We start from the raw sequence: 72,089 nt of genomic DNA on the forward strand, positions 1-72,089 counted from the left end.
AATTCCATAATAACTCCATATATGTAAGTCTAAGGGTAAAAGTTTACCTTTTGTAGACCAAATCTTGAAAGACAACTTTGGAGTGTTCTTGAGATTTTTGAAGAAATTCTATGAAATCCAATCAAAATCATGTTGTAACTAGTGATTGAGAAATGAAATCACCATGAAAACACACTTAAAAACTCACCTTAGGTGTGCAATTGGATGCCTTGGTCAGATTGAGGATGGAGAGGATGCCCTAGTCTTGAAAAATGACTTAAATCCTCTAATTTCCCGTCCTTAGGTGTATTTAGAGGTCTGCCACTAGCGCGCCCGCGCTAACGAGGCAGAATACTTCGCAATATGCGCGGTCGCGCTAATGGTCGCGCTAAGGTCGTGCTAATGACACCTGCCCAGTAAAATGGCCGTAACATTCTCTATACACCTCCAAATGACGAACGGTTTGATGCATTAGAAACTAGACTTAAAGGGATTTAATTTGATTGGTTGTGCATCACACAAACCCTCATATAAATGGAGATATGATTGTCCAAATTGAGGTCTTGTGCGCACTCATTTACAACTTTAGTCTATTATGAAATTTTCCAACTTGTCTTAGACTTAGGCCTCTCCTTAGACCCCAATTCACTTATAATATGACTTATATGCTTATTAACATATCCGATTGATATCCATTATATCATGAATCCTCATTTGCACACAAAATAAAATAATTAACCTACCTTGGCACCACGAAATCTTAAATTACTTAGTATAACTTATCTCCTTTCTCACACATCTTTAACTCCCAAATTTTGACTAACTCCCAAATTTTTCAGAAATTTCGGCAGAGTTTCCCTTGTAACTAGAACTATCCACATGTCAGAGGGCCCCAGATACATATCAGAACAATATATACATGTTCCATAGGCATAACATAACTTATACGATACCAACCATGGCCGCATAGGCAACATATATTACCAAAATGGAATAGTTTAACATAGATCAAATCAAAAGATAAGGGTTCATAGGAACCAAATGCATAAAAGCTAGTACATAACTATTCAAACAAATTTGGGTACTTCTTGCTCATCTCTTCCTCGGCTTCCCAAGTGGCTTCCTCAACCTGCTGGTTCCGCCATAACACTTTTATAGAGGCAATTTCCTTATTTCTCAATTTCCGAACTTGCCTATCAAGAATGGCAACTGGAGTTTCTTCATAAGATAGTTCTTCATTAACCTCAATAGCTTCAATTGGCATAATAACGGACGGGTCTCCCACTACCTACTTCAACATAGACACATGGAAGACCGGATGTACCAACGACATCTCGGGTGGCAGCTCGAACTTGTATGCCACCTGACTGATCCTCTGAATGATTCTGTGCGGTTCGACATACCTCGGACTTAATTTTCCTTTCTTCCCGAATCGCATGATTCCCTTCATGGGGGAAACCTTCAAAAATACCCAATCATCTTCTTTGAACTCCAAATCTCTGCGACGAATGTCCGAATAAGACTTTTGGCGAATCTGAACAGTTTTCAACCTCTCCTTAATAATCTTGACTTTCTCGATGACCTGATACACGAGGTCCGGCCCTATCAATTCTGCTTCTCCAACCTCGAACCACCCAATGAGAGACCTGCATCTCCTACCATACAGTGCCTCGAATGGTGCCATCTGGATACTAGCATGGAAGCTGTTGTTGTAAGCAAATTCTATGAGTGGCAAATGGTCATCCCAACTACCCTTGAAATCAATAGTACAAGCACGCAACATGTCTTCAAGCGTCTGAATAGTCCACTCTACTTGCCCATCGGTTTGTGGATGAAAAGTTGTGCTAAGGTTTACCTGCGTACCCAAACCTTGCTGAAATTTCTTCCAAAAGTTGGCCGTGAACTGAGCCCCTCGATCTGAAATGATTGAGACTGGAGTGCCATGCAACCTGACTATTTCTTTGATATACAACTGAGCATATTGTTCCATTGTGTTAGTAGATTTAACTGGCAAGAAGTGTGCTGATTTTGTGAGTCGATCAACGATCACCCAAATTGAGTCGAACCTGCGCGGAGTGCACGACAGCCCTACTACAAAATCCATATTGATCATTTTCCATTTCCACATTGGAATTTCTATGATTTGAGCCAATCCATCAGGCATTTGATGTTCGACCTCACTTGCTGACAGTTCGAACATTTTGCCACAAAGTCCGCCACGCCCTTTCTCATGTTGTTCCACCAATAAACTTCCTGGAGATCGTGATATATTTTTTGTAGATCTTGGGTGTACGAAATACTTGGAAGTGTGAGATTTTGCCAAAATACTTTCCCGAAGACTATCAATATCTGGAACATATAGGTGCCCTTGGCACCGTAGGGTACCATCATCAATGCCAAAAGAAAAAGCTATGGTCCTGTGCTTATGAATCCCCTTTTCAGCTGTGCTAACAATGGATCATTGTATTGCTTTTCTTGACCTCCGCTACAAGCGACGATTCAGCCTTATTCTGCACAATTACTCCCTCTTCACTAGAGCCGCAAGACGAACTCCCAAACTAGCCAACTGGTGAACCTCCCTGGACAACAGCCTTTGATATATCTCCAAGTGAGCTAACTACCCATAGATTTCCTTCTAAGAGCATTCGCCACAACATTGGCCTTTCCCGGGTGATAGAGAATCTCAATATCATAGTCCTTGAGTAACCCGAGCCATCCTCTATGTCTCAGATTCAACTCCTTTTGTTTAATAATATATTGAAGGCTTTTGTGGTTTATAAATACATCAACGTGGACCCCATACACATAATGTTGCCAAATATTTATACAAACACTACCGCCACAAGTTCTAAATCATGTGCCAGATAGTTCTTTTCATGATTCTTGGGTTGCCTAGAGGCATAAGTGATCACCTGGCCATATTCCATCAATAGTGAACCATCTATATCACATTTCTCTTGCATATGACCTCCTAGGATTTGAGTTCTTCAATAATTTTCTTGATATGGTTACAATCTTATGTGAGTACTTGCAACTGCTATTCCAAATTCTCAACAAAAGACATTACTAGATGAGTTTTCTTATAGAACCTTCTATGTCAAAGGAATAACATTTTCTAGCATGCGCACATACCTTAATATCATCAGCATGCACGACATTGCATCGAATGTAATGTAACATTGTGCTCAGACCTTTCCTGGTCAACCTCTTTCCTCCTTGTGTGCCTTATAGGATTTAAGAAACCACTCCACTTTCCCTTGTGAACATTTTCATGATCTCTCTTTATTGTTCAACACCACCCAAAGCGCATATCAACACCCTTCATACATATTCAATTCAGAAAGCGCCACTGGCCCGAACAATATGTTGGTACCATCTTTTCTTTCTAACTGGAATATTCATTCCCATTCTATTTTGCTCATAGTGCATAATTGATAGCTTTATTTTGCCACACACTTGTCTACCTCCCGTGAACTTGTAATATCATTGTGCCTAGTTTAATGAGTTTATCATACCACAACTTCACCACCAGTAGTTTCACTTTCCATTATATGTAGACATGAACTATCTCTAGCTCCTTTAGTAACCATTTAGTGTCACCCAAGTCGGTAGCATTACGGTTAGTCCTTTATACCTTCTATTAACACTTGTGCTCCAGGCGAGTCCACCATTCTGATATGAACTATTTTGTGATAACCATGGACATCTCAATTTATAGATTTTCTTCCCATTTCTTCTTGCCTCATTATTCCTAGCTAGTGAATAGCCACGCACTCTTCCATATGTTACATGGTATTTTTTCTTAATTTTTTTCATCCTGCTCACCTCTTAACTCTTGTTAGGATATCCGTGGGAAAGTATGTTCATCCTGTATCACTTAACACTTCTTTGCTTGTAAGATTCTTTAGAGGCTCTCCATCAAGCCCAAATACCCTCTTTGATTATTATAGCATCACATTTATTTCTCCCACTCGTTCCACCTTTCTTAACGCCTTGGTACTTTGGTTAAATCACAGATCTATGATTAACCCATTCTAAAAACTCGCAACCTTCCACATTTGACTTATAGTTCTTCCTTAGGTTCCATTGTTCCTGACCCTCTAACAAGTATAAAATCCCTTTACAAACATACTCTTAGTTTCTAGGATCGTTGACCCTATCATTCACATTGCCTTGTATGAAAATTTTTACCTTCCTTAACCTTTCACCCTTTTTTTTGGGGGGGGGGGGAGTACTAGTGGTCTATCATTAGCATATCCTTTTAGAGAATCACGTTATCCCTTACCACTTTTCTAGACTACACATGTATTCAACAAAATACTCAAATATTATAGCTACATGGTCCTACTCTTGTTTCATTGTATTTAAGTGGCCTTACTATGGCCCTTCCTCCCCCACTTAGGGCGAATGCCCCGTATTTCGGCACAAGTCCTGAATTTAGCAACTTTATGGACATATGTCTCATTTCTCTATCCCTCGCATATATGTTCGACTATTAGGGAGATTGAAGTCATAATGGTATTAACCTCATAAGTTCTCTGCTCTTCTTCAGCCACACGGGCTTGGGATTCCATTTCCTCATATCAATATCCTTTAGGAGTGTAATATCAGTTCGTACACTTCGGGATTTTTATAAAGTTCGTTGTACAGGGGTCTTCTCATCGTGGGTTCAATTGACTCTCCTTTCATAACTTCTTGTCTCCTAGGATAGACTTGCACTCTAATCATTAATCTCCTGGTCATGTCTCCCATATATTACGTGCTTATATAACCAGTTTTCTTTCACACCTTAGGATCATTTACATACTTCTCACACTACCCACAGGTGCTATTCAAGCTTACATATCACTTATCAATTCAATATTTCTTTGGAGGTGGGTGATCAATTTTAACACTTTTCTCATATAAAGTATGCTTCTGGTACTATGTACGTATCTCATATATCCATACAATTTGTTCAGCATGATACATGTGCCATCTCCTTAATATTCAGGCCTTTGCCCATTGGTCATTCCATATGACAACATTACTTGAAATAGACAAAAGAACGTTTAAACTTACCTTGAATCTCAATACACGAGTTAGAAGATAATCTTACTGTCAAGCTTTATCGCACGATCTGGAGTATTGAAGAAGGGTAACATTCCTAAATGTCCATGTAGCCTCCAACTTATAGATGTGGTCGACAACACACCGATAAGAAGGACTCTACTAGATACGGCTCCGAGACATCCTAGGACACTTTAAAACCTTAGGATCTGATACCAAGTTTGTCATGCCCCAACTTCGGGAGGCGCGACCGGCACTCAATCGAGTGAACCCGACTGAGCAAGCCTACTAGATTTCATTCTACCCAAACTCGTCCTGGAATAAAGAGGAGATATACTCCATTATTCAAACTCTGAAAATATTTAATTAACAACTTCTTTCACAATTTTGAAGATATTACAAGTTTTATACCACATTGCCAAACATCAATATTTCCAATTTAATTCAATTATCCGACACTACCCACAACCTGTCTGCGGAGCCTCTAAATATAACTGAAGAGTAATATGGAAATGCCGGCAACAAGACCCCGGCTATACCTCAAAAGTGAAAGTCCAAAATAAGAAGATATGCAATATAGCCCCTTGAAGGAGAAGGGGGCGAACCAAGATCTTGAGATGAATGATGCTCCACTACACACGATCGGCACTATCCGCTATGGAGCCACCTACATTCATGTAAAAACGAATATAGCGCCCCTGACAAAAGGGACGTTAGTATCATGGAATCGTACTAGTATATATAACTAAACACCATTTTACTAGAAAGAACTATCAATCAAGTACAAGTAAATCACATGAGTAAATCAAATATGCAATTCATACAATCCTTCATATAATTTCCAAAACTTAGTTTGGGGCATTTCTTTCATATCTTCATCACTGTTCTCAATACCACCGCTATTTTGAGCGGGGACCGATCACGACCCGACCGGCTAGGTTGCCTAATGGGAGGCATATATCTCAATCACTATTTCATTTCCCTTATCCGGAATTCATTTCCCGACCGGCTAGGTTGCCTAATGGGAGGCATATATCTCAGCACATTACCACCATGTGTGCGGCATGATGTCCGATTACGACCCGATCGGCTAGGCCGCCTTATCTAGGTATTGTTCCTTTCTCATTAGTCATCACATCTGAATCTTTATTTCATATATATCATATCAATTCCTTGGCACTCAGGGCCACCATTATCACATCATTTTTCATTTTCAGTATTCATCTTGCAGGCTGTGATCATAGGCATATACAAAAGTAATTCAAGTTGCAGTACAGGTAAGTGAGCACATAGCTAGCATGAATAATTCTCAGTTTCTATCTTGGCTTATAGCCTAAGCATTTCAACACATAATTGTATTCTTCATACTTCTCTAATTACCAAGAATGGTACATTACTCACATTGAGGCACATCCTTCATATATATGTGTAGTTAATTGCAAATCAATTATTGCGCAATAACAATTAATACATTAACCAATTCAAATCTTACCACACTTTCGTAAACGCCAACGAAGCTCAATTTCTAATTAAAGGGGGTTTTAGCCATATATACCTGAAATTTGCCCCTTAATGATACTACAATGATCCAATACACTTAAGTAACTTCAATCTACAATACAACATTCAATAGGGCCAATATTAGTAATAAATTCCATAACTTAAGCCATTTAGGCATATTATCAAACACCTTGTAGGTATAGATATTTACACCTCATAACTATAGTATTGGTTCATCCAACTATCACCATTAACCAACAATTAATCCCACCATTATTCTTTAACAATTTATACTCCTAACACCACATGTGTGATCAACCATTCACACCCAACCAACAAAATTCCATCAAATAATCACTTTTAAATCTCTACCATGGTCATTTATTTAAATTAGGAATTTATGGCTTCCAATCACCATACCATAAGTTGTAATACTTAATTCATACTCATAATTCCATAATAACTCCATATATGTAAGTCTAAGGGTAAACGTTTACCTCTTGTAGACCAAATCTTGAAAGACAACTTTGGGGTGTTCTTGAGATTTTTGAAGAAATCCTATGAAATCCAATCAAAATCATGTTGTAACTAGTGATTGAGAAGTGAAATCACCATGAAAATACACTTAAAAACTCACCTTAGGTGTGCAATTGGATGCCTTGGTCGGATTGGGGATGGAGAGGATGCCCTAGTCTTGAAAAATGACTTAAATCCTCTAATTTCCCGTCCTTAGGTGTATTTAGAGGTTTGCCACTAGCGCGCCCGCGCTAAGGCCGCGCTAACGAGGCATAATACTTCGCAATATGCGTGGCCGCGCTAATGGTCGTGCTAAGGCCGCGCTAATGACACCTTCCCAGTAAAATGGTCGTAACCTTCTGTATGCACCTCCAAATGACAAACGGTTTGATGAGTTGGAAACTAGACTCAAAGGACTTTAATTTGATAGGTTGTGCATCACAGAAATCCTTATATAACTGGATATATGATTGTCTAAATTGAGGTCTTATGCGCACGCATTTACAACTTTAGTCTATTATGAAATTTTCCAACTTGGCTTAGACTTAGGCCTCTCCTTAGACCCCAATTCACTTATAATATGACTTATATGCTTATTAACATATCCAATTTATATCCATTATATCATGAATCCTCATTTGCATACAAAATAAAATAATTAGCCTACCTTGGCGCTATGAAATCTTAAATTACTTGGCAAAATTTTCCGGGGCTTTACACTTAGGTTCCACGTAGGCTGAAAATGAGAAAGATAATAGTGGTAGTGTGCAGATAAGTGAGCATAAATAACATAATTAGAGACTAGATAAGTACTGGTTCTTTTGGGTCTGCAAGTGCTTATATAATCTTTAAGCCAGATTGTTGGTTTAACTGTTCTTGCAGATTCTGATGCCAATTGTAGTATTCTCAGAGACATCAATCAACAACTGGTACAACTCCCAACTGGTGTTTCTATTGAGCTTTCTCCCTCTAAAGCCAATTCCTCCACTGCAAAGTCATTGTTTTCCTCTTCTAGAAGCATGTCTCATTATACAAGATTGCTAGTAACACATGCTTCATTGTTATGGGATTGCAAATGATACAAGCAGCTGATCAACTACAAGCAGATGATCAACTACATACAGCTAATTAACTACATGATCAACTACAGATAGCTGATCAACTACTTGAGAGCCAATATTTGTAGCCTGCTTAGTTGGATGCTCAGTATTAGTCATATCAACTACATCAGGAAGAAACAAATTGTGTGGATCACTAAGCAAGCCTTCAAAAGGAAATACTTTTTCTCTAAAGCTTACATCCATGCTAACCAAGAAGCTATTAGATTCCAGATCCATACCATTTATACCCTTTTCACACCTCGGAATACCCAATAAACACTGACCTCTTAGCTCTTGCTGCAAATTTATCTCCTCTTGGAAGTGTGCTTATACAATAACAAATACTCATAGATGATTTACTTTGGGAGGTTTGCCATAGAGCCTCTCATATGGTGACTTGCAATCTAATACTTTTGTAGGAAGCTTATTGATAAAATATATTGCTATCTTGACATATTCTCCCCAAAACATAACAAGTATATTGCTTTGAAATCTCAAGGTTTTAGCCATCTCCAATATGTTTCTGTACATCCCTCTATCATTCTATTCTACTGCGGAGTGTAGGGATAACTACTTTGATGTATTATCCCCAAAGAAGACAATAAGTCATTACATTTTATATTAAAAAATTCTGTTCCATTATCAGACCTCATTATTTCAATAGAAGCACCAACGTGATTTCTTACCTGAGAAAAAAAATCTTTTAACACTTGTATTACCTCACATTTTGATTGAAAATAAACAAAACCAAGTGTATCTATTGTAGTCATCTACTAGTGTAATAAAATAATGCTCCCTATCACGAGTAGCTACTTTGTATGGTCCCCACACATCAATGTGCACAAGTTGAAAACATCAATCAAACTTATGACTACTAACAAAAAAATTTAGTCTATTTTGCTTAGCTAGTGGACAGATCTCACAATTCTTTTGCACCCGAGGACTCATTTTTTACTTCAATTCTGGTAAATATTGTAAGGTTGTTATAGATGCATGTTCCGGCCTTTGATTCCATAAAGTAGCACTTATTGCTTCTTTCTGAAATGAACCTGCTACAACCACTTATTCTTTACCTTTGATTATGTTTAGTCCCTGATTTTCTCTACCAATTCCTAGTACATTGTCATTGTAAAGTCCCTAAAAGAAATAAAAGTCAAGGTGGAAGCATGTTTAACAACACAATTCTCTACTCAACTTGAATAGTGAAAGCAGATTGAACTTAAAATCGGGGATACATAAAATATTTTTTATCTTTTGTATCCCTAGTATTGTTGCATCTCCTATATGTGCTACTTTTGATTTTTCACTTATAGGCATTTGTACCCCAATAATTTTTTTCTATTAAATCTCCTTAAATTTCTAAAATTTACTAGCAAAAAGTGATGTGATGTGATGCCCCTGAATCTACTATCTAATCATATAAGCATGCATTAGATAACAATGACAATGTACCTGCCAAGTTTGATGAACTAGCTATGTTGTTAGATTTTTTCCCAATTGATGACTTTGTCAAAAGGCTCACTAGGTACTTATACTGATCCTCTATCATATAATTCCCTTATGGCTGATTATTATCGCACCATATCTTTCATCATTGGCACTATTAGAATAAGATTTGTTAACACCAAATTGTCCATTCTTCATACTCTTGAAGTCTGCCGGATAACCAATGATCTTTTTGTAATTTTCCGTCAAGTGTCCCTTATACCCACAATGTTCAAAGTTTAGTCCTGGTTTCTTTACTTTCAAAAAATGACCTCCTTTGCCTACTAAAATGGCCATTGGATCTTTATTTATCTCCACTACTCCTAGCTCTCTTTAACTCTCTTCCTGCACCACAACTATATCGGCTTGATTTACAGTATGGACATGCCTCTTTAGCAATATTGCACTTATCACATGACTATAGCTCTCATTTATTACCATTAGAAACTGTAGCAGCCTCTGTCTCAGTAAGTGATCAAAGTGATCACGATTTTCTAGTCACACAAGGGTAACAGTGCTAAAATGTCTATTTCAGTCCACAAATCTTTTAATTTCCAGAAATATGAGGTTATAGATTCTGTACTTTCTTTTAGGATTGCAATACCATTGATAGCTGATATATTCTAATTAGATCATCTTTGTCAAACTTTTCCTTAAACTCATCACATATTTTCTTCGTGCCGGAGGCGTACGTGATACTCGGTACTATCTCTGCCGCCTCAGTGCTATTCAGCCATGAGACCAGTGTAACGTTTTCTTTCCCATTGCACAACAAATTGTCCCCTACATGAAGTTTTGACACAATTTCATCCGCAAACCCTCACTTGTCTTTACCAAGAAAGCTACTCTATTCGATCTACTCCATAAAACATAGTTTGCTTGCCCTGTGAGTTTGAGAGTTATTAACGCATTTCCTAGTGTGTCTGAGTCCTTCAAGAATAGCGGATAGTTGTGAGGAAGTTATCCGATTTCGTCTTTGGCCATTGTCGAACCTCTGCAAGCTTCAAATTCAATTGAATTCCGAAATGAAGAGTCAAAATCAGCTTAAATTCAGGTTTTGTTGCTCTGATACCATGTTAATTTGTACTATCTTCCGATCAATTGAATCAATTTCATACATGCATTCATGTACGATTCCTAGAATAGAGATGAACTAGAGAGGGAAAGTAGAGAGAAGAAAGAAAGATCTTTTTCTGATATTTCAATTAGTACACCACTAACAATATTTGATGTACATATAGGCTAACTCACGTATTGCAAAGACACCCCTAAGTCTTTTCATTTACATTTCAATCCAACTAACTAAGAGTCCGTTTGGATGGGCTTATTTTAAGTAACTTTTAAGCCAAAATAGCTTTTAAGTCATAAGTTAGGAATTCTAACTTTTGGCTTGTTTTTGTCATTTTAACTTAAAAATAAATGCTTAAAAATACTTTTTTACTCTATCCAAACATTACAAAATAGCTTAAAAATTATTTTGGCTTAAAAACACTTAAAACAAGCCAATTTAAAGGGGAATTAACTCCTTAATTTGATTGTTTTAAAGACTCTATTCTCACTATTTGTATTATAATAAGTATTTGTGATTTGATATATAGTTTATGTTTTTAAATAATAATTTTATATTATTGTCACTATTGTTCTTTGAATTATTAGTAACTAGAATATTATTTTTATTTCATTATAATCATGTTATAGGTATAATGCATCTTTACGTTTTTCACTTTTTCAAGTAAATAAAAAATATTTTATTATATGGTTCTTGCACATGTTAGCATGCTTGTAATAGATATATACATTTTTCTACTAATTTTATAATTTTCTTAAGTTTTCTAAATATGAAAGAATTTTTTTAATTTATATATTTATTTTATTAATTTATAAAATATTAAAAATTAAATATCTATGGGCTTACGCTTTGTGACCAAGGCTTACTGAGTTCCCTTATTTTCCCTATCCATATTCTCTATTTTTTCTGGTTATGAAATGCTATAAAATGGAGAAAGTTTCTTCTCTTTTTTTCTTTTTGAAGATGGAGAAAGAGATTTTTCGAGTCGCATCTTAGCTTCAAGTTTGAATGATTTTAAAATTAAACTCATAAAAAGGACTAGCATTTAGTTAGTCTTGGCATTGCCCATTTCTTTTCTTTTTCATTAGAACGATACGCTTCTTAGAATTTCTCCGCACTCTTGTTTTCACTGATACTATAATCTTTTGAGAAAAATCAAAGGGTGATAGTTAGTGAAAACGAAAATTTATTTTCTATTTGCATTATTATTAGCACAAGATATTTATATCAAATTAACAAAAAATATAAGATCTGAATTAAATATACAGACAATATAAATATTTTTTTTTACGCAATTCGGTATAATTTAACCTCTTGTTTTAAGTCACGTTTCCTTTTGTTACTTTAGTGTCATGTGCACAACTTTTGACCCAAAACGACAAATTTATAGGTAACAATAACATCAAATCGTATCCCTAGTGTAAAGGGATAATGATTCTGGCCATTTTACTGACTTAAAATCTTGAACAATATTAGATTTAAAAAAAATTCTCCAACTGTATTATACTAGTTGATAAATATTCACTCTTTATTCTTTTTCCTAATACGTATCAAACACAGATTCTGAGTCGTACACTTAGCTGTACCACCCTTTTATAAATATTCTCTCTTTCCTCTACTCTAGTCTACTCTACACCAACGGGAACTGCGATATTTGCATCTTTATTTCCTCGGCCGCCTCCCTCAAACCTACAAGGAAAATCTTCCTTTTTCTTCTTTCTCTTCATTGAGGTACTTTTAATCTTTTCTAAATATCTATGGTCATAATTGTAGTAATACTTCTTTTCTCTTTTTTTTGTTTTGTTTCTGATATTGACATATATAGAGTGTGCATGTTGTAGTTTTCTTTGCATGTACTAGTTTTCTTTGTGTTTCTCTCATCTTCTATGTATTTAATTTAACCATGATTATATCTATACATCTTCTTTTCTTAACTGTTATGGGATAGGGTAGGCTGCTTATACCACACCTCAAGGAATGCGGCCTTTTTCAAAACCCTGAAAGCGGTATATATACTTAATGCACCCGTGTTTTTCTGGCGTTATGTTGTTCTAGACCCTCCATAGCAACTGTCTCTATTCTGTATTACAACAATTCGTAGTTTTGAGTGCTTCTACCTTGAATAAGGATTTAACATATATATTTAACACTATATTAACATGTTGTAGCAGGTATCTGCCTTATTTTTCAAGTTAATACTATCACTTTTTATGGATAACTACTGGTAGTTGGACGTAAATGATTTGTGTTTTCTTAGACGACCTGATAGTTTAAAAATTCAATTCAGCTCCAACATCTAATGTGCCAAAACAATCAAATTCACTATTTCTTTATGCTATGGGCATCGGTCTTTTCCAGTTTCCTGAGTAGTTTACCTGCATGAACAAACAATTGAGACCATATTGAACCAATATATTCCTAGCCATGTTCTTTGCATTCCTTGTTTTCTTATATTCTAGAGATGTCAATCCATTTTGGCCAATTGGTATCCTTTATGCATCTCGTACGTAATGATCTTGGAATAGTTTGTACACTAGGCAATACCCTTATTGAAAAACTAATTCAAAGTTGTAGTAGGAAACCTAAATTGTTTAGGATTTGATATTGCTAATTCTATGTCTAAATAGGATTTGTAGTCAGAACTAATATAAGAATAGATTTTCATATTTCTAGTTGATATAGGTTTCGTACTATTATAAATAAAGGTATTGGTAACTTATTTTATGTGCAGAAAAGTGTGGAGATTTGTGACAAGAATTGTACAGATCTTTCAGAGATTTACTAAAATAAATTTTTTGATTGTTTGGCGATCTCTTGTTTGGCCTTAGGCTGTCACATTGATTTGATAACTAGAGATTACAAGCTCTACATCACTGGTGAGCCCATGGATATAGAAGCTAGAATGGAAAGAGATGACGACGACTACACAAAGGACGGGACTGTGGACATCTATAAAAAGCCAGCTAATAAGAAGAAAACTGGAACGTGGAAGGCCTGCCCTTTCATCCTCGGTATGGTTTTCGTTTATCCATATAAGTAGTTGTGTATAATTCATTTTTAGTTATAGTAGAATCAATAGCCTTGACATTGTAAGGCTGAATTCCACAGGGGATGAAGGATGTGAGCGATTGGCATACTATGGTATGAGTACTAATTTGGTGAACTACATTCAACAAAAGCTCAATCTAAGTAATGCTGCGTCGTCAAGAAGTGTAACAAATTGGCAAGGAACCTGTTATGTCACGCCATTGCTTGGAGCATTCTTGGCTGATGCCTATCTCGGGCGATACTGGACAATTGCAACTTTCTCAACCCTTTATATCATTGTAAGTATACTAAATATCACGTTCTTGTCACTCAGATTTTGTTAGCGAGTAGGCTGATTTTGGCAGAGGAATTGATGAACTTATCTTATTTATGTAGGGAATAGCATTCTTGACAATGTCTGCCTCAATAGGTGGACTAAAGCCAGCCTGTGATAATGGAAGTTGCCACCCAACAGGATCACAGAAGACAGCATTCTTTGTTGCAATCTACTTGATTGCCTTTGGAACTGGTGGGATAAAACCTTGTGTCTCTTCCTTTGGGGCAGATCAATTTGATGACAATGATGAAACTGAAAAGAAAAGCAAAAGCTCTTTCTTTAACTGGTTTTACCTCTCAATCAACGTTGGTGCACTTATCGCTTCGTCTGTTTTAGTTTGGATACAAATGAATGTAGGCTGGGGCTGGGGTTTTGGAGTTCCAGCTGTGGCTATGGCCATTGCATTAGTATTTTTCTTTTCAGGTACTCGTCTATATAGACTCCAACCCCCAGGAGGGAGTCCCCTTACTCGCATATTGCAGGTATTTGTAGCATCTATCAGAAAATGTAATGTCAAACCTCCTCGTGACGAATCTCTTCTTTATGAGACCTCTGATGTCGAATCCAACATCAAAGGAAGTCGCAAGCTTGAGCACTCAGAAGAGTTCAGGTAAATGTGCCCTTACATTCTCAGTTTCATTCACCATAGTTGCAACTCTATTGTATACTAATTTACAGTATATTGAAAAATGAAACTTAGGTTCTTTGACAAAGCTGCTGTAGAAACTGGATCTGATAAAGTCAATGGATCAGTGAATCCCTGGAAGCTCTGCACAGTGACTCAAGTTGAAGAGGTCAAGTCGATCATTCGTCTACTCCCCGTGTGGGCTACTGGTATTGTGTTTTCCTGTGTCTACAGTCAGATGAGCACAATGTTTGTTCTACAAGGCAACATAATGGACCAACATATTGGCCCCAACTTCACAATTCCATCCGCATGTTTATCCATATTCGACACCCTCAGCGTGATTTTCTGGGCGCCTATTTATGACCTAGTCATCATTCCCCTAGCACGAAAATTCACAGGCCACGAACGAGGATTCACTCAGCTACAGAGGATGGGTATCGGTCTAGTTATTTCAATATTCGCCATGGTTGCTGCTGGGGTTCTAGAGGTCATTCGGCTTGACTACGTAAGAAGGAACAACTATTATGACCTCACGACGATTCCTATGTCTATCTTCTGGCAAGTACCTCAATATTTCTTGATTGGATGCGCGGAAGTGTTCACATTCATCGGTCAGCTAGAGTTCTTCTATGACCAAGCTCCTGATGCAATGAGAAGTTTGTGTTCAGCCCTCTGTCTTACAACTACTGCATTAGGTAATTACCTAAGTAGTCTCATCGTTACGATTGTGATCAATGTAACCACAAGGAACGGAAAGCTTGGATGGATTCCAGATAACTTGAACAGAGGGCACCTTGACTACTTTTACTGGCTATTGGCTATCCTCAGCTTCATCAACTTTTTCGTTTATCTCTGGATTGCGAAATGGTACACTTACAAGAAGGTATCAGGGAAGCCAGCCTTAACACGTTAGATATATATATATATATGCGCTATTATTCCTCTGACTCTGAGCACTCAAATTTTCTGTTAAATATGGATTGAAACTACTGCTAGTTTTGGTGAGAATTGTTCTATCCATGAATTTTCCTTTCATAAAAATCGGTTAAAGTTCATATTCTCATGTTCAATATTTCTCAAATTTTTCGGTGGTCAAATACCTATTTTACCCTCTAAATTATTAACCTTTATTATTGTTGTTTTTACTTTTTAAATATTATGGTATATATATATATATATATATATATATATATATATTTTCTTTTTAATTAATATTATAGACTTACCTGTAGAACAAATAAATTACTTATAAAATTAAAAAATGGAAAAAAAATTCAAGGATATGCTATGATGTTGGAATAATAAAATAATTGAGAACGGTAAAAGCCTTAATTAGAACAATTTGTTCGTATTAGTAATTTTGATAATAACAACAAAAACTTAGAAAATTATTTACACAATTGAAAATGAAAGAGCATAAAAGCTTTTAACTCATATATTTCATACATGTAACACAAAAACAATTATTTAAAATAGAGGTTTATTTTATAATAGACATTATCTATGCTTACAAATTGTGTTAAATTATTTTATTATTCCAACTATATATATACTTGAAAAATATTTTCACCTTTTTACTCTAGTTTGATTGACTGTATATTTTAATATGATATTTAACTAATATGTGAGGAAATGATATGACATAATCATTTGCAATTTGAATAAAAGAAACTAATTTTACAAAAATCTCATGCATTTTAATTCTTATATTTCCTACATGTAAAGATAAGGATCCCTTTGGAAATTTGACATATAATTAAAAAGAATTTGCAATGGACCACATATACCTGGTAAGAGTGCAAGACAACCTCAGCGTACTCGATGCGTCTTATAATTTTCCATGCCGATTTTGTTGAAACAAAGGTTGAATTCAAGTAGGGTTGTTTATAATTGAATCTTACCACTAAGTCGAATCGAAGAAAGTGTTAACAGTTTGTTGGTATCAGACGATTGGATTAATTTTTCGAGAACGACTTGAAATTATATGACTAACAAGTTATCAGTTCGAGTATCACTTTATTTAATTTCTTAATCGATTTAACCGATAAACCTATATGATATACTTAATTTTTATTTTACCATCAAATATAAATCGTGTGGCATTCAGTATAACTACTTAATTTATCAACCTTCAAGTTGAAATATAGAACAGTTACTAATGTTTTCATATTTGGTGTCTTGATACATAAAAAGATCTTTGTTTTATGATGATCCTCGCCCAAACTGATAACGAACATATACGAACCGTCTGATATCTGATCGACTTGGCGATTGACGGCGGAGCTAGTAGCCCGCGTACGGGTTCGATTGAACCCAATAACTTTTGTTCTATCAGTGTAATTGTATTAAAAATTTGTTAAATATAAAAAAATATTAAATTTAGTATCTAGTTATCGAAACTTAAAGTTGTCGTTCTAAAATTCAGAACCCGTAAAATAAAAATCTTGACTCCACCTCTAGCGAGGGATAGCATATTTAAACACCAATAATGGAAATAATGATTATAAACACGGAAGCTTACTATAACACCCTAAATTCACGTTAAATGGAGTATATATTTATGTAAAAAAAATGAACATATGCTAGTTTGGTTAAAGAGAAGTGATTAGGTTACATACAATACAATAAAAATTTAATATCAATGATTGCTTACATTAATAACAACAACGATCCAGTATAGTCTCACAAGTGGGATCTCGGGAGGGTAGTGTGTTCGCAGACCTTACCTCTATCTCGATGGGGTAGAGAGGATGTTTCCGATAGACCCTCGGCTCAAGAAGACGAAAAGACAAAAAGAAAAAATATATCAGTACCGTCATGGAAATAATAACACAACATAAGAACCAATGAATAGATGAAAAGTAGAAATAATGACCAGTACATAATGCACGACACTATGAAAACGGAAGAGCTAGTAAATACAGCCCTGACCACTAGCAGTCTAAGACTAAATCCGATCAGCCTAACCTCACACTGGAAGACTAAATATGCTTAACTACCTCCTAACCCACAACCTTAATGCTCGACCTCCACAGCTTCCTATCAAGTGCCATATCCTCGGAGATCTGAAGTCTCGCCATATCCCGCTTGTTCACCTCTCTTCAAACTCCAGTGGTCGTTTCAGAAGTTCTTTCGTATTTTAGTTAGCGCTATTTTTATTCAAATTTTATTTTTGCATCAACGAATGACTATTTTCCTCATTTATTTCAAATAGTGACTAAAACCTTATAGCATGCCCAACAAGTGGCTACTGACCCAATTCTTTTGGGCTCTGGGGTCGTGCAAAGTTGTTGGGCTGGGCCTCCATATTCTTGCCATTAATTGGGGGAAGTGCAGAATGCTACTTGTCAAGACCCAAAACTATCAACTGATTGTGATGGTGCCTAACACACTTTCTAGACAAGCCGAACATAACAATAATGAATCATAGTAACAGAAATAACGAATATAATACAAGTCTAAAGCTATCAATATAACAAAATACTGTCGATACATAGTAAATTCTCCATAACAGGTAAATAAAGAGTCATGATCTCTAAAACAGAAATACAAGTCTGAAATACTAAGTGACAATACTGTCTGAATGAAAGACAGTAGTACGAAATGAAAAGAAGCGCAAAGACTGCGTTCGAGATGAAACTCTACCTCGTCTCTCCAAAGATAACGTAGCATCAAGCCTCAACTACTGGTGGCTTGGTTCAACACCCGAATCTGCACAATTAAGTGCAGAGTATAGTATGAGTATAAGCGACTCCATATACTCAGCAATTATCATAACTAACCTCCGCGAGGTAATAGAAGCAAAAATTATTAATTGCACTCGCTAATCACCTGTATAGTTTATAAATCCAACAAGTACAGAACAATAATATGATCATGTCATAACTCACAGAAAAATCACCTTGGTACACACAATAACTTAACCGTACTCTGCTTAGGCAACAGTCCAACAAATAAAGAGGATATGCAAATAAGTCAGGTAAACAACCAAGAGAATTGCAAGTAAATATGAAATGCAATAACCAAATCAAAAATTGGCGAGCTTTTCTTTAGAATTCCAATAGCCGAACTAAATTACTAATCAACTTTCTCAAATCATGTGTACACCATCAAGAAAGAACATGATAGGGTGACACAAGGGGGATAGATCCATATCCACATGCTGCATGAACAATTCACTTGTTGCACGAACAACTCATGTGCCAATAATATATCCACCGCACAGACAACTCACGTGTCAATAATATATCAATATCTCGGATTTGTATGGGCAACTCACGTACTTTAAGGATAACTCACGCACTTATAATAACAATTCGCCCAACGTGGTCACATGCTCAATATCATAATCCGCCTGGCGTAGTCACAGGCTCTATATCACAATCCTCCCGGCATGGTCATATGCTTAATATTACAATCTGTCTGGCATGGTCAGAGATTCAATATCATAATCCATATGGCATGGGCACATGCTCAATATCACAATCCGTACAATGTGATCATGCGCTACCAGTCCAATCCAAATCATACAAAAAGTAGATATACAAGAATAAATGTACATGATTAACGAACATCAAATTTCATACTCTTGGACTGGTAAAAGTGACATGCTAAGATATATGCACGTGCAAAGTGTGCTATCACAGCTCAGATTAGGCAATTACATCACGAAAGAAGCTATTATCAGGTTCAATTAGGAGATTAACCTCTATGTAACCTCAAACATGATACAAATAGCTCACAACAAGGGTAAAAATAAGAACCATCATAATATGAAGCTTAACAATCAATTCAAGGAATATCACAACCTAGGCACTACCTCGAGCATGAATAATACCTCGGTGCACGCACATGGGCTCGGCCCCACATATGTGCATCACCCATAGCATATGTCTGTCACAAATAACTCAGACAACTAGTGCCTCAACTAAGTTTAGGTAAGATACTTACCTCAAAGCCAAATCAGTACTCTAAGAGGCCTTTCATGTGCGAATCAACCTCCGGACGACTCAATTCTAACCAAAATAACTTAATATCATGAATAAATCCATATGAAATAATTTCAAATAATAAAGCTAAGATCTTGAATCAATTTTGCAAAGTCAACCCAAAAAGCCAACCCTAGGCACGCACCCCGAAATTTGACAAAACACAGAAATTCCAAATACCCATTGTGATTTGAGTCCAAATTTATGTGTTTCATCCAATTCTAACCTCAAATCGACCCTCAAATCATCAACTCTCGCTCTCCAAAATATTGTCCAAAGCCCAAAAATTAAAAATTAGGTGTAATAATATATGGGTAATCATTAATCTAACACCAAAATCAAGTAAAGATCACTTACCCTGTCACAATCCAAAATTCACGTGACCGGCACCCGAGCGAACAAAACCCATGTATAAACTCACTCTTATGTGCATGCAGAAGCCTTTTGAAACATAAGCATTTTAAACAATAAAATCCATGCATGAAGTTTAACCATTTAAAATAATTCGATTCATTAAGTAAAAGACATAAAAATAGTTGTTCATTCATGCAAGCCATATGAGTTACCATATCTTACAACCTAAAAGAATAACCTACTACCGTCTATGGAATCACTACGACCCGGAACAAAAATAGTCGATTGAGATAGGCCTCGGTGACCCAGAAGTATAAAGTAAATACTACTCCACAATAGTAAGAGTGGAGCCGCACCAAAAATACCAAATGAAAATATAGAGTTATCCTATCCACGGGGCTTGCGCCGCTTAGGACCGGTACCTGAAAACAAAAATAGAAATTTGGCCAAAGGGCCTAAGCTTTACATACCTAGTATGAATCATGAACTATTTTTCCAAGAAGTGGGACAATATAATAAAAAAGGTCAAGAGATATGCAAAGTATTGAAATAACAACGAAGTATTTGTACCAAATCATAATTTAAACAAGAAAATAAAATAATAGTGTAAAACATATTTCAAAGTCACTTCATTTGGCATTTAAAGTTCAACCAAAAGCATGTGTGGTTTTTACCTTTAACGGGAGCACTATACCGATATCGATATAATACAAACAATACTAAGTGATCTACCTAGCCATAAGTATTTGGCCCTACATGTCCGAGCGACTTCCTATAGTATCGTACCGACTTAACCTCATTATATTTAGTAATGATCATTTGCCCACAATTTAAAGGATTTATCCCACAAACCTTAGCTTAACCTTGGAATGTGTCCTTGCACTAGTACATGTAGTTCCATGGTAACGAATTCAAGATTCGAACCAATCTCATTGGTCTTCACTAGTAATTCCCAAAATATTTGACTCTTTTAAAATCGATTCATAGCTTAAAAGCCTCAAAGAAAGCTCTTTTAAATCAAATCATGGTATTCATAACCGACCCAACCATTTGAACAAAAATCGAACAAAGCATTTCTCATTTTTATATTAAAGTAATTAACAAATAAGAATTTATCTTTTAGTTCAACAAGTGTCGCTATAATATATTAAGATATTTCAAAAATATTATACTTTATGTTTTCAATAAAAAGTTACATCAATGACACTTAAATATTTAAAATGCAAGAAATGGTGCAATCCCGAGCCGCTCGTCCGCATAAGCTAGGTTCCACAATTTGAATCAAGTTCCAAAATATTTTACAATATGCGATTTTGGAGGAAAATTCCATGAAGTAGTAGGTTTCAACATACCTTGATACGCCCCCAAAACTTCATCACAAATATCCAAGGTCTTCAACCAATCTCAATCTACACAATTATATCTCACATAAGTCAAGAGTATCACAACGATAGCCTAGAAGACCCATTTATACCTCAGCTCTTGACTATAGATACTTGAGGTTCATATCTCCTACCATATTGTTCACCCATGCTTAACAATCTCATTTATAGTACTTAATGGTCTATTGGGTTTATAAACAACTCTACAACCTCCATGTAATGTCCCAATTTACTATTCATTGTCTTCCCAACTACCAACCATAAATACCCAACTAGGGTTTCATAAATACTCACACTCAACTGCCTCCCAATATCATGATTACCATAAATACGCTCATATATACCTCATTAATGAGTTTGGAGTAGAGGAAATTACCTCTTGAAGCAAACCCTAGAAAACCCTCGTCTTTGGTGTTCTTGGTGATTCTTCAATATTCAAGTGAAATCCTATGGATTGAATCCATATATTTTGTCCGTTCCAGCATCTAATGGTGTTATAACATCATAAATATGCCAAGAAACCATACCTTAAAGTGTATTAAGTGTAGGGATTGACTCTTTCTCTCTCTAGAATTCCAAGACTCCAAAATCTTGCACCTCTTTCTCTTTCCCCAACCCCCTACTATTTATTGAAAATGAGTTGCATGGGCAAATTGCATAGACTACGCAGATTGGCTGCATAGCCTAGGCAACTTTGCTACGTAGGCTTGCATAGCTTATGTATCTTGGCTGCGTAGCCTACGCAACATAAGCCTCCGCCTCGCCCAACATGTTGTTTTTGCCTATGACTTGCGTAGGCTACACACTGAGGCTAAGCAGGTCTGCTAGGATCTCTTCTCCCATCTTTCCCAACCATTCCAAGTTATGTCTTTATCCACTCAACTTGGGGACCGCCATTCCTTCTTACCATTATGCTCAAGTATCATAATGAGATTGTTACCATCATATGGCCCCCCATATATATCAAGATCTCATTAATCATTCTCCTAAACTTATAATAAGCTTGATTTTACTAAAAATAAATCCCAGAATTTTACATAACCCTTCAATTGAGATGAAAAGTGTATACGGTGAATTCGGGGGCCCGATCTCCCCGTCATTAGGTCATCTCACGGTCATGCTCCTCGAGGCTTGAAACCAAGGTCGAGACCCACCCTCGGGGGTCGTCATGTACCGGCCCGGAGGGCATTACGTGCTAATGGCTATAGTATGAGAGAGGGGAATTCCTAAGGCACACAGCTAAACCTGACAGAGCTGACCTATCTGGGGCCTGTCCCAAGGTGTCACGTCCAGCCGTCCCGTCTCCATTCCTTTTTAGTTAATGCATTTTGTACTATAACGGGATTCCCTTCCTATATAAGGGGGATCCCCATCACGTTGTAACTCTTGGCTGCTATTGCTCCAACTACTCTACACAAGATCAATAATAACTCTTTCTCTCTCTTTCTCTCTTCTCTCTAACTTACTCTCTCGAGGCTACTCTTTCCATTTATTGCTTTCATACTTGTTCTTCATTTATTGCTTGATATTGGCCATAAAGAGCCTTATTTAATTATATCTTAACTATTATCCCCTTCCCAGTTACCCCTGATAGCTCGAGCTCGAGCCAGGTATCGACCTCGAGGCCTTTCATCGATCAATCCAAAGCCTGGGTAGCAAGCCCCTCAGGTTGATTACTGCCCCGTTTTAGCTCGTACTTCATCATTAAATTTTATACGCCTAGTATCAACTGCACTAACAACTAGCATAAAAATAGATCACGTATTTTTAGAGTCTCATTTATAAATTTAATTGTTGTTACCATTTTCGCGGTAAACAGTTTAGCGCCAACCGTGGGGCTAAAAATAATAGTGATTATTTTCTTGCTGGTTTCGGTACACAACGCAAGTTATCTTTCATGCTTTTTCTTTCCCAAGATCTTCGATTTCAGGACAGAGCGCCTAGCTCGGTAAGCAAAATGGGGAACCAGAACCTTGAAAACAACAGAGAGAAGGACATGACTGCTCTAGATGTCGGCACACCACTGAACTCAACCCGGGCAGAAGGGAAGGTTCTCCGAAATGACATCCACACGATTATTGGGGGAACCGACGTTCCCCAAGGACCCATGTTCAAACGAATGAGAACGTCCACTACGGAAGAAGGATCGACCCGAAACCGCGTGTCGGAAGACACCCTCATATTCAGCGAGGAGGACCTCGAGGCCATGATAGAACCGTAAAACGATGCGCTGGTGATCTCGTTTCTCTTAAACAATACAAGGATAAAGTGCGTGCTCGTGGATCTAGGCAGCTCGACCAACATAATTAGATCAGATGTAGTAGAACAGCTGAGGCTGATCAATCAAGCCGTTCCCATCCCTCAAATCCTCCATGGCTTCAACATGACCAGCGAAGTAACGAAAGGAGAGATCACCCTCCGAATCGACACGTCCGGCGCGATTCAGAACACCAAGTTCCAGTTCATCAACGGTGACATGAGGTACAATGCATTACTCAGCAGCCCTAGGATACACAGTATGAGGGCAGTACCCTCAACCTTGCATCAGGTGATAAGGTTTCCCACGAGGGATGACATCACGACCATATATGGAGAACAGCGAGCAGTGAAAGAAATGTTCGCGGTCCACCATGAGGCACCAATCCCCACATGCCCGATCCCGGATGATGATAAAAACACACAGGCCCCCGAGGACGACGAGGAAGATTTCTTTGCCCCCTCGAACCTTCGTCGCCCTCGAAGAATCGGAAGTGACTAAATCGACAATCGATGGAGCAGACCATTTTAGTCGAGCACCTACCGGATCGTAAGGTATACCTGGGAATGGGGTTGACCCCCGAACTCAGGACAAGGTTTATTCAATTTCTTAGTAACAATATCGACCGTTTCGCCTGGTCCCACCTAGATATGACAGGAATCCTACTGGAAATAACCTCCCACAAGCTGAGCGTTGATCCCAAATTCAAACCCGTAAAGCAGAAGAGAAGACCGCAATCTGAGATAAAATATGCCTTCATCAAAGAAGAGGTAGCGAAACTTCTTAAAATCGGATCCATTAGAGAGGTAAAGTACCCCGAATGGCTGGCCAACGTAGTAGTATTGCCCAAAAATGGGAACAAACTAAGAATGTGCGTAGATTATAACGACTTAAATAGGGCGTGCCCCAAAGATTCCTTCACATTGCCTAATATCGATCGTCTGATCAATGCTACGGCCGGCCACAAGACCCTCACTTTTCTCGATGCCTACTCGGGGTATAATCAAATCTAGATGAACCCCGAGGATAGAGAAAAGACCTCATTCATCACAAAGTATGGTACATATTGCTATAACATAATGCCCTTCGGGCTAAAAAAATGCAGGGGCAACGTACCAGCGCCTAGTTAATAAAATGTTTAATAAAATGTTCAAGCATCGATGTTTTAAGAGTCAATACCACACAAGAGGGGGTGTGATTTGTGTGGTACCCAATTTTCACTTAACTAAACTGTAAAAGAACCTGATTCTTCTAGGTGTTCCAACTACTACTATTTGCGGAATAATAAACACAGGAAATAAAGAACACATAAATTTTTATGTGGAAAACACCTGGCTCAAAAGGTGAAAAAACCACGACCTACTACTCAGTAGGATTTTCCCAAACTTCCACTAAAATCACTGAGCCAAAACAACATTTACAAAAACTCTTTGTAAACCTAAGGATTAACTCTAATCCCATTGTGGCACACAACCTCAACTATTGCGACAACTTCAAGTTAAATCTAACTTGAACACTCTAGGTACCTAATACAATTGCTTCTATGAAAGCTGAAAGGTACAATATAAAATCACCTACTACAATTGAACTAGAATAAAAGATAGACACATGGAACTGAATCTTCTATCTCATTCAAGTAGCTTCAGGATTGCACACTCAAATTACACGTAAATTGTTTGCAAAATTGCCTTGCTCTTTTGCTCTCAATTTAAGTTTAACTTTTGCTTATGTGCATTACCTGTAAAAGAGAACAACACTGACATTTAATAGGTTAGTAATCAGAGTTCGAGTGGGATTAATTCTTGGTTAAGGCATCCACCAGTCCTTCCACCACTGAGTAGCTAAGGCATCCACCAGTCTCATCATTCTTGGCTCCACTAGGTCTTTCAGCAGTCTACCCTTCAAAATCTTTCTTTTGCCAAACATGGCAAGCTTGTCCTTTTCACCATCAGAATCATCTTCCACTTATTCTCCACTCCATTCCTAATCTTTATAAATTTTCATTTGTTTTCCTTTCACAGCAAACCTTGTCCTCTTGGCTAGTGAAGGTTCAGCAGCCTCAGACACAGAGGAAGGCTTATTGGAAGAAGTCTTGGGCTTTTTGGTCTTGGGTGTCTGAACCTCCACTGGTTGAACTTCCTCCTGATGGACCAGTTCCATCTCCTCAACCTCCACATCCTCTGAGGACTCTGTAACCTTCACTTTTCCTTTAGCCATCCTTTTCTTCTTACTCTCAACTAGAGTTTTCTGGAGATCACTCTCACTCTGCCTTACCCTGCTTCTTGTAGCTCTACCCTTTAGTAATGGAAATTCAGTAGTTGATGGGGGTGAAACATTTCTTTTCTTGGAAGGCTTAGGAACACTGGGGGATTTTGGTGTGGGAGTTCTGCGTTTCTTTGGGTCATAGCTTTCCCCAACCTTTTTCAACAAGTCTGCTAGGGTCTCTTTAGTAGATGAACCAGGTTCATCTCCCTGTGTGCTCAGATTAACCAGCCCCTCAGCAGCTTCCCCAGAACCACTTCCCCCTGACTTCTTGCCACTCTCTTCTACCCTTTCTTGTGCAACCCCACAGATAGCAGGCACCACTCTTTTCCCACTTCCCCTCTCTTCACCACATGCACACTCACTCTCTTTTTCTTTTTCAGAATTTTTTTTACCTCTACTCCTTCGTGACCTTGGCAATTCTACATCCTTAACAGATCCAACCAGAACAAACCTAGTTTCTAGATTTTCAGACGCAAAAGAAATTACCTTAAAAAGGGATTCTTGAGTCTTTTCAGAGTCAGAAGACCTAGGTACTTCCCCCTCAGTAGCGGATTAATATGATTCAGAATCAGAGCTGGAGTCGGAGTATTGGGCCTGGCTTGCCTTCAACTTCTCATTTAATTTCTTCCTTAGAGCCCAGATGCTACTGTTTTTCGAGCAAGCATTTTCACCCTTCTCAGCCTGGGTTTTAGAGATGTACTGGGTGGTGGCGGTGTAGATGAATTAGAGGTAGTGGGTGGTGGAGGAGTTCCAGGATTATCTTGTGGGTCGGTCATGGTCGTTGGTTTCTTGAGAGAATTTTTGAATTAGAATTTTGGAGAAGAGGGCACGTGAAAGTGAAGAGGGATTTTTGACGGTCTGGAATTATGGAGATGGCAGAAGAAATGATGTGTATTTAAAGAGAAATACACATTTAATAGGTAACAACAACTTTAGCAGTGATCAATTAGAGGTCTAATCAACCTGAAATTTTAGGTTTTGAATGATCGGTTTATCTTCCCTAGATTTTAGGCAAATTTTTCGGTTTAGAGTATTAGGAAGACGGAGCTGGTTCAAAGCTAATGGATAGAATTTTATAGGAATTGAATAATTATAGGACTTCTGCTCATGATTTAAATATTTATCTTTCTAATTGTGCAGAGTATAGAAAACATACATTAGCTTTCAGATAAACCCATACTGATGAACCAGGTTCTTCATTTAGAATTCTCTTGAACATGCCTCAAATTTCCATAATAGAGAAAATGTTGTAAGAGATCAGTGAGTCATATTAACACATGTCACAGAGTATACTAATTAAAGTATGAAGCTGAGTAAGAATTAATCTAGATATTTACACAAGTTCAAAGTTCTTAGCCAATTTTTTTTTACTTTTTTTTTCATTTTTTCCATTGTACATTCTGAGCTGGGCCTATTAGGTGATCTTAATCATCACGAATTCCCACATGTTCCTCTCAAAGTTTTCTCTACTCAGTGCTTTAGTGAAGATGTTAGCAATTTGTTTATCAGTAGCACAAAATTCTATGGAGATCAATCCTTTTTCATAGTTATCTCTTAAGAAGTGGTGTCTAACATCTATGTGGTTAGTCCTCTTATGATGAACCGGATTCTTTGTCATACTTATAGCACTAGTGTTATCACAGAATATAGGAATCAATCAACTTCAATGCCAAAATCTACCAGCTACTGTTTGATCCATAGTAATTGAGCACAACAAGAGGCAGCAACAACATATTCAGCCTCAGCAGTGGATAAGGCCACTGAATTTTGCTTTTTAGTGGCCCATGATACAAGACATGAACAAGAAAATGAGCCATACCTGAGGTGCTTTTCCTGTCCACAAGAAAACCTACATAATCAGCATCATCATACCCTACTAGATTGAAATTGCTACCTTTAGGGTACCACAGACACAGATCAGTAGTGCATTTCTAATATCTCAGTATCCTCTTGACAGCAGTCAAGTGAGACTCTTTTGGATTAGCCTGAAAGCGAGCACAAAGCCCTATACTGAAAACTATGTCAGGTCTGCTGGCAGTAAGATACAAAAGTGAACCAATCATACCCCTATACAACTTCTGATCAACAGATGAACCAGGTTCATCTATGTCTAATTTAGTGGCAGTTGCAATGAGGATGTCTATTTCCTTTAATTCATCCATTTTAAACTTTTTGATCAGCTCCTTTGCATATTTCTGCTGATGGATCATGGTTCCATTTCGTCTTTGTTTGATCTGTAAGCCTAAGAAAAAGTTAAGCTCACCCATCATACTCATTTCAAACTCACTCCCCATTAATTTGGCAAAATCCTTACTTAGTTTGCCAGTGGTGGCCCCAAAGATTATGTCATCAACATATATTTGTACCACAAGGAGATCCTTACCTTTTTCCCTCAAGAATAGAGTACTATCAATTTTACCTCTTTTGTAGCCATGTTCAAGCAGGAATTTGGACAGTCGTTTATACCATGATCTAGGAGCTTGCTTGAGTCCATAGAGAGCCTTGTCTAATTTGTACATATGCTCAGGACATTCCTTGCTCTCAAACCCTGGAGGTTGTTTCACAAACACTTCTTCTTTTAGGTAGCCATTCAGGAGGCACTTTTGATATCCATCTGATGAAGAGTGAATTCCCTGTGTGTTGCAAAGGCTATAAGGTGTTTTATTGCCTCTAGTTTTGCAACTGGAGCAAAAGTCTCATCATAATCTATACCCTCCTCTTGGCTGTAACCTTGGACCACTAGTCTTGCCTTATTTCTTGTAACTGTTCCATCTTATCAAGTTTGTTTCTGAAGACCCATTTTGTGCCAATAACTGATCTGTCCTTGGGTCTTGGAACTAGATGCCAAACTTAACTTCTCTCAAAATGATTGAGTTCATCTTGCATTGCATTCACCCAATCTGCATCTTGCAAAGCCTCAGCAACACTTTTAGATTCAATAAGAGATAGGAAAGCATCAAAGACATACAAATTTTTTAATTGTGATCTAGTTTTGACTCCAGAGGTTGGATCGGTAATTATGTTCTCAATAGGATGAGAACTTTGATACTTGTGAGGTTTTACAACCAACTGATTTCTGCTAGATATTTCTCCCATGTTCTGTTGCTGAGGAACAGGGTCCTGAATAGGTTCCTTTAGGGGATTGGTTTCAATTCCTCTTTGATCAGTTCCCCCTGTCAGGTTTCCCTAGATGGAAGAACCTGTTCCATTACCCGTTCCTTCTTTTGGTGCCACTTTAACTTGTGCTGAGACTTTAGTCTAATCCTTTACCAGCCCAATAGCTTCATCTTCATGTTCCTATCTCTCAGAAAGAATGTTAGTTTCATCAAACACTACATGTACACTTTCTTCTACACACAAAGTTCTTTTATTGAACACTTTATATGCTTTGCTATGTGAAGAATATCCCAAGAATACTCCCTCATCACTTCTGGGATCAAACTTACCTAGGGAGTCCTTTCCATTATTGTGCACAAAGCACTTGCATCCAAATGCCCTAAGATGGGATATATTTGGTTTTCTCCCTTTAAGTAACTCATAGGGAGTCTTCTCTATAAGAGGTCTAGTCATGCATCTATTGATGATATAACATGTAGTGTTTACAACCTCTGCCCAGAAGCTGTGGGACAGTTTACTAGAAAGAAGCATAGTCCTAGCCATTTCTTCAAGAGTCTTGTTATTTATTTCAACTATTCCATTTTGTTGAGGAGTCCTAGGGGTAGAGAAGTTATGATCTATACCATGCTCATCACAAAATTCAGCAAACTTAGCATTTTCAAATTCAGTTTCATGATCAGACCTGATGGATGCAAGTTGATTACCTAGTTGTTTCTGAGTCTTTCTAACAAAAGCAGTAAACATGTCAAATGCTTCTTTAGATATTAAGAATAGTACCCTGGTAAACCTAGAATAATCATCAACAAGTACCATCACATATTTCTTACCACCTCTGATCAATGTTCTCATTGGACCACAAAGATCCATATGAACCAGTTCCAACGTCCTGGTTGTACTTACCATTTTCTTGCTTTTAAAGGATGATCTTACATGCTTCCCCCTTGCATAGGCCTCACAAACTTTGTCTTCCTTGAACTTGATGTTAGGTAGCCCTATCACCAAGTCCTTGGAGACTAATTTGTTGAGTTGATTCAGATTTGCATGACCAAGTCGTTTGTGCCACATGAGGGAATCATTATCCAACATACTTAAGAAAGTGAGTTTATTTTTTGAAAGAGTAGACAAATCTACAATGTAAATATTGTTAACTTTTTTTCTCTACAAAACAACCCTGTTAGTGGTAAGGTTAATCACAAAGCATTTGGTAAAGGTAAATGCTACAAGGTTACCTCTGTCACACAATTGTGATACACTGATTAGGCTATATTTCAAGCCATCTATCAAGTAGACATTCTCAATGGAGTGTGAGTCTATCTTACCTACCTTTCCAACCCCAATAATCTCACCTTTCTTCCCATTTCCAAAGGAGACATTACCTCCTTTTAATTCCTCAAGTAAAAGGAACTGGTTCTTGCTTCTAGTCATATGTTTTGAGCAGCCACTATCCATGTACCATATTTGGCTACTTCCCTTCACTTGGACATGCAAAAAGAAATCAGGGGTTAATCTTAGGAACGCAAACTAGTTTGGGTCCCTTTCTATAGGCAAAGGGTTAAATCAAATTCCTTTTAGCCCACCAAGGCAACCTATTTTTCTCTTGAACAAAGGCTTTGTTCTTTTGACTGGCCTTTTCTTTTGCATTCATTCATTTTTGTAATGGCCAGTCTTGCTACAGTGTGTGCAAATTTTATTTTCAGGAAGAGTGAGGTACTTGCTTTTAGGGTCCCACTTAGGTGCTTGAGTCCCATAGCCAAGTCCTCTCTTGTTGCTATTGTGATGTTCTTGTAGCCAGGAAAGTGCATCAGAAGCCTTATTCCATTTGCAAGTTCTGTCTAGTTCATGTTTTACCTTCCCTATGTCTTCTTTTAAGACTCTTATCTGCTCATCCTTCCTGTACAACTCATCCTTCATTTTTTTTAAGTTTTCTTCTAAGGTGAGATGTGTGTGATCAACTTTCTTCTTACATGTTCCTAATTTCAGTTTTAAGTTCTCAAACCTAAGTTCCAGGATACTGGTGTCAAGTTCAAGAACCTGGTTCTTCAACTCAGCAATTTTACGGTCACTCTTATTAGCCCTAGATTCTAGATTTTTGCACTTGGATTTTATGATCACACACTCCCTAGACAGATCTTCTTTTTCATTGTTAATTATCTCAGACTCATCAATAAAGTCTAGCAATAGTTCAAACAGCCTTTCTTTAGACATAAATTTAATCTTGAATTTAATTTTGTCTTTGAGATGAAGGATACTTACCTCTTGTTCATTATCTGATTCTCCGATAGCCATAAGTGTGTGTTCATCTCCAGCTTCATCTTCTGAGTCCTCATCTGATGTTTCTCCCCAAGTAGCAACCATAGCCTTTGTTGATCCTTTGTTCCTTTAGGGTTGAACCTGTCCCTTCGTTCATCCCTTTCCTTCTTCCATTCAATTTCCCAATGAGGACAGTTCTTGATCATGTGATCAGTCTTACCATATTTGTAGCAGCCCTCATTGGTCTATTTCTCAGGAGCCCTTGGTTTGTTGAAGGTTGTACCTCTTGAAGGCCCATTTCCTCTCATTAGGTACTTTTTGAAATCTCTTATGATCATGGCTATTTCATCATCCTTCAGATCTGTACCTTTGCTATTCTGAGAACCAGACTTCTTTCCTTCTTGGGTGCATCCATTTTCATGGTTTGCCTTCTCAGTTCATAGGCAGTGAGGTTTCCAATCAGTTCATCCAGCTTAAGGGTAGCAATGTTCTTTGATTCCTGAATAGCAGTGATTTTGCTTTCCCAAGTCACTAGTAAGACTCTTGTCATGTTTTTCTCAACATTGTCTTCTTCAAGGATAATTCTCCCAAGAGATTTAAGTTCATTTGTTAGTGTTGTGAACCTTGTGTACATCTCCTAGATAGTTTCTCCTTCATTCATAGTAAAATTCTCATATTGAGAATATAGCAGTATTCCTCTTGATCTCCTTACTTGAGGAGTTCCTTCATGAGCCACTTGTAAAGTGTCTCATATTTCCTTGGCAGTGGTACAACTTTGAATCCTGTTGTACTCGTCTGGACCCAGTCCACATACAAGCCATTTCTTGGCCTTGGAATTCTTCTCCCATTTCTTCAAATCTTCAGCAGTGCAGTTAGCTCTTGTCTTTGGCACGTCCATTCCTTCAGCAATCTTCTTTGTAGTTGCCAAGGAACCATCAGTGACTATGTCCCAGAGTTCACAGTCTTCTCCTATGATATGATCTCTCATCCTGTTCTTCCACCAAGAATAGTACTGACCATTAAAGAGTGGAGGCCTAGCAATGGATTTCCCTTCCCAGTTTCCAGAGCACTCATCTTGATCTTTCCCTAAGGTGTTAACCTCTTTAAGGATAACCTACTCTGATACCAATTGATATTTTAAGAGTCAATACCATACAAGAGGGGGGGGGTGATTTATGTGGTACCCAATTTTCGATTAACTAAACTATAGAAGGACCTGGTTCTTCTAGGTGTTCCAACTACTACTGTTTGCGGAATAATAAACACAAAAAATAAAGAACACAAATATTTTTACTAAGAAAACACCTGGTTCAAAAGGTAAAAAAATCACGACCTACTACTCAGTAGGAATTTTCCAAACTTCTACTAAAATTACTGAACCAAAATAGCATTTACAAAAACTCTTTGTAAACCTAAGGATTAACTCTAATCCTATTGGGGCACACAGCCTCAACTGTTGCGACAACTTCAAGTTAAATCTAAATTGAACACTCTAAGTACCTAATACAATTGCTTCTATGAAAGATGAAAGGTACAATGTAAAATCACCTACTACAATTGAACTAAAATAAAAGATAGACACATGGAACTGGTTCTTCTATCTCATTCAAGTAGCTTCAGGATTGCACACTCAAATCACACGTAAATTGCTTGCAAAATCGCCTTGCTCTTTTGCTCTCAATTTAAGTTTAACTTCTGCTTATGTGCATTACCTGTAAAAGAGAACAACTCTGACATTTAATAGGTTAGTAATCAGAGTTCGAGTGGGATTCAATTGCTACTCTTCTATCGTAGAAGAGTTCATGATGATCTCAAATTCTAACACAATTTTCATCCTAAACTGTGTTCTCTTCATGTAAGGAGTCTTCTCTCCTTATCCAATATGCAACCTTTTCGATCAGATCATGAGATATTATTGCTTGATCAGTTAGACTTATCTCCTTCACGTGCATCTCACATGTACAGGTTGATCATGATTGTGCTTCACAAGATGGACCTGGTCCATGTCTGAGTTCTTTTGTCAATCTTCAAAACTTCACCTGTTCTTGGGCCAACAAGCATCAAGTAGGTAAATCAATGGAGGTATATATTGATATTATGCTAGTCAAGTCCCTGTGCTCAGAGGACCATTTGACCCATTTGCAGGAAACTTTCGACATCCTCAGAAGCTACAACTTGAAGCTCAATCCCGAGAAATGTGCCTTCGAAGTGGGTTCGAGCAAATTCCTGGTCTTCATGGTTTCAAAAAAGGGGATCGAGATCAATCCCGACAAGATAAAGGCCATCGAAGAAATCACGGTGGTAAACAATGTAAAAACCGTCCAATGGCTAACAGGGCTGATAGCGGCCCTAGGCAGATTCATATCAAGGTCATCAGACAAAAGTCACCATTTCTTCTCTCTACTCAAAAGAAAGAGCAACTTCGAATGGACTCCAGAATGACAACATGCCTTAGAAGAACTAAAACGATACCTGACTAGCCCACCTTTGCTGCACATGCCCAAGGAGGATGAAATGCTATACCTATACCTGGCCGTATCTGAAATAGCGATAAGTTGCGTACTGGTTCGAAAGGAGCAAGGTACACAATTTTTTTTAATTACGTAAGCAGAACCTTGGGGACGCCGAAACCCGGTATCCCCATATAGAAAGATTGGCTCTCGCACTGATAAGCGCCTTGCGCAAGCTGAAGCCTTATTTTTAGTGTCACCGTATCTGCGTTCTGTCAACGTACCCCCTCTGGAGCATATTTCATAAACCCAAGTTATCGGGTCGTCTGGCCAAATGGGCCATTGAACTCGGGGGTATGATATCGAGTATTAACCTCGAACGGCCATCAAGTCCCAAATCCTGGCGGACTTCATGGCCGATTTCTCGCCATCCCTCGTACCCAAGGTAGAGAAGGAACTTTTATTGAAATTAGGCACGTCCTCCGGGTTATGAACCCTGTTCACAAATGGTGCCACAAATATAAGAGGATCCGGGCTCGGTATAGTCCTAAAGCCACCCGTTGGCGGCATAATCAGACAATACATAAAAACTGCAAAATTGACTAACAATGAAGCCGAGTACGAGGCTATGATTTCAGGTTTAGAGTTGGCCAAAAGTTTGGGGGCCGATACTGTCGAGGCAAAATGTGATTCGCTCTTCGTTGTGAGCCAAGTGAATGGGAGCTACGAAGCTCGAGAGGACAGGATGCAAAGGTACTTGGACAAAATCCAAGTCGCATTACGTTTCTTCAAAGAATGGAACTTAGTCCATGTACACCAAGAGCAGAACAGCGAGGTCGATACCTTCGCGAATCTGGGATCTTCTACTGAAGAAGAAGACCTACTCCCCGGAGCTGTTGTCCAACTATTTAAATCAGTGGTCGAGGAAGGTCATGCAGAGATTAACTCCACCAGTCTGACATAAGATTGGAGAAATAAATATATTATTTATCTAAAAGACGGGAAGCTTCCCGCAGATCCAAAAGAATCGAGGGCCCTGCGAACCAAAGCAGCCCGATTCTCGCTCGACAAAAATGGGACACTGTACAGGAGAATTTTCGATGGTATGCTTGGGACCAGGTGACACAGATTATGTACTCCGAGAGAACCATGAGGGAACCTGCGGAAATCATTCCGGGGCCGATTCCTTGGTCCGAAAGGTGATCAGAGCGGGCTACTATTGGGACAACATGGAAAAAGATACCAGAGAATTCGTCCGAAAATGCGACAAGTGCTAGAGATTCGCTCCCATGATCCACCAACCTGGCAAGCAACTACATTTCGTTTTATCACCATGGCCATTCATGAAATGGGGAATGGACATCGTCGGCCCTTTGCCGACGGCACCAGGTAAGGCTAGATTCATTCTATTTATGACTGATTACTTTTCAAAATGGGTGAAAGCATAGGCCTTCGAGAACATAAGAGAGAAGGAAGTCATCAATTTCATATAGGATCACATCATATGCCGGTTCGGAATCCCATCTGAAATAACATACGATAACGGGAGACAGTTCATTAGGAGCAAGCTAACACAGTTCCTTGAAGATAACAAAATCAAGAGAATCCTGTCAACGCCTTACCATCCATGTGGAAATGGCCAGGCCGAATCCACAAATAAAACCATCATTCAGAACTTAAAAAAGAAACTGGAGAGAGCCAAGGGAAAATGGAGAGAAATGCTGCCCGAGGTACTATGGGCATATCGAACAACTTCAAAATCAAGCACCGGGGAAACACCCTTCTCTCTAGTGTACGGCGCCGAGGCATTGATACTGGTGGAAGTCGGGGAACCGAGTGCTAGATTCCAACACACAAATGAGGGCTCGAACAATGAGGCTATGACAACGGCCCTCAAGCTACTCGATGAAAGGTGGGAAGCCTCGCTGATTCGGATGGCTACCCATAAGCAGAAAATCGAAAGATACTATAACAGAAGAACAAATCTCCAATATTTCAGGATCGGGGACTTAATCTTAAGGAAGGTTACTCTACACCCAAACCCTAATAAAGGAAAGTTGGGCCCAAATTGGTTAGGACCGTACCGTGTCCTGGGGATAGTTGGTAAGGGACCCTATAAGCTTGGCACCATGGAAGGCGAACAACTTCCGAGCAACTGGAATGCATCAATGCTTAAACGGTATTACTACTAGGGCACCCAATCGGAAAATCCCGCAAAGATCCTCGAGCAAACGTTGCCCTATTTTCCTTCGACAAAGTTTTTTATACCGAAATGGGTTTTTTCTGGCAAGGTTTTTAACGAGGCAACGTCCACGCGCCACCTAAGAAGGACTCAACAAACCTACCAGGTTTTCCTTGCAATCAACCATGTACAATGAAATGACAAACGGGGTTCAAATATGAAATGATGTACTGGGCCAAACATTCGAACGAACCATGTCCGCATAAGCCGGGGTTACGGCAACATAACGAAATGTATTTATGCCAAGCAATCAAAGAATATCTTTCGCCAAAAGCATCTCGTACTCCAAAGAAAATCCAGCATGCTCATGGCAAGAATCCCTCCATCAAGTACGTCCCGAAATACTCGGAGACTTAGCATCAACAATTTGGCACCCACATGACCTCAGGGTCAAAACTCCATGTTCATAAGGCCCCAACGAGACAATTCCAAGCTCACGAGTAACGACCTTCGAGCCTAAGCAAACTCATTGACTCGGAGACTATCGTCAATTGCCATTCACTGTAAAACCCGAGTCCGTAAGACCCCGAGCGGGAAAACTCAGTCTAGCTAGATCTATTTTACATACCAACAAAAAACTGTAAGACCTCAACAGGCATGAAAAAACTGTAAGACCTCAACAGGCATGAAAATTTTGTAAGACCTTACTACATGTATAAAACTCAATCCCGAAGTTTAGGCTATGTGTCACATTTGTAAGACTCCTGAGAGGGCATACCCTCAATATAGACGCCTAAACTATCACACTCGGGATCCAAAAATGGCTTCGGCCAAACACATATGACTACGGTCAAAACGACTGCATCAGCCAAATTAACGCGACTTGAGGACGCCCGACCGTCGCTAACAAAATCATAGGCCATTACTTCGAATCTACTTCAAAAAGAACCGGTTAAAACATGCTACCCTCGACAGGCAAACGAGCTTCGACCATGTCAGCTCCAAATCGCAAAGGCTTTGAACTACTTAGCCTATGAACTAAACCATCTGAGGTGCTCGAACATCGCCGCTAATGACTTGAAATCGAGGTTCTTCCCGAACCGACGACGGGTCAGGCAAAAACATTTCAAAAAGTCCTTAACGAGAAGAAAACAAAGCATACATATGCCTAAGGTCAAAAGCGTAAGAGCCATTGTCGCCAGCCAAATGATCCTCAGGGCCACACACTAAACGGTCGTAACAACTAAAAGCGTAACAGCCACTATTGCCAGCTTAAAGATCTAAAAGCTTGAGGGTTAAAGTGAGCTCGAGTCGTAACCCGATTCAGAGACCGGATCCAAAATAGTTAACTGTACATGCCTAAGAGCAAGAGCGTAAGAGCCATCACCGCCAACTTCATGAGCCTCAGGGCCACATACATAAAATGTTGCTTCGACCCAAGGCATAAGAGCCATTGTTGCCAGCCCATGCAAATATAAAACTTGAGGGGTGATTGAGCACGGGTCGAAGCCCGACTCGGAGACTGAACCCAAAATAGTTGAGCAAAAATGTAAGAGCTCTGATGGCAGTTTACATTAAAGGTCGCATCGACCAGGCACATTAAAGCCCCCGAGCTTGCCTAACGAGCCACAGGGCCATATCGCAGGTCTAAGGTTTCTTGACAATTCTTGCTGAATTTCGAGCAAAGAGGGGAATAGAGGAAACAAAGCCGCAAGATTCACTTTATACATATGCCAGTATGAAAATACTATATACAAACAGGAAGATCAACAAAAAAATGGATAGGAAAATCAACAAAGATCCTAATCTATTGCCAAACCGGCATCCTCAATGCCTCCCCAAGGGTTGCACCCAGTCAATTACGAGTCCCCCGATGGCCCCTTCTAAACGGCATCTTCTCTCTCCTGGGATTCACCCCCATTTTTAGAACCACCCGAGCTGCTTTCTGACGCGCCCCCAATGGTTTGTTTTCGGGAAACCGGCCAGGCACGATCCGTAGCTAGAGGTAAAGTCAGGCTAGCCCCCTCAAACGCCTTCTCAATGCAAGAATCTACGACAATAGCTCCCCCCTCCGTGCGAGGATACAAGCGCCTCAGCCTCGGGTTTGATCCGAAATAATGCAACCACCAGTTTGGAATGGAGACCCTTGTACTTATCATTATCCTCCTTCACATCCTGGAGATGACGCTAGGTCAAGGTTACCTTCCCATAGAGGCTGTCCCTCTCGGAAGCCACTTCATTTACGTATCGACTAAGCTCTGAAATTTCAGCATCTTTGACCTGAAGCTCCCCTCTCAGCAGGGCGTTCTCCTTCTCAAACTACACAAATTAGGTTTGAGAAGTTAAAAGTGACGGAATCTCACAAGGGCTCGAATAATAGTAAGGGGATGAGTAACTTGCTAGGTAAGATAGGCTTTCTCGCGCTCGTGGTGGCTCACCTCATCCTAATACTGGGTGAAAGCCCGGTTATAAAGCACTTTAGCCTGAAGCCACGTAAAAAGACAAGTTAGAAAAATGAAGATCGGAACAGCCCAGAGCGGCGGACAAGGTTAGCAAAAATTACACGCTCACAATGTCTGCCCATCTCACCTAAAATAAATTAAGCATCAAACTCGGTACCTCCCTTGTGAATGGTCAGAAACCTTTTGAGTGCATCTCCGCCTTTGACTAGTTCTCCTGCTTCAGAAGGCTCTTCATGCGGAACGTCTTGCACTTCGTGAGACGGTAGGATCTCTCCCCGAGGAAAATCAACAAAAACCAAAGGGTTAACAGGATCAGCCAAAATCTCCGTCCCTTGTTTACCCTGGACCCTATATCCAGGCCCCTCCGAACTGCCTACCAAGGGCGTCCCGGCTCGGGAAGAATTCTATCCACCTGCCAACTCAGGGGTAGTGCTCGATACTCCATCTATTGACTCACCACCATAAAGCTGGGCCACAGCGGTATCAGACTCTGGTTCAAGAGCATCCATCCCCACGGCCCGAGGGTCGGACGAGTCTATACGCTCTTCGGGGGCCGTTGAGAAGCTACTTTCTCTCTCACCTTCAGCTCAAGGGGTTTCCGTCATCTCAGAGGTTAGAACTACTGGGACAACCTTGGAATCTTTCGCCTTAACCCTCTTGAGCTCCAGAGGCCCAACCGGCAGACTCCACTGCCTTTTCTTCTTCTAGCCAAGCACCAGGGCGTCCCCTCCAATGGGTGGTGCCTCCTTCGTTAAAGGGATTTCCCCCAAACCTATATAAATGTAGAGGTTAAATACAAAGGATGAATAACACTACTAACAGCGATCTACGTCAAAGTATGAGGATGCAACAAGGCTCGGGGCTCACCATGGTCTTTGGCTTCCCACCGAGCTTGGGATAAATCTCTCCACACTCGTTCGGTATATAGGCAAATCGAGTATAAGCGGCCAACCCAACCCTGGAGATCCGACACCGCACCAGGGTAGATCGCTATGGCTGAAAAGGAAAGAAAAGAAGGGTTAGATGCTTCAAGAAATATCGCCAAAAAGAAGCAAAGACAAAATGTTTACTTACGCCCAACGTCCACTTCTCAGGGAACGACATCTTTTCCACTGGAATCAAGATAGACGTCCTCAATCGGACGAATCGGCCTACCCATCCCTGGGCTCGGCAGCGAAGCTTGGTTAAGCCCCCACGGAGAAGACGGGGACTATACATCCGGATCAGATGGTTGAGGGTGAAGGGCATCTCCTCTATCATGTTTGAGTAATGCCTGATCATATAAACCACGCGCCAGAACAAAGGATGAATTTGGCCTAGAGTCACTTGATAACCCCGACAGAAGTCGAGAATCATAGGGTTGATCGGGGGCAAGGATAGTTTCACCGGCCCTAAGGTAAACGGGTAGGTGTATACACTTAAAAAGTTGGCTTTATGAGCCGTAACATCTTCCTCCCGAGCTGGAATCTCTACAAGCACGGTATCCCCCAGCGACAGTCAGCCCTCACTCTCCTGATGTCCGTTATCGAGTTGATATACCGAGTTACAGGCTCGTGACGCCCTGGCTTTGAGGAAGGTCTCTCGACCTTGAAATCGGAGGTTATCGCAAAGGATCCTGGGACGCATTCCTCAACACAAGGGGAGTAGCCACTTCGCCTTGAGAGAAAAGTGAAGAGGATGAACTCGCGACCTCCTGGGAAGCAGAAGTGGAAATTTTTGCCATCCATGGGGAATTCTGAAGGAAGAAAAAAAGGTACGTTCCTGAAAGAGAACAAGAATGAAGGAAGAACAAACCTTATTAGGGATTTTTTGGCACAAGATGGGGTATAGAAAGAAAGAGGAAAGTATTAATAAAAGCACCGTGTGCACATTGAAGGAAGCCAAAAGGCAGCCAACCGCCGCAGTCAATGCGGAAACCTGCAGGAACAGCGTGCGTATTGCATCTTGGCACCTCATAGCCGTCATCGATTGTAAGAACATCAAAGGAGGCAGAAGTTCAGGATCGTTTCTTATCGTTTCTTACCACTTTCACGCTAAGAAACGCGGACACTATCTGTATACGGTGAATCCGGGGGTCCGATTTCCCCGTCATTAGGTTGTCTCGCGGTCATGCTCCTCGAGGCTCGAAACCAAGGTTAAGACCCACCCTGGGGGTGGTCATGTACCTACCCTAGAGGGCATTACGTGCTAACGGCTATAGTATGCGAGAGGGGAATTCCCAAGGCACACAGCTAAACCTGACAGAGCTGACCTATCCGGTGCCTGTCCCAAGGTGTCGCGTCCAGCCGTCCCGTCTCCATGCCTTTACAGTTAATGCATTTTGTACTATAACGAGATTCCCTTCCTATATAAGGGGGATCCCCATCACTTTGTAACTCTCAGCTGTTGTTGTTCCAACTACTCTACACAAGATCAATAATAACTCTCTCTCTCTCTCTCTCTTTTCTCTGTAACTTACTCGCTCGAGGCTACTCTTCCCATTTATTGCTTTCATACTTGTTCTTCATTTATTGCTTGATATTGGCCATAAAGAGTCTTCTTTAATTATATCTTAACTGTTATCCCCTTTCTGGTTACCCACGATAGCTCGAGCTCGAGCCGGGTATCGACCTCGAGGCCTTTCATCGATCAATCCGAAGCCCGAGTAGCAAGCCCCTCGGTTTGATTACTACCCCATTTAGGCTCATACTTCGTTATTAAATTTTATATGCTTAGCATCAATTGCTCTAACAGCTAGCATAAAATAGATCATGTATTTTTAGAGTCCCATTTATAAATTTAATTGTTGTTACCATTTTTACGATAAACAAAAAGACCTCCAAAAATTGCCTCCAACCGAGCTCCACAACTATAAAAATAAGAAAATAGCCAAACCCTTCGATATAAAATCATGTCTAACAGTTTTGAATATGCGGATACTTAACTGCATCTGCAGTTCCACTTTTATGCAGTAAAATGACCGCACCTGCGATCCTCATTTGGCTCCTAACATTCCACTTCTGTGGTCACCCAGCCACATCAATGGTCGCACTTCTACGCCTCCAGCATCGCAAATGCGCCTTCAAATTTGTGCTTCATCTTCTGCATCTGTAGACCCAGCTCCCAGCCTCTTCCTTTGCATCTGCGCTCAACAATTCCGTAGATGCACCATCGCATCTACGCACCCCTAAGTGCAGGTGCGATTGCACCAGACCTGCTGACCTTTAGCCAAGTTCAACCACCCTCCGGTGGTCTAAAACCCACCCGAGTCCCTCGAGCTGGATTGCTGAAGACTGCGAGGCAACATGACGCCATTTGGGTGATTATTGATCAACTGACTAAGTCAGCTCGTCCAAACATACCAACTGATCCCAAAATATAACACGAACTTACTCGAGGCCTCAAATAACACAAAACAACATCAAAACTACGAATCACACCTCAATTCAAGCCTAAGAAACTAATCCAAATTTCCAAATTTAATACTTACGTCGAACATGTCTAAATAAATCAGAATGACCTACTAGTTTGCATGCAAGTTGTAGTTGACACTATGGACCTATTGCAACTCTCTGAATCTCAATCCGATCCCAATAAAATCAAAGTCAACCCTCGGTCAAACCTATCAACCTTCTAAACCTTCCACTTTCCAGTTTTCGCCAATCAAGCCAAAACAATCTAGGAACCTCCAAAACCAAATTCAGACATATGCTTAAGTCCAGAATTATCGTACGAAAGCTATTGGAACTATAAAAACACCTTTCCAGAATCGCCTACACAAATGGCATATTTCGAACAACTTTTACAACTTAAGACGTCAACCAAGGGACTAAGTGTCCCAACTCAAGCCGAAATTCCCCGAAACCAAATCAACCACTTGGCAAATCACATTGCCATAAAAATACAATACATTTGTAAATCATCAAATAGGAAAATCGGGGCTAAAATACTCAAAATGACCAGTCGGTTCGTCATATTCTCTCCATCTTAAAGAAATGCTCGTCCTCGAACGAGCCTAGAATCATATCTATAGTCTAAAAAAGGTGAGGATATCTACTTCGCATCTTCTGTTTGGCCTCTCAACTAGCCTCATCGACCTTCTGACCTCTCCAATGAACCTTCACCGATGCTATATTCTTCAGCCTCAACTTCTTGAACCTACGGTCCAAAATGGCCACCGGTTCCACATCTTAAGTTAAATCCTCGTCCATCTTCACTTTGTGGAAGTCCAAAACATGTGACTAATCCCTTAATACCTCCGGAACATAGAAACATGAAATATTGAGTGAACTCCCGATAGACTACATAGCAAGGAAAGTCAGTAGGCCACCTCTCATAGTCTCTCACACACCTCAAAAGGAGCAATATACCTAGGGCTCAACTTTCCCTTCTTCCCGAACCTCATCACACCCTTCATGGGAGAAACTCTGAGTAGAATCTTCTCCCCCTCCATATATGCCACATCACGAGCCTTCCTGTCAGCAAAATGTTTTTGCCCGGACTGCGTTGTACGAAGTCACTCCTGAATCAACTTAACCTTTTCCAAAGCATCACGAACCAAATCGATACCCAACAACCTAGCCTCCCCAGGCTCAAACCAACCAACCATAGTAGACATGGGCACACCATGAAGGAGAACAATTTTCCAAATATAAATCCAAGCTAGTTTCTCTGAAGAGTAGGTAGTCATGAGTGGAATGAAATGTGCAAACTTAGTTAGTCTGTTCACAATGACCCATACTGCATCAGATCTCATCAAGGTACGTGAAGCTCAACTAAAAAATCCATAGTGATACGCTCCCACTTCCACTCTGAAATATCAAGCCTCTGAAGCAAAACACCTGGTCTTTGGTGCTCATACTTCACCTTCTTAAAATTTAAACACCGAGCAATATACTGGACAATATCGTTCTTAATCCTCCTGTACCGATAGTGTTTCCTCAAATCATGGTACATCTTTGCTGGCCCCGGATAAATGGAATACCGCGAACTACAGGACTCCTCAAGAATCAACTCTAGCAACCCATCCACATTTGGAACACAGATCCGACCATGTATCTTCAATACCCCATCATCACCAATAGTAGGCTCCTTAGAATCACTGTACTTCATCATGCCCTTTAAGATAAGCAAGTGGGGTCATCATACTGATACATTTTAATGCGCTCAAACAAGGATGACCGTGATACAACACAAGCAAATACCATGTCGGACTCCAAAATATCCAACCTCACAAATCGATTGGCCAAAGGTTGAACATCCAATGCTAATGGTTTCTTCCCAACTTGAATATGAGCAAGAATACAATACTCTTAACCTTCCTACTCAAAGCATTGGCCATCATATTGGCCTTCTCCAGGTGATAAATCCATACTCTTAACCATGCTCTTAACCACCTCCGTTGCCTCAAGTTCAAATCCTTTCACTTGAATAAGTGCTGGAGACTTTTGTGATCCTTGAACACCTTACAACACACGCCATAAAGATAATGCCTCCAAATCTTAAGCGCGTGAACAATGACTACCAACTCCAAATTGTGCACTAGGTAGTTCTTCTCATGGAGCTTCAACTGACACGACGCATAAGCAATAATAACTCTACCCTCTTGCATCAACATACATCTAATGCCAATCCATGAAGCATCACAATGGATTGTATAAGAACCCGATCCTAAAGGCAAAACCAAAATTAGAGTTGTAGTCAAGGCAGTCTTGAGCTTCTGAAAACTCTCTTCACACTTCATCAGACCGCACGAATGGGGCACCCTTATGCGTCAATCTAGTCTATGGTGTTTCTATAGATGAAATCCATCCACAAAGTGATAATACCTAGCCAACCCAAGGAAACTCCGGATCTCCATAGCAGTAGACGGTCTGGGCCACACATTAACTGCCTCTCGAATCCACCTTAATCCCCTCATTGGACACCATGTGGCCTAAGAATGCCAACGAGTCTAACCAAAACTTGTACTTGGAGAATATTTCATATAACTTCTTCTCCTTCAAAGTCTGGAGCATGATCCTCAAGTGCTGCTTATGATCCTTCCGACCGCAAGAATAAACCAATATATCATCATTAAAAACAATAATGAGGAATCCAGGTATGACTTAAATACTCTATTCATCAAATGCAAAAATGTTGTTGGGGCATTGGTCAGCCCAAAAGACATCACCAGAAACTCATAACAACCATAGCGGGTTCTGAAAGCCGTCTTCGAAATATTTAAAGCCTGAATCTTTAATTGATGATAACTCGATCTCAAATCAATCTTAGTGAATACCCTAGCACTCTAAAGTTGATCGAACAAATCATCAATACACGGTATTGAGTACTTGTTTTTGATAGTAACCTTGTTCAACTGCTTATAGTCAATGCACATCCTCATAGAACCAACTTTCTTCTTTACAAATAGTACTAGTGCACCCCCAAGGTAGCACGCTAGGCTTGATAAAACCCATATCAAGCAACTCGTGTAACTGTTCTTTCAACTCTACTAGTGTCATATGATACAGTGGAATAGAGATGGGTTAAGTGCCTGACACCAAATCAATACCAAAGTCAATATCCCTGTCACATGGCATGCCCAACAGTTCTGCAGGAAATACATTTGGAAACTCTATAACTACTTGTACTAACTCAACAGTAGGGGTATCAATACTAACATCTCTCACGAAGGCCAAATACGCCAAACACCTTTTCTCAATCATCCGTTGAGCCTTCAAATATGAAATCACTCTACTGAGAGTGTGACAAAGAGAACCTATCCACTCCAATCTAGGAAAACCTAAAATTGCTAACATCACGGTCTTAGCATGATAATCAAGAATAGCATGGTACGAAGATATCCAATCCATACCCAAAATCACCTCAACATCACTTATGGTGACCACACGCGACCGATATACACGATCTACCATAATAGAATCATACACCAGTGTACATACATGAACAAGCATATCTAAATAATTACTAGGCATTTCCAAATAATAAGAAAAATAGGATGACAAATAAGAGTAAGTGGAACCAGGATCAAATAACACTGAGGCATCCATGTGGCATACTGTAACAATACATGTGATCACGGTGTCGGAAGCAACTGCCTCTGTGATGGGATGCTTCTTATGTTTTGATGATTTAACAAACGTGTTATGAAGAACCAGATAGAGAACCTTGTCCCACAGGGTACACATCTCATGTGAAATGCTCGAAGTCAGAAATTAGCGAATGGATCAATGACCACAGGGAGGAACAGAACAGGGACCCGATGCGTTGGTCTTTTAGGGTTCTCCGAAAAAAGCACAAGTCAGTGACTGTACATATTCAATATAAAGAGAAACACAACAAGGACCTGCTCCCTAAGATTTTCTAACAAAAGTACAGGTCAAGTACACAGTTGGAACATAGCAGAAGAAAGTGACCATCTGGCAATTGTTACAGAAGAGGAACACAACCAGGACCTGGTCCGTTGGTGTGTCCTGACAGAAGTAAAAAGTCCACTATCCAGCTGGAATGCAACTACCCAAAAGTGGTTGTGCAGACAGTGCAGCAGTCACTTCTCACTGGGAAAAAAGTACACCACAAGTTGACATCACTATATATTGTGATATTTTTTGTGATAAAACAACCTGGTGCAAGACACACCATCACTTGTGCATTCAGTGATATTCTCTCAAGAAAAAGAAGCATTCATCCGGCATTGAAGTCACTGGTGTGTCAAGAACAAGAAGATAACTCCACTAAGGATCAATTTCTAAACGAGTCTTATGTACATCCATAGTTGAGTTGTAATCTTGTTAATTGCTCTACATTGTAATTCCTAGTTTGCTTTCTTAGAAGCGCTGTTTTAGGAACAAACCAAATTCGTAAACTTTAGAGTTTACGTTGTGACTAGGAATAGTCATAAGTTAAATCCTCTGTAACTAAGAGAGTTAGAGAGTGGCTTGTGGTGGCTGCATCACAAGTTAGTTTGAAGTCTTTCAATCGGAAGTATTGCAAAGTGGCTTGTAATAGGTAGATTACAAGTTAGCTGTGTTAAAAGCCTACAAGAGTAGGTCGTGATTTTTTGGATCCCCTTGTGTGGTATTTTTCCATGTAGAAAATCTCTTGCCTCCTTTACATTCAGTCTTTACTTCATTCTATGTATCAGTCTCATACGGGACCAGGTACTTCATAGTTTGGTGGACTCATTTAAGCTATCAATTGGTATCAAAACAGGTTCCTCCTATCAGGCTAACACCTAGGAAAGATCCTAAATGGCTGCTCCACCAAGCTTTGATGAAGGACAATTAACCTACAGACCTCCCAGATTCAATGGTCAATACTACAGATGGTGGAAGACTCGGATGCATGATTTCATAATGGCTGAAGATTCAGAACTGTGGGACATCATTTGTGATGTTCCACATGTTCCTATGAAGAAACTTGAAGAAACAGGACCTTTGGTGCCAAGAAAATCTTGATGTGTGGCATAGAACCTGATGAGTACAATAGAGTATCAGCCTGTGATACTGCCAAAAAAATATGGGAAGCCTTACAAACTGCACACGAAGGAACCACTCAAGTCAAACAATCCAAGATCGACATGCTCACCACTGAATACGAGTTCTTCAGAATGAAGGATGATGAGTCCATACAAGATATGCACACTAGATTCACCTCCATCATAAATGAGCTTCACTCTCTTGGAGATGTCATTCCCAGAAACAAGCTTGTAAGGAAAATTCTTAGTGGTCTACATGGGTCTTGGGAAAGTAAGGTAAATGCCATCACAGAAGCTCAAGATCTACAAACTCTGACCATGGATGAGTTGATTGGTAATCTGAAAACATACGAGATGAAAAGAAAGAAAGACAGTGAAAGAAGAGAGCCTAAGAAGGAAAAGAACCTGGTGCTTAAGGATGAAAGGAGTGATTCAAGTGATGAAGATAGTGACATGACCTATCTTACTAAGAGAGTTCAAAAAATAGTTCGAAGAAATGGTGGCATACCAAAGTGGGGCAGTTCAAGTAAAACAAGGAACAATGATCTCTGTCATGGATGTGGAAAGCCAGGGCATTTTATCAAAGACTGCCAACTCGTGAAACAGGAACATTACAAGCAAAATCCTGATAATGCAGGAAAAAGGAACCTGGTTCCAGAGAAAAGATTCAATCAAAAAAGTGCTGCAGACAATATCGTTAAGCAGGCTCTTGCTTCTTGGGGAGACTTCTTAAGTGAATTCGAAAGGGAATCAAATGCAGAAAACAGTTCCATGATGCCAGTGGAAACTGAAGCAACGAAGTACGATTCACTATTCGCACTGATGGCTCAGTTAGAGGATGATGATGAAGAAAATGAAGACGATGAGGTAAACTTCAGGGATGTTCAGAGAAATCTGAAATCCTATTCCTCTAAGAAACTAAGGTCTTTATCAAATGTCCTAATTGATGCTTATTATAGTCTTGTAGATGATAAGGAGATCTTAACTGTAGAACTAGGGGAGGCCGAACAATCTAGAGATGATCTAGTGGTCTGTGTAGTGGACTTAAATGAAACCATAGCTAATCTTGAACTAGAAAAGGAGGCACTGAATGAAAAAATAACCAGTGTGGAGAATGAGCGAGACGATACGATGGTAGTAGTTGTTGATCTAAAAGAAACAATAGAAGGTCTTAGCAATGAGAAACACTCCTTAGAAGAAAAAATTGCCTCCACTGAAGAGGAAAGAGATGACCTTCTAGTGATATGCGCTGATCTTGAGGAAACCATTGAGGGACTCAATAGAGAATATAGGAATGTAAGTCTTGGGAAAGGGAAGGAAGTAGCCAGTGAGTTGCACGTCTTGCTTGAAAAGGTGTTAACCGCTGTAAAAAAATAGTCTCTGCAGTGAACTCGAGAGGAATCAGCAACTCCAAGCTGAGTTGGAGAAAGTAAGAAATAATCTTGAGAAATCATTGAAATGGACCTGGTCCTCAGAAGCAGTCACTGCCATGTATCTCAACAATAGTGGGATCAAGCAGGGCATCGGGTTCCAAAGGGTGAAAAGTCCCTACAACCCACACATCAAGTATGTCACTATACCTGATAACTGGCTATGTACCCACTGCGGAAACAATGGGCATTTTAAAGAAAATTAACAGGCCAGGGTTCAGTATGCTCAGAAGAACAAAGAATTTACTGATAGAGTGACTACTAGCAAAGGACCAGGTACCACCCGCAAAAAGCGGATGCTGCCTGCGTGGACCAAGAAACCCCTCATTCATCCCTTTTATAGTAACAAAGGACCCAAACTAGTTTGGGTTCCTAAATCTAACCTTTGATGTGTATGTGCAGGGAGCAGTGAGAGGAAGAAGACTGCGATGGACTATGGATAGTGGATGCCTAAAGTACACAGCTGAAAAATATCTTGAAATGATTCTCACTGAAAGCCCTGCAGGAAAGGAATGTATCCTTGACAAGAAAGTAAAGGGTACATTCTCAATGAATAAAAAGGGAGAAAGGTTCCTTTGGCACTCGAGTAGGAAAAGACGGAACTGGAAAGTGATGCATGAATAGTGCTCATCGACCTATGGAATCAAAAAAAAATCTGGGCAAAAGGAATGAATACTGCTCTCTACCTTGAGAACATGTGTCGAACCAGGTTCCTCCTAAAATCAAAACTCACCAGGAGCTGTCAAATTGGAAGAAAATGCCTTGTTTTTGACAACATGAAGGATCGTCTTGGGAAGATCAATGCAAAAAGATGAGCTAAGGAATTCTTCTAGAGTACAATCCACAAAACAAGGCCACAGGGTCTCCAACAAAGGAAGCACAAAATGGTAGTAAATGCTCATGGGGTATTCAACAAAACACTTTCCCTTGCAAAGAAAGAAACCATGAGGGTTAGTATGATGAACTAATCCTGCCTCTAGGAAATATCTGAGGCTTCAAATCAGGAGGGTGATAGAGTGAGCAAGATGAAAGGAGATTGGCGAGAGACAACGCAACATCATATTCCATGTCTCACAAAAAACATGGTACGTCATGTGCCACCACTGAAGCTGAAGGAAGAAGTAAAGATGCAGCTTATGGCACTATATAAAGCAGCAGAACACAAAGTGTGAGGAAATCAAATTAACCTCCATATGTCTCTCTTCAACCAACTTCTATCTCAAATTGGGAAACTAAGTGCACCTGTCATAAATCATGCCTTATCCTCTGGGAGACAAGGAAGCAAGATGAAATGACCTCATCAACAACTAGAGAGAAATTGCAAACATATTGAAGAATGAGATTCTCTTCTGAGGGTCAATATGAAGGAGGGATTGATTGGTGGAAAGCATTGCAAAAAAAAAGGAGACCAAATTCCAGATATCTGCATCAAAGCCTCAAGTAGAGAATATTTCAGATAAATCGAGGTGAAAACGAGGTCACAAGAATCTAATGAAGAACCTGATTCTCCATCTGTTGGCTGTGTAAGACACCCTCAGGTAAAGATAGCTAAAGTGTTTTCTGAACAAGCCTGACTCACATCAATACCGTTGTAGGTAAACACGCATGACGATCATAGAAGCTAAAGGTACAGTTATGAACTGCAAGGGGGGAGCTGCTAAAACCTTGTTCAAATGATTGCTTTGGCATTAGGTTCTCGTATCTGAGGTTAATAGTAATGTGCTTAATTTTGCATGCCTTTTATAAACAAAAGAATATAGAAATATTTTGTAATTCAGCTGCCACATCATCCAACTTTTTAACGCCTGTGTGTCATGTCTTGTCCGTCAAATCCTTTCATCCCCTCTGCACGGTAACACTTTCCCACAAATCCATCGCTGTTTTCAGAACTATTCAGAACCTGTTTCGCTCCCCACTCATCATTAGTTCTTCTTCCAATAAAAAACTTCCTCTCTCTATCACGGCAAGTCATGAACCTTCATCCCCTGTGTATAGCTAGAATCCTCTTCCCAACTATTCCTTTCTCTCTCTACTCGTCTACTAAGTACCCATCTAATGGAGATCGAACAATCTTCTCATTCCCCTGCCATTAACACTATTCCCACTTCTTCATCATCCTTGAAATCATTTCCAGAGCATCATTATTTCACGCCTTCTACCACTTTATACAGTTCTGGCTCCTCCTCCACCCCTACAGTTTTTCCATTTCTGTTAAACCTTGCTTACCATTATTTTGAGAATCCTATGTCTAGTAAATCCTACAATCTCATCAAGGATCACACAGGAGGTCTTACTCCACGAGTATCAGAAGCCCCTGAGGATGATCCTGACCAATACCTGAACACCTCCATGTTGGACTCAGTGACTCTCAAGGAGTCACCCGAAAAGGAAGCTGCTCATAACATTATGGCCATATCTGCTAAGAGTATGATGAATGAAGGATCTTATCTCTATTCAGATTATCAAGGGGAAGACTTACCATTCCTAGGAGATGTAAGAACCACACCACTCCTCGAGTCCTTGGCTCATGAGATACTTTTAGAAAAGCCTTCTGATGAACCTGATTCACTTCCATGCAAACTCACTTATGCACCTCATGTTCATTCCAAGCTCTTGGAGTCTTCCTCAAAATCACCCATCACCAGGTCACTACAGCAAGAGAATTTTGAATCCTCATTGCAGAAAAGTAAGAGAAGTGTCAAAACAAGGAAAAACAGGAAAATGAATCAAGAGTGTGTCAGTAAACCAGATAGACAAAGATGCTTCTACGGAACCTAGTTCGTTTGTGCAACAGTCTATGTCGATTAAGGAAACTATTGAGGAACAGAAAGGGTCATCTGGGAAGCACATCAGCAAGTCTAAACGGAGTAAAACTGAGGCATGTCTGAGGATAATACTGTGGGGGCAGCAAGATGGAAAGAAAAGTCTGCCAAAGGGACCAGAAACCAGGAAAGGGAAACCGTTAAGGAACCTGGTTCATCAAAGTCCTTGACCTGTGATGGTGTTCAGTGGCAACAAAGATTAAGAAGTCAAAAAGTGTTATATGGTCGAACATTTGATCCTGCAATTTCGGAAATGGCAGGCATGAGACAGATTCTGAAGATTGTGGAATTTCAACAATGGGAACACCTGTTTGAAGGGAGCATGCCTCTGGTGTACGAAGATGCAGTGCAAACCTCCTACTCATCTCTCTTTACTGTTTAGGGGGATCACATCTATGCACTTGTAAATGGAGTGGATATCGTACTCGACTCTTCAACATTGGAAAAAATTCTCAAAATTCCATGTGAAGGTGTGTCCTTAGTTAAGATGTCTGTGGAATAAACTTTCGAAGAGCCATCATGAAAGAGCAAGCTATTCAATAGGGGGAACAGGTCCATAAGAAGGTATTGCTTCCTGAGTACTAGCTTCTCTTTGAACTGGTTAATAAAGTACTCTTACCCCGCTCTGAGAGACTTTCCATTGCTACAAAGTCAGATTTGGTCCTAATGGAAGCACTTGATGAGTTTATACCAATTAATTTTCCAACAATCATGATATATCATATGCAGAAGGTGGAAAATTTTAAAGGTGGCAATCATGGGTTACCTTATGGCTTTCTCCTCACTCAGGTGTTCAGATTCTATAAGGTTCCCTTGGGAAATCCCAGAGTGGGGACACGCAAGAAAACCTTCTCTAAGAAGAATATGAATGTATAGAAAAATTTAGTGGAAGCATCTCGACCATTTCTCAGCTGATAAACGCCCAATATGTAGCCTCTGAGGAAATATGAAGGCTGAGGGCTCAAAATGTCATTCTAGAGACTCAGCCTAGCCAAGCAGCTAAGGGACCTGATTCTGTACATGAGGAGGTTGCCCGACTGAGAAAAGAAAATGAGAGACTTCGGGCTCAACTACTTGAAGAACAACTGGTTGCGAATGCTAGATTGAACTTGGTTCTCAAAACCATTGTTGTCTCTTCCTCCAAGCCTTCTTCCCTTAGTGTTCCCTAGGATCCTCCCTAGTGTCTAGCTATTTTTGCTCCAACTTCCTGTGGCTGCTATTTTACTTGTGTTTACTTGTTTTTGTGAATGGCATGTTGAACTTAACCATTACTGCTTCTGTATTGCTCAGTCTAAAGTAAACATTAATAAAACATCTCCCTTTTCCTGCACGTACAATATTGTGCTCCTCTAACTTCTCTTTTCTATCATGTTGTGTGCACATATGTGGCATGAGCTAACTGTGTTAGACTTCTTTATGCTTATTACATGCTTGTGCTCTTCTACATATTTGTTCTTTTTCATGATGCCAAAAGGGGATATAGAAAAGCGGGAGGTTGAGAGGAACTAAAACTCACAAGGAACTGAAACTCACAAGGAGGGAGATCTAAGATTAAGGGGGAACTGCTGACATCTCATCTGGTTAATTGTTAATTTTGATCTAAACAAATGCTTTTCATGTCTCAGTTTGTCATCATCAAAAAGGGGGAAATTGATGGGATGTTTTTTATGTTTTGATGATTTAACAAACTTGTTATGAAGAACCAGATAGAGAACCTTGTCCCATAGGGTACACATCTCATGTGAAATGCTCGAAGTCAGAAATTCAGCGAATGGATCAATGACCACAGAAAGGAACAGAACAGGGACCTGATGTGTTGGTCCTTTAGGGTTCTCCAACAAAAGCACAAGTCAGTGACTGTACACATTCAATATAAAGAGAAACACAATAGGGACCTTCTCTCTTAGATTCTCTGACAGAAGTATAGGTCAAGTGTACAGCTGGAACGTAGCAGAATAAAGTGACAGTTTGGCAATTGTTACAGAAGAGGAACACAACCAGGACTTGGTCCGTTGTTGTGTCCTGACAGAAGTACAAAGTCCACTATCCAACTGGAATGCAACTACCTAGAAGTGGTTGTGCAGACAGTGCAGTAGTCACTTCTCACTGGGAAAAAGTACACCACGAGTTGACATCACTATCCATTGTGATATCTTTTGTGATAAAACAACCTGGTGCAAGACACACCATCACTTGTGCATTCAGTGATATTCTCTCAAGAAGAAGAAGCATTCATCCGGCATTGAAGTCACTGGTGTGTTAAGAACAAGAAGATAACTCCACTAAAGATCAGTTTCTAAACGAGTCTTATGTATATCCATAGTTGAGTTGTAATTTGTTAATTGCTCTATATTGTAATTCCTAGTTTGCTTTCTTAGAAGTGTTGTTTTAGGAACAAACCAAATTCGTAAACTTTAGAGTTTATGTTGTGACTAGGAATAGTCATAAGTTAAATCCTCTGTAACTAGGAGAGTTAGAGAGTGACTTGTGGTGGTTGCATCACAAGTTAGTTTGAAGTCTTTGCAATCAGAAGTATTTCAAAGTGGCTTGTAATAGGTATATTACAAGTTAGTTGAGTTAAAAGCCTACAAGAGTAGGTCATGATTTTTTAATCCCCTTGTGTGGAATTTTTCCACGTAGAAAATCTCTTGCCTCCTTTACATTCAGTCTTTACTGCATTCTACGTATCAGTTTCATACGGGACCAGGTACTCCATAGTTTGGTGGACTCATTTAAGCTGTCACTCTAGCTTGGTGGGAAATGCATAGTAATGAGCCTGACCACTACCTGATTGACCTCTCCCTCTACGGTGACCTCGAACTGACTGAGCCCCACCTTAGCTGGTTGTGCGGGTGGTATAGATACTGGTGCTAAAATCATAGGTTGCAAGTTCTACTATGGGACTCTACTCAAAAGTCTAGGGCAATCCCTTTTGAGATGACTCAAGTGTCTACACTTAAGACAATTATTCCTATAATGAAGCTTCTGACCCTATTAACCCGAATAGTTGTCTACGAAACCCTGAGTAGATCGAGCACGGTAAGAACTCTATGTCGGCAACGCACTGAATGATGACTGAATTAGGTGAGCAATGTATGAACCGTGGCTAACTGATGAACCACAAGGAATCTGATGAGCTGCCTAAGCGGAACTAAAAGGATAACCTCCGTTGTAATGTGACTGACCTCCGAACGAGGTACCACCAAAACCACCCAAACCACAGGGGCCTTTTGGCATCCCACTCCTCTTTCTTAAGCATGCGAATATGCTCTAATAAGCTATAAATCTCAACCACCTAGTCAAACCTAGCATCCGTCTTGGCCACGAGCCAAACTATAATGTAGAATATAGTCGAGGCCATTAATGAACCTACCGATATTCCCCCTCTCAGTAGGAACCAACCATAATGCATGACGTGCCAAATATGCGAATCTCATCTCGTATTGGGTCACAGTTATATCTCCCTAGCTCAGCTCCTCAAACTGCCTACGCAACTCCTCTCCGCGAGTCTGTTGGACAAACATATCTAAAAAGAGAACTGAGAATTCATGTCATGTAATTGTTGCCACGCAAGTTGGCCTACCTTACTCATAGGTCTGCCACTATCTGTAGGCTACCCATGTAAGATAAAAAGTAGCAAAGAAGATTCCACTAGTGTCTATAATACCCATTGTGCGAAGATCTTGATGACACCAATCCAGAAAACTCTAAGCATCCTCTAACTCTCCTCCACCTAACTCGGGAGGATGAAGCCTCTTAAATCGCTCCAACCTTTTCTACTCCTCCTTAGTCATAGATGGATCAACCTCAGCCTAAGCAACAATAACGGGTTAAACCGGTAACATACCTGGATTCTAATAACCTTGAGCTAGCTGCTCCGGTGTATGGGCGATGGGAGTCTTCGCTCCTCCCCTAGCTTGTGAGGTATTCGGCACAACTAGTATCATACCCCCATAAGACAAGCTCGTGCATGTCACACCTCCTTTTTACCAAGGGATAGAGGGATATAAGAGAATTTTTCCACTTTAGGTGACATTAATCGAAATAAAATTATTTATTTAATTTCAGAGCCACCACTTGGGAAAACTTATGGTGTCCCAAGTCACCGATTTATTTTAAATCCCAAATCGAGGAAATTGACTCTATTTATGGTCCGCGAACACAGAAGACCGAGTAAGGAATTCCGTTAACCCGGGAGAAGGTGTAATGCACTCCAGGATTTTATGGTTTTAGCACGGTAGCTTTACAATTATATGCCTGGATTAATTAAATTGTCTAATTACTTATATTAGAACCGATGTACATTTTTACCTTTTACCGTTTTTAATTACTTGATTATTTGCGATTACAGAATTATCTTGAAGTGAGTCACGCGTATGTGTATTCGCTTTATTTGGGGCGTTAAAATTATGTCACATGTATGTGTGTACAGAATTTATCGCGTTTTATTAATTATTAAGATTGTTCGGCCAATGTCGCGCGAACGCGTACCTGGAATTATTTTAAAAATCATCATTATGTCACGCGAACATGCACACAATCACGATAAGAGATTAGAACACGCCTAAAGCATTCTACGATGTTCATAAATTATTTTTGTTTTTTTTAGATTTGAAATTATTGTGAGGCTAAGTTATGGAAAATTATTGTGGGAGAGGTGATGTGAATTAATTGACATGAATTTATTGGAAAAGATGCCAAAAATATGAGTTAATGTTCCAACCCCATAATCTACATATAAAGCTTATGAATTAGAAGAATAAGGCATGAAAAATATTTTAAGCTTAAAAACAAATTGACTTTCCACTTAAACCAAACGATCAGAATCTTTACTAGCCATAAATCTCGGTAAAATTAAGTCCAAACCTCATTCTCTTTACTAAATATCTCTAATCTCAACTATTTTAAACTTGTTTTCCTTAGTTGTTCATTTAAAAAAACAAAAATAAATGCATAACAGTGAAACTAAATTTCTAACATGTGACCACAAACAAAATTAAATAAGAAGCAAAATACTACCAACTAAGCTACCTAAATCAAATAATAAGGCATTAAACAAAACAAATAGAAACAAGAAGCAAAATATTGGCACTAACTAAACTTATCTAAAATTAAATGAGAAGGCAGTAAAGCAAAACAAATAGGAATAGAATATCTCCTTAAAAAAAATATAGAAGGAAATAAGATTAACCTCAATGAAGCTTCTTAGTCAATTTTATTGATGAAACTTCACGAGCGAACCAACTAACACAATAGCGAATATCAAACTGAAAGCGAGACCGCGAACAAGACCAACGATATCGAACTGAATTACTGCCGCGCAACTCGACTCAAAGAAATCGAGGATGGACGGTGCAAGTGTGCTTTTGGAAGGCATATCATGACTGGTTTATGGCTGTTTTATACTGTATTTTTGGGCTGTTTTCATGGGGTTTCAGGTGTTTTGGAGGCTATTTTTGCTGGTGGTTGTACAGCTGAAGCAGTAGCGGAATTACAGATATTTCGGGGTGATTTTGGTATTATTTTTGGGTGAATTTGAACTGATTTTTAGAGCTGGTTAGGAGGTTTTTTGGGGTCGTTTTGTTGGTTGAATTGCTGGAATTTTTCATGCTTGTTCTTAGAGGAAGAAGAGGATTGAGCTGCATTTTTGACCTCTTATTTCAGATCTGTTCGTCGTCTTCGTTCTGCTTTTTTTTTTTCCTTCGTGTGTCTTAATTATATATAGATGTGTATGTATAACTGATGTAAGGAAGTGATGAGATGAGTGGGGGAAGTGGAGGAAAAGACGTGAGAGAGTTAGGATATGTGGGGAGAGGAGACGTGAGGGAATGGGAAAGTTAGGGGGTTGTTACTATTTTCTATCTTCTTTTTTTTTTTTTTTTTTTTGGTAAGAGTCATGGAATATGTGACTTTGTTTTAATGATAAAGTTTACTACTAATTATTTTTGGAAAAAACTTACGAGAATTCCACTATATTTTTTTTGTATGTTTTCTTTTAGAAGTAAAATTCAATTAAAATATTAACATAAAATTATTAACCAACTAACTTTAGACTAAGAAAAATATAAGAAATCTAACTATCTACATATAATTTAAATAATACTAAGAAAAATACATAGTTTACTTATTAAAATTCTAATTAAAAGAAATCATATATATTTTTTGTAAATTTTTATTTTTCTCTTTATAAATAGAAATAAAATATGTTCTCTCTCTCTCTCTATATATATATATATATACACACACACACACACATTAGACATAGAGAAAATATTTACATTAAAATAGTATAGAATTTGGGTGTGGTCAAAAATTAGTTGTTCACAACATGCCCCTCTTTACTTGAAAACATGAAGAGTTTTCAGGCAAAGAAAAACGAACAAGTTGACTGATTTTTGACCTCACCATTATTTAAAAAGAAAAAGAAGATAAAAGAAAAAGGTTTGACCGAGCCTTGATTTTAGGCAGCCTATATATTTCGTGTTGTAAGGGAATCAGGTCACGTGTAGTTCAAGTGAAAGAAGAGTGATGGAGTATTCTTAGAGGGAGAATCGAGTGAAGTTCCGTCGAAATTTCGATCCTTGGTTCATACCGTTACATCAAAATGAAAAGAAAATTACATACTCTTGAAATCTAAGAGTTACAAAATTCCCTATTTAAATTCCATCTGGAATCTTGTCTTGATTCTTGACTTGCTCCCCCCATGGGCTTTATATTGAAACTTGATGCCCTCGATGTAACAGACAATTAAATATTCTCACAGGCCTGCTTTTTGATCGGGTGATAAGAAGGCACAAACATATCCTAATACCTTATTCAAACTTGTTCGAATCTTCAAAACACCTCAAACAACGTCAAATCACCCAAAACACATCGGATTCAAGCCAAACTTTCTAAAATCTTCTGAATTCCGCTTTTGATCAAAAACCCAACCAAACCACGTCCGAATGACCTGAAATTTTGGACACACATACCAAATGACCCAACGAATCTCGGAATTCTATTCCGACCCTTATAACAAAATCTTGCCTATCAACCGGAAATCGCCAAAATATCAACTTCGCCAATTCAAGCCTAAATCAACTCCGAACCTCCAAAACCCATTCCGATCATACTTCTAAGTCCCAAATCACCTCCCGAAGCTAACCGAACCAACTTAAACTTCCTTAAAAGAGACTAAGTGTCTCAAACTTTACCAAAATTATTTCGGATTCGATCCGACCAACCCGATACACAAAACACGGACAAACAAAGCATATAGAATCAGAAATGGGGGAAATAGAGCGGTAACTCATGAGACGACTGGCCAGATCATCACATTAAAAAATTAAATCACATTTTACAATATCAGTAATATACTCCAACTCACTATCTGAGAGGCAGTAAAATAATACCGCATCTTTAATGATGGAGTTGTAAAAATTGTAGAGCTTACGACCATGTTGATAAAAGCCGTATTAATTTACTAGCTGATGTCATATAGTGGTATAATATTACTGCTTTTCAAAAGAAGGTAGTATTTTAAGAATTTTAAATCTTACGGTTAGACATTATATTTCAGTAATCGAATACTACTATATTCATAACATCCGTAATACGTTACAATTATTTTCATTGTCGCTATAATTTTAGAAAAAGTGTTGATATGTTAGTAGTATAATAATACTGCGTTTCAAAAGGTGATAGTATTTTTAGAATTGTAGATCATTATAGAGCTTACCGGCATGTTGATAATGTGGTATAATATTACTGCGTTTCAAAAGCAGATAGTATTTTAAAGACAGAGTTGTAAAAATTGTAGAGCTTTTGACCATATTGATAAAAATCGTATTAACTTACTAGCCAATGTCATTTAGTGGTATAATATTGCTGCGTTTCAAAAGGCGATAGTATTTTAAGAATTGTAAATCTTACGGTCAGACCTGGTATTTCAGTAATCTAACACTACTATATTTACAACATTTGTAATGTATTACAATTGTTTTCATTGTCGCTGTAATTTTAGAAAAGGTGTTGATACGTAACTCTATAGGTAATTAAGAAATTAAATCACATTTTACAATATCAGTACTATACTCTGACTCACTGTCAGAGAGGCAGCAAAATAATACCACATCTTTTAAGACGGAATCAAATTTGGATCTCTAGAACTAAAAATGAACCTTTAGATCATTACATTTATGCTCAAAACAGCAAAAAACTTCCAAAAACTCTTCCAAAATTTGTCCGAGCCTCATGGGATCCCAACAAAGTATACTAGGAGTTGTAAAAATTGTAGAGCTTACGATCATGTTGATAAAGTTGTATTAATTTATTAGCCGATGTCATATAGTGATATAATATTGCTGCGTTTCAAAAGGTGATAGTATTTTAAGAATTATAGATCTTACGGTCAGACTTGATATTTCAGTAATGTAATACTACTATATTTACAACATTCGTAATACAATACAATTGTTTTCATTATCGTTGTAATTTCAGAAAAGGTGTTGATACGTTACTGGTATAATAATACTGCATTTCAAAAGGCGATAGTATTTTTAGAATTGTAGATCATTGTAGAGCTTACCGACATGTTGATAATATGGTATAATATTACTGCCTTTCAAAAGAAGATAGTATTTTAAGAATTGTAAATCTTACGGTCAGACCTGATATTTCAGTATTCTAATACCACTATATTCAAACCATCCGTAATACGTGACAATTGTTTTCATTGTCATTGTAATTTTAGAAAAGGTATTGATACGTAACTCTACAGGTAATTAAGATATTAAATCACATTCAGTGAGCTATAACAACAGCAATTTGCGAGTTTGAAGTTGTCCTTATCTTACTTCAATATTTACAATACTAGTAATATACTCTGACTACTGTCAGAGAGGTAGTAAAATAATACCGCATCTTTAAAGGCGGAGTTGTAAAAATTGTAGAGCTTACGACCATTTTGATAAAAGTCGTATTAAGTTACTAACCGATGTCATATAGTGGTATAATATTACTGCGTTTCAAAAGGCGATAGTATTTTAAGAATTGTAAATCTTACGACCAGACCTGATATTTCAGTAATCTTATACTACTATATTTATAAAATTCGTAATACATTACAATTGTTTTCAGTGTCCCTGTAATTTTAGAAAAGGTGTTGATATGTACTCTACAGGTAAAATATTACTGCGTTTCACAAGAAGATAGTATTTTAAGAATTTTAAATCTTATGGTTAGACATTATATTTCAGTAATCAAATACCACTACATTCACAACATCCGTAATACGTTACAATTATTTTCATTGTCGCTGTAATTTTTGAAAAGGTGTTGATACGTTAGTGGTATAATAATAATTTGTTTCAAAAGGCGATAGTATTTTTAGAATTAAAGACGAAGTTGTAAAAATTGTAGAGCTTACAACCATATTGATAAAAGTCGTATTAAGTTACTAGCCGATGTCATTTAGTAGTATAATATTACTGCGTTTCAAAAGAGGATAGTACTTTAAGAATTATAAATCTTACTGGCAGACCTGGTATTTCAGTAATCTAACACTACTATATTTACAACATTTGTAATACATTACAATTGTTTTTATTGTCGTTGTAATTTTAGAAAAGGTGTTGATACGTAACTCTACAGGTAATTAAGAAATTAAATCACATTTTACAATATCAGTAATATACTCCTACTCTCTGTCAGAGAAGCAGTAAAATAATACCGCATCTTTAAAGACGGAGTTGTAAAAATTGTAGAGCTTACGACCATGTTGATAAAAGTCGTATTAATTTACTAGCCGATATCATATAGTGGTATAATATTACTGCGTTTCAAAAGGCGATAGTATTTTAAGAATTATAGATCTTATTGTTAGACCTGATATTCCAGTAATCTACATTACAATTATTTTCATTGTCGCTGTAATTTTAGAAAAGGTGTTGATACGTAGCTCTACAGGTAATTAAGACATTAAATCACATTTTACAATATCAATAATAAACTCCAAATCACTGTCAGAGAGGTAGTAAAATAATACCACATCTTTAAAGACGGAGTTGTAAAAATTATAGAGCTTACGACAATGTTGATAAAAGTCGTGTTAAGTGACTAGCCGATGTCATATAGTGGTATAATATTACTGCATTTAAAAAGATCTGTAATACGTTACAATTGTTTTCATTATCGCTGTAATTTTAGAAAAGGCGTTGATAAGTTCGTGGTATAATAATACTGCATTTTAAAAGGCGTTAGTATTTTTAGAATTGTAGATCATTGTAGAGCTTACTAGCATGTTGATAATGTGGTATAATATTACTGCATTTCAAAAGAAGATAGTATTTTAAGAATTGTAAATCTTACGGTCAGACTTGATAGTTCAGTATTCTAATACCACTATATTCAAATCACATTCAGTGAGCTATAACAACAGCAATTTGCGAGTTTGAAGTTGTTTGTATCTTACTTCAATATTTACAATACTAGTAATATACTCCGACTACTGTTAGAGAGGTAGTATAATATATAAAGGTAACTTTTTCTTAGATATACAGTGTAATTTTTTGGCAAAAGGGGTTCGGGTGAACCCCTTCCGCATCCCTAAATCTGCCCCCGACCAAACCAAACAGTTGATAAGAAATAATTGTGGCATAATTAATCTTAGCATAACTAATCTCATTGTTACTAATCTTAGCATTATTAAAATACCATATTCAGTACTATTCTTATACATCCTACCAAACGTCCCCAACTGTTTTTTTAATAATATGGTTTATTGACCAATAAAGAATCTATTTACCTAAAGGTGTTGATACGTAACTCTATAGGTAATTAAGAAATTAAATCACATTTTACAATATTAGTAATATATTCCGACTCACTATCGGAGAGGTAGTAAAATAATATCACATATTTAAAGACGGAGTTGTAAATATTGTAGAGCTTACAGCCATGTTGATAAAAGTCGTATTAAGTTACTAGCCTATGTCATATAGTGGTATAATATTACTGCGTTTCAAAAGAAGATAGTATTTTAAGAATTTTAAATCTTACGGTTAGACATTATATTTCAGTAATCGAATACCACTATATTCACAACATTCATAACACGTTACAATTGTCGTTGTAATTTTAGAAAAGGTGTTGATACATGTCGACGCCCTCTTTTTCTAATTGGGTCAAAATCGGGAATACGACATTGGGAGGACAACTCTATTCCCTTTCGAGAATTGGGTTTAGAAGTTGAAGAGTCGCCACCTAATGATTATAGTGCATTAGGACACTTTAAGAAAGGTTTGAGTTGGAAAATCAGAGCTCGGGTAAGGGCTAGAAATAATCTCGAGGGGAAGGTGTTAGGCACCCCTCAAGATCCACTAGTGTAGTCCCGGCCATGTTACAATTGTGACTTTACAAGTAAACAATCAAGACTCAAATAAGGAGTCGCACGTGATATTAGCGCACCGGTTATCATATCCATATCTACCCTTCCCACCCGTTAGGTATTAAAGCGCGGAATAGTATCGTTACTTATTGCATGCTATTACCCGTCCCAATCCTATCAGTCCCGGAGGCATTGAGACTACTAATCCTAAAGGGGAGGGAGTTGGTGCTTTTTAGGGTTAAAAAGGGTAAAAGTCTAAGGCGGCAAACAAAAACACATAAGCAGTTAGGGGAAAACAAATAGCAGTTAAAGGCTCAAACAGGCCTCCTCACTTAAAGGAGCAAATTATCTAGCATGACTTCAAATACTGGTTATAGTCTGATTTAAATTAAAAAGAGCGTAAGGCAGACTGATTTATTACATATTTCAGATAAGAAATCCGAATCAGACCTGCCTGCTGGTTGGAATTATCTGATTCTATTAGCTAATTTACCTCAAGCTTGCCTAAGTGAAACCTATAGGCATGACATCTAATAATGTAGAAGAGAAATATACTAATTTCATAGAAGAAGACTTATTAATTGGAGGAACATGAGTTTTGCAGATGTTTAAGCATTGCTGCTACTGATTTTAGACTTATAAGCGAGTTGAACGATTCTAATTTAGTTGATAGCTCCTATAGGCATGCTTTCTAGGCGTTACTAATTTTAAAAAAAAAACGTTATAGTCGAAATAAAAATGCAGAAGTCCTATCGGCATAATGTCTAAAATACTGATTATTATTTAAACCTATATACATATTTGCCTAATGATAGATGCATATGCAGAATTCAGGAAGCTCTATAGATATGTTCTCTATATGATAGGCAGAAATGCAGAAACCTATAAGCATGGTCTCTATATGAGATGCAGAAGATATAGACATGATATCTATGTATGAACTACAGAAGCTATAGACATGGTATATATGTATGAAATGCAGAAGCTATAGATATGGTATCTATGTATGAAGTGCAGAAACCTATAGACAGGATTTCTAGAATGCAAAAGTGCAGAAGCCTATAGACATGGTTTCTACACATGAAATGCGGAAGTGCAGAACTTGTAGACATGATTCATGAGTAACGACACCTATGAACATACTGTCTACCCTTATGCATACATGAGTGACCCTCCCCTTTTCACTAAAACCCCCATAAGTTGTTATAAATTATTACAGTCTAGAATGAATAAAGAACAGTAAAATGAAATTACATCAGAAAGCTAAAAATCCCAACCAAGGAGAGCCTGATTCAGACTTCTGTCTAAAGCATGAAGTAAACCAACTCCAAAGATCAAATTCCAAAGCCTTTCTCTTATTTGAGATGTGTTAAATTTCCCAAGAATCTCAAAGGGCTCCGGGCAATGCTTACACCCCAAATATATTGCAGAATTAGATTATAGTGCAGTGTGGAAATGCCAGCTCTCAGATGTCTAAGTTCAGAGGGAACTCAAGGTCCCAAAGCAAGGCTCATAGGAGGGAGGCAGAACTTAGAGTCTAAGAGTAAGTGTAAGTGCATATAGTGAATTAGGGAATGCCAAGGCAGGTTGGTGGTCATGCCCATCAATTGGGATTCTGGCACACCCCTGACCAGCCTGTCTGCTTTAAAATTGGAGAGTTAAGACCTATTGAAGGTCAGGTTCAGCCCTGGACAGCAATTTGGATGCTGCCAGGCTATACCTTAACTTAGCACACATAGGGGAGTGGGGTATGGGGATTCCTACTAGAAGTATGATGTAATGAAAGAGCAGGCAAAGGCCATACCCAACAATGAGACATACTGGCACACCTTCCAGCCTACTAGGCCATATTTTGGGAGTTAAAATCCATTGAGGATCAGGTTCAGACCTGAGCAGTAATTTGGATATTGCCAGGCCATAAACCTTAACTCAAACACATAGAAGGGAGTAGGGGTATGGGAAAATCACAACAAACAGCAGATGCAAAGAGAGAGTAGCATATTCAATACAGAACATGAACAGGAAAGTAGACAAGAGTGTAGCAACTGTAAAGTAAACACATAGGGATGATGCTGGAATCAAAATTAGGACATACCAGTTTCAGAGAAACAAATAAGTGAAAGCAGAAGTCTTGTAAGCCAAATTATAAGCAAGCAGTACAAAAGATCTAAGAAGAGAGTAGAGAATTGAAAGAATATTGTAATTGAGAGTGTGTGTATAAGAGTATGCAATTCGAAGTGTCCTAAAAGTGCATAAGGGTAGTCCTTTTTATAGTGCAGAGAAGCAAGTAAGAAAGGTAAGAAAATAACTTGCAATCAATCACATAGAATTTCCCTTCAGTTAAGGGATTTGATTTCAAACGGGTAGAAGACATTTAAGGAAATAAATTTTGATTAAAACCTTTTCAAAGTAGCACAAAAGGGGTAAATACATAGAAGTTATTTAAGGCAAAAGTCCAATGGTATACAGTTTGTGAAAAATAAGGAAAGAAAATGAATCAAACAACCAGTAAAATCAAAGCTGCAAGCTTTGTTCGAATGAACCAAGTCAGGAAAAGGGTAAAGAAAGGTTCAATTAGGGAAAATCAGTAATAATCAAGTAAACACCATTAAAGGAATTCAGAATCAATTAGTAGTTGGCAAAACCTTTTTGAAAGAAGAGTTCTCATATATAAAGCACACAAATATGCTAATCAAGAGGAGGCTGTCAAATTATTTAGAAGAGAGTTTAATCGAAGAGAAGTTCAGAATCATAAGCAAAGAGATACAGGTTCAATTTGCAGACTCATAGTGAGTCTGAGAGTTCAGGGTCCCAAAGTGGAGCCTTAACTCGAACACAAAAATCAAAATCGTCAAAAGAAAACCCCCAAATCCTAGGGTTTCAAAATTGAATCAGACATGGAAGTGAGAAAGCAAGTCATTTAAACAGAGATGATAGCAGGTTTGAAACACAAAGCAAGAAAGCCAATTTAAGAGCATAAAAGAACATGTTTTAGAAAAGTCGGGACTTAAGCAAGTTCAGAAGAAAATAGAGGATACGAACTTAAACAAAAAATAGATGAAACATGCTTAGAAAGAACACAAACAGAGTTTAGTAAAGCAAAAATCAAAGAACTCAACGGTAATCACATATAGTAAAAGAGTAAGGAAAACATAACACAGATTAACATGTGAGTACTAGAGTAACATGCATTGTACAAAAAGAAAGTAGAAGAACAGTACATGCATAGTAAAAGAAGTCATACGGGCCTAACACAGACAAACACACATAAAGAAAGAACAGAAAGAATCAGAAAGTTGCTTTTGAAAAACCTTTTAGAAACCCTAAATCGAAGGTAAACGGTTTTAAAAAGAAAATCTGGGGAAAACCTTTTAAATGTCAAGTAAAGCATAGATACAACATAGATCTAAGAAAACAAATAGAGAAAGAACCTTAAATAGCTTAGGGTTTCGGAGAAACCCTATAAATGATAAAGGCTTGGAAACAGGTCCGATCTTGAGTCGGAGAGGTCAAGAATCAAGCTCCTGAGTCTTGAATATACCGAAGCATGGTTGGAGGAGACATGAAATCAATGGTCTGAGAAGATCAGAGAGGGAATCGTCGAGGTCAGGCCTCGAAGCTTCGAACAACCCTAGCTTGATGGTGGAGGGGGGTGAGTACCAACTATCCATGGCCTGAGAAGCCATGGATTCCGGTAAAAGGCGGTTGAAAAGGGGTAGGAGGAGGCTAGGGTTTCGGAGAGTTTGAGAGAGTTTGAGAGATAGAGATAGATGAGGAGTCTCGAAAAAATGAAACAGAGGGAAGGGGGTAGGTGAGGGTTTAATTATGGAAAGGGGGATCTGGGCCGTTGATTTTATTTTATCAACGGCTCAGATTAGTTCGGAACTGGGCCGGGTTAATTTAGGGATTGGGCTGGGGCGGATTTGGTTGGGTCTTGGGTTAATTGGGTTTAATTAAATCTGATGGGTTGCGGTTAAATTGAGGCTAAAACTGAAATCCGAATGGGCTATAATTGCAAGGAAATGAGGCTAAATGTTAAATAGCTAGTTTTCTGTTTTTATTTTATATAAAATAGTTAAAATGGGGTTTACAACAAATTAAAAGCACTGAACTAATTAATAAGGTATAAGTATTAATTTAAAAATACTGGAAATAATTTGATAATTATGAAATACTTTTAATTGTAAAATAGGCTATAATTGCAATTACATGCAATTTAGCTTTTAAATACCAAATAAATTTGTAAAAAATGTGCAAAAATTACCTTAACTATATTTTGGTATAAATATGAGAATAAAATAAATTATTCACCAAAATTAATGATCTTAGGAATAATTATGGATTTTGTACTTCTAAAATAGACAATAAATTGGTTTTGAAAAACTCTAAAAATTTAGGAAAAATACCAAAACACCTGGATATTCTTATATATTCACATGTATGCTATTTTGGAAGTATTGTGGGTACAAAATTACCTAGATAAAAATTGGGTATCAACAATACGTAACTCTACATGTAATTAAGACATTAAATCACATTCAGTGAGCTATAACAACAGCAATTTGCGAGTTTGAAGTTATCCGTACTTTACTTCAATATTTAAAATACTAGTAATATACTCCGACTAGTGTTAGAGAGGTATTAAAATAATACCGCATCTTTAAATACTGTGACGACCCAAAGGTTCATCACCTGTTTTCTTATCCATTATGTGCTTCCGAGACCTTGAAAACCTAATTTAGAGTCGCCTCATTTTGCGTGCGCAGTCCGGGCGCATAGCCGGAAAGCTTAAATGTGAAATTTTGTCAAAAATGCTAAGTTTTGATGTAAAGATGAATAAATTTGACTCCGATCAATATTTTGAGTAAATGTACCTGGACCCGTAATTTACGGTCCCGGAGGGTTCGTAGGAAAATATGGGACTTGTTCGTATGCCCGGAATCGAATTCCGAGGTCCCAAGCCCGAGAAATGAATTTTTGAGTAAAATTATTTTTCTGAAATTTGTTAAAGAATTTGAAAATGAAATTGATTAGAACGTGTTGGTATCGGGCCCATACTTTGGTTCCGGCGCCCGGTACAAGTCTTATATATGATTTAAGATGTTTCTGTAAAGTTTGGTTAAAATCGGACGTTGTTTGACGTGTTTCGGACTTGAAATCCTAAATTTGAAACTTGATGAAGTTTTTGGAAAAATTCTTGATTTTGAGGTTTGATGTCGTTGAGTTAGTACGTGTGTTTGGTTAGGAGTCCCGAGGGCTCGAGAGTGATTCGGAGGTGTTTCAGAATGGTTATTGGCTTAAGAAATGTTGCAGGTTTTTTGCTGTTAGTGCCCAAGGATTTTAACCTACGCCTTCGCGTGGCCTCACTCGCGAACGCGTAAGGCAAAATCCTAGGTACCATGTTGTCTTCATCGCGAACGCGAGAATAGGGACACGAATGCGAAGCTCAGGGGGGAGACCCTTCGCGAACGCGGCCCATTACTTGCGACCGCGTAGGATACAGGGGGGAGGGGTCACCATTTGTTCTACGCGAACGTGAGGCTCCTGGAGAACTACTCTCCGCTAAAGCGAGCCACTATACGCGAACGCAAAGGCCAAACAACTTGACATATCGCGAACGCGAGGGTCCCATCGCGAAAACGTAGGTTTAATTCGCCCAGTTATTTTTAAAACTCCAAAACAGAACCATTTCGGGATTTTCACAAGACTTCACAAACTTCTTCTTCTCCAAGGTTCTAGGGAGACTTTTGAAGCATCGTTTCACCATTAACTCATGGGTTAGTAATCTTTAACTTGTTTTCTTCATTTTTCATAAACATCTATTGAAATCCTAGGCCTAAAACATGTAATGAAGGGTAGAAATTAGAGAATTGGGTAGAGTTAAGTTTTTTTTATTTTTCTTGATTTAGACCTCATTTTGGGGTCGAATTTAAAAACAAATTATATATTCGGGCTCGTGGGTGAATGGGTGATTTGATTTTGGTCCAAACCTCGAGTTTTGACCAAGCGGGCCGGGGGTCGATTTTTGGGATTTTGGGAAGAATGCTTGGAAAGTTATAATTAGGCATTGGGTTCGCGTTGTTTAGCATTTATTGATATATTGAAGTCATTGTTATGTAGATACAATTGATTTGGAGCAGAATTCGAGAGGAAAAGCGGTAATTGAGGACTGACTTGGCCGTGGAAGTTTGAGGTAAGTGTTTGGTTTAACCTTCTTGAGGGATTAGGAGTGAGTCTTATTTGCTACGTGCTAATTGTCGAGTACGACGTATAGGCATGGTGACGAGTATCTATACGTTGGTGTCTAGCATGACCGTGAGTCGTTATATTGCCGATATTCTGATTTTGTTGTATCTTTCATGCCTAAATGATAATTTCTATATGTTGTAAAGAGCATGTGAAAGAAATTATGATCTTTGAACTTTGAGGATAAATTGTGATCTTATATATGATTTAAGACGTTTCAGTAATGTTTGGTTAACATCGGACGTCGTTTGACGTGTTTCGGACTTGAAATCCTAAATTTGAAACTTGATGAAGTTTTTGGGTTTGATTCATTGTTTAAATGATGATTTCTATATGTTGTAAAGAGCATGTGAAAGAAATTATGATCTTTGAACTTTGAGGAGAAATTGTTATCTTATATATGATTTAAGACGTTTCTGTAATGTTTGGTTAACATCGGACGTCGTTTGACGTGTTTCGGACTTGAAATCCTAAATTTGAAACTTGATGAAGTTTTTGGGTTTGATTCATTGTTTTGAGGTTAGTTTGGCGATTTGATCGCACGGATAAGTTCGTATGATATCGTTGAGTTAGTACGTGTGTTTGGTTAGGAGCCCCGAGGGCTCGAGAGTTATTCAGAGGTATTTCGGAATGGTTTTTGGCTTAAGAAATGTTGCAGGTTTTCTGCTGTTAGTGCCCAGGGATTTTACCCTTCGCGTTCGCGTGGCCTCACTCACGAACGCGTAAGGCAAAATCCCAGGTGCCATGTTTTCTTCATCGCGAACGCAAGAATAGGGACGCGAACGCGAAGCTCAGGGGGGAGACCCTTCGCGAACGCGGCCCATTACTCGCGAACGCGTAGGGTACAGGAGGAAGGGGTCACCATTTGTTCTACGCGAACGCGTCCGTGATGACGCGAACGCGAGGCTCCTGAAGAACTACTCTCCACGAATGCGAGCCACTATACGCGAACGCGAAAGCCAAACAGCCTGACCCATCGCGAACATGAGGGTCCTATCACGAACGCGTAGGTTTAATTCGCCCAGTTATTTTTAAAACTCCAAAACAGAACCATTTCGGGATTTTCACAAGACTTCACAAACTTCTTCTTCTCCAAGGTTCTAGGGCGACTTTTGAAGCATCTTTTCACCATTAACTAGTGGGTTAGTAATCTTTAACTTGTTTCCTTCATTTTTCATCAACATCTATTGAAATCCTAGGCGTAAAACATGTAATTAAGGGTAGAAATTAGAGAATTGGATGGAATTAGGGCTTTTTGATTTTTCTTGATTTAGATCTCGTTTTGGGGTCGAATTTAAAAAAAAATTATATATTCGGGCTCGTGGGTGAATGGGTGATTTGATTTTGGTCCAAACCTCGAGTTTTGACCAAGCGGGCCCGGGGTCGATTTTTGGGATTTTGGGAAGAATGCTTGGAAAGCTATAATTAGGCATTGGGTTCGCATTGTTTAGCATTTATTGATATATTGAAGTCATTGTTATGTAGATACAATTGATTTGGAGCTGAATTCGAGAGGAAAAGCGGTAATTGAGGACTGACTTGGCCGTGGAAGTTTGAGGTAAGTGTTTGGTTTAACCTTAGCTTGAGGGATTAGGAGTGAGTCTTATTTGCTATGTGCTAATTGTCGAGTACGACGTATAGGCATGGTGACGAGTATCTATACGTTGGTGTCTAGCATGACCGTGAGTCGTTATATTGCCGATATTCTGATTTTGTTGTATCTTTCATGCCTAAATGATGATTTCTATATGTTGTAAAGAGCATGTAAAAGAAATAATGATCTTTGAACTTTGAGGAGAAATTGTGATCTTATATGTGATTTAAGACGTTTCTGTAATGTTTGGTTAACATCGGACGTCGTTTGACGTGTTTCGGACTTGAAATCCTAAATTTGAAACTTGATGAAATTTTTGGGTTTGATTCATTGTTTTGAGGTTAGTTTGGCGATTTGATCGCACGGATAAGTTCGTATGATATCGTTGAGTTAGTACGTGTGTTTGGTTAGGAGCCCCGAGGGCTCGAGAGTTATTCAGAGGTATTTCGGAATGGTTTTTGGCTTAAGAAATGTTGCAGGTTTTCTGCTGTTAGTGCCCATGGATTTTACCCTTCGCGTTCGCGTGGCCTCACTCACGAACGTGTAAGGCAAAATCCCAGGTGCCATGTTTTCTTCATCGCGAACGCAAGAATAGGGACGCAAACGCGAAGCTCAGGGGGGAGACCCTTCGCGGACGCGGCCCATTACTCGCGAACGCGTAGGGTACAGGAGGAAGGGGTCACCATTTGTTCTACGCGAACGCGTCCGTGATCACGCGAACGCGAGGCTCCTGGAGAACTACTCTCCACAAATGCGAGCCACTATACGCGAACGCGAAAGCCAAACAGCCTGACCCATCGCGAACACGAGGGTCCCATCACGAACGCGTAGGTTTAATTCGCCCAGTTACTTTTAAAACTCCAAAACAGAACCATTTCGGGATTTTCACAAGACTTCACAAACTTCTTCTTCTCCAAGGTTCTAGGGCGACTTTTGAAGCATCTTTTCACCATTAACTAGTGGGTTAGTAATATTTAACTTGTTTCCTTCATTTTTCATCAACATCTATTGAAATCCTAGGCGTAAAACATGTAATTAAGGGTAGAAATTAGAGAATTGGATGGAATTAGGTCTTTTTGATTTTTCTTGATTTAGACCTCGTTTTGGGGTCGAATTTAAAAACAAATTATATATTCGGGCTCGTGGGTGAATGGGTGATTTGATTTTGGTCCAAACCTCGAGTTTTGACCAAGCGGGCCCGGGGTCGATTTTTGGGATTTTGGGAAGAATGCTTGGAAAGCTATAATTAGGCATTGGGTTCGCATTGTTAGCATTTATTGATATATTGAAGTCATTGTTATATAGATACAATTGATTTGGAGCTGAATTCGAGAGGAAAAGCGGTAATTGAGGACTGACTTTGCCGTGAAAATTTGAGGTAAGTGTTTGGTGTAACCTTAGCTTGAGGGATTAGGAGTGAGTCTTATTTGCTACGTGCTAATTGTCGAGTACGACGTATAGGCATGGTGACGAGTATCTATACGTTGGTGTCTAGCATGACCGTGAGTCTTTATATTGCCGATATTCTGATTTTGTTATATCTTTCATGCCTAAATGATGATTTCTATATGTTGTCAATAGCATGTGAAAGAAATTGTGATCTTTGAACTTCGAGGAGCATTGGCTCAAGTGGTAATACAAATTATGAAAATATATGAGATAATTGAACCCTTTGGAGCATTGGCTCAAGTGGTAAAGTGAGTTATAAAGTAAGAAGTGAAAGAAAGAGAAAGAGTTATCGATTTATTCCCTTGCCGGGATGTTTGTTGCTTTG

At 38.8% G+C, this 72,089-nt stretch overlaps 1 protein-coding gene and 1 long non-coding RNA gene across 2 annotated transcripts; one reads left to right on the top strand and one right to left on the bottom strand.

Annotated features, from left to right (window-relative positions):
- Positions 1-12,352: 12,352 nt before the first annotated feature.
- Positions 12,353-15,625, top strand: LOC104242310 (protein NRT1/ PTR FAMILY 8.1-like). Its single transcript, XM_009797336.2, has 5 exons — positions 12,353-12,429; positions 13,527-13,709; positions 13,807-14,024; positions 14,122-14,672; positions 14,763-15,625. The coding sequence occupies exons 2-5, from the start codon at positions 13,583-13,585 to the stop codon at positions 15,601-15,603; spliced, it is 1,737 nt and encodes a 578-aa protein (XP_009795638.1). The 5' UTR covers positions 12,353-12,429; positions 13,527-13,582; the 3' UTR covers positions 15,604-15,625.
- Positions 15,626-18,138: 2,513 nt separating this feature from the next.
- LOC138872478 (uncharacterized) lies at positions 18,139-56,918 on the bottom strand. Its single transcript, XR_011400859.1, has 2 exons — positions 56,299-56,918; positions 18,139-18,401 (listed from the first exon to the last, which is right to left on the bottom strand). It is a non-coding gene; the product is annotated as an uncharacterized lncRNA (long non-coding RNA).
- Positions 56,919-72,089: the final 15,171 nt, after the last annotated feature.

This window comes from Nicotiana sylvestris, chromosome 7 (genome assembly GCF_000393655.2).
Source record: "Nicotiana sylvestris chromosome 7, ASM39365v2, whole genome shotgun sequence".
NCBI lineage: Eukaryota > Viridiplantae > Streptophyta > Magnoliopsida > Solanales > Solanaceae > Nicotiana > Nicotiana sylvestris.

Coding starts and splice junctions, on each gene's coding strand:
- LOC104242310 (XM_009797336.2), top strand. CDS start 13,583: ATGGATATAGAAGCTAGAATGGAAAGAGATGACGACGACTACACAAAG. Junction 13,710..13,806: donor GGCCTGCCCTTTCATCCTCG/GTATGGTTTTCG, acceptor TGAATTCCACAG/GGGATGAAGGATGTGAGCGA. Junction 14,673..14,762: donor GAGCACTCAGAAGAGTTCAG/GTAAATGTGCCC, acceptor AATGAAACTTAG/GTTCTTTGACAAAGCTGCTG.